At 37.8% G+C, this 72,089-nt stretch overlaps 4 annotated features.

Moving 5' to 3' along the window:
* Positions 2,570-3,156: an enhancer, noted in NCBI's record as "NANOG hESC enhancer chr3:191365738-191366324 (GRCh37/hg19 assembly coordinates)". NCBI's record gives its function as "activates a minimal SCP1, AML or CMV promoter by ChIP-STARR-seq in primed H9 embryonic stem cells {active_cell/tissue: H9 hESC(primed)}" and the evidence as "EXISTENCE:reporter gene assay evidence [ECO:0000049][PMID:30033119]".
* Positions 26,462-27,273: an enhancer, noted in NCBI's record as "OCT4-NANOG-H3K27ac hESC enhancer chr3:191389630-191390441 (GRCh37/hg19 assembly coordinates)". NCBI's record gives its function as "activates a minimal SCP1, AML or CMV promoter by ChIP-STARR-seq in naive and primed H9 embryonic stem cells {active_cell/tissue: H9 hESC(naive and primed)}" and the evidence as "EXISTENCE:reporter gene assay evidence [ECO:0000049][PMID:30033119]".
* Positions 43,258-44,086: an enhancer, noted in NCBI's record as "OCT4-NANOG hESC enhancer chr3:191406426-191407254 (GRCh37/hg19 assembly coordinates)". NCBI's record gives its function as "activates a minimal SCP1, AML or CMV promoter by ChIP-STARR-seq in naive H9 embryonic stem cells {active_cell/tissue: H9 hESC(naive)}" and the evidence as "EXISTENCE:reporter gene assay evidence [ECO:0000049][PMID:30033119]".
* Positions 57,797-58,570: an enhancer, noted in NCBI's record as "H3K27ac-H3K4me1 hESC enhancer chr3:191420965-191421738 (GRCh37/hg19 assembly coordinates)". NCBI's record gives its function as "activates a minimal SCP1, AML or CMV promoter by ChIP-STARR-seq in naive H9 embryonic stem cells {active_cell/tissue: H9 hESC(naive)}" and the evidence as "EXISTENCE:reporter gene assay evidence [ECO:0000049][PMID:30033119]".

The following is a 72,089-nucleotide window of genomic DNA, read 5'->3' on the forward strand; positions in this document are numbered from 1 at the left end:
ACTAGTGCAAAAACAGACACGTAGAACAATGGAACAAATTAGAGAACCCAAAAGTCAGTCACACACCTGCAACTATCTGATCATCAACAAAGCCAACAATAGCAAGCAACAGGAAAAGTACGGCCTATTCAATAAATGGTGCTGAGATAACTGGCTAGCCATACGCAAAAGATTTACACTGGACCCCTTCCTTTCACCGTATACAAAAATCAACTCAAGATGGATTAAAGACTTGAATGTAAGACCTAAACTATAAAAGCCATAGAAGAAAACCTACAAAATACCATTCTGGTCATAGGCCCTGGCAAAGATTTCATGATGAAGACTCCAAAAGCAATTGCAACAAAAATAAAAATTGACAAATGGGACCTAATTAAACTAAAGGGTTTCTGCACAGCAAAAGAAGGTATCAGAGTAAATAGACAACCTACAGAACGGGAGAAAATATTTGCAAATGATGCATTCAACAAAGATCCAGAATCCCAGTAATATGCAAAATCTATAGGGAATTTAATTAACAAAATCAGTAAACAACAAACAAGCCCATTAAAAAATGGGCAAAAGACACGAACACATACTTCTCAAAAGAAGACATGCATGAAGCCAATGAACATATAAAAATAATGTTCAATATCACTAATCATTAAGAAAATGCAAATCAAAACCACAATGAGATATCATCTCACACCAGTCAGAATGGCTATTAACAAAAAGTCAAAAAAAAAAAAAAAAGAAAGATGCCAGTGTGGTTGCAGAGAAAAGGTAATGCTTGTTCACCACTAATGGAAATTTAAGTTAGTTCAGCCACTGTGAAAAGCTCTTTGAAGATATCTCTAAGAACTTAAAACAGAACTACCATTTGACCCAACAATTCCGTTACTGAGTATATACCCAAAGAAATATAAATTATTATACCATAAAAACACTTGCACTTGTATGTTCATCACTGCACTATTCACAATAGCAAAGACACAGAATCTACCTAGATGCCCATCATGGGTGGACTGGATAAATAAAATGTGGTACATATACATCACGGAATACTATACAGCTATGAAAAAGACAAAATCATGTCCTTTGCAGAAACATGGATGGAGCTAGAGACGATTATGCTAAATGAATTAATGCAGGAACAGAAAACTAAATACCACATGTTCTCACTTGTAAGTGGGAACTAAACATCGAGTACACATGGACACAAAGAAGGGAAAAATAGACACTGGAGCCTACTTGAGGGAGTAGTGGCAGAGTGAGGACTAAAAAACTACCTATTAGGTAGTATGCTGATTACCTGAGTGACAGAATTATCTGTATAGCAAACTCTTGCAATATGCAATTTACCCATGTAACAAACCTGCACATGTACCCCTTGTACCTAAAATAAATATTAGAAAGAAAAAAAAATCAAAATTCAAGAAAATAAAAACCATACAATTTTTTTGTAAAAAATGAAAAATATTTATTTAGTATTTATATGTAATGCTATTTGATAGTCATTGTTCTATGTTCTTTTCATATATTAACTTATTTTATAAGAATTATTATTTAGATTTTACTTTTAGATATATTTAAATCAAATTTTGGTAGTTGTAAGACAAGATGTATATCTTCCAAAGCATCAGAGGAGACAACAAGGAGAAAATCACTAAGAAAATAGTAAGAATGTGTAAACAGATACGCACGAGAGAACAAGATGGCATAAATGAAAACTAAGTATTTTATTTCAAAAGGTAAATGAAAATGATATTAATCTTAAAAGACTCTCTAATTGGATTAAAGTTATTTTTTATTTATATGAGACATGCCAATATTAATCTTTTAGGAACATGAAATATAAAAATTTTGCATTATTATTTCAAATCTAGCAATAGATGAGAAGGATGATGATATTAATAACAGGATTCAAAGCAAAAGTTCTCAAGACAAAGATAGCCATCTTTTATTAATAAAAGATATAATTAGTAACGAAGATTTATTTAAGAAGCCTAAATTCTCACCTTTCAACTAAGGCAAATGTTATTCTCACATGCAGTCAGAGCCCTGGCACTACATTTACCTTGTGGTGTTTCCATTCTTATTCTAGAACTTCTTGCAACTACCAGTAATCCAGACCATGACTTTCTCTTCCTGGAAGTCCTCAGTCATCACCACTCACCACTGATTTGCTGATGTTGATTATTTTGGCAACTGTCTATTGAACTCACCATATTGTAACTGATTTTCTTGTGTGATACATTCTTATCACCATAATATTCAAGCTGCTTCTCCTTTGGCTCAAACTCTCACTATTCTCTTATTTTCCAAACTTTCCATTGTATCCTCTGGACCCCATGTTAACTACTGATGCTACTTCTTGTCCTTTACTGAAAATTTGCTGTCTTGTAAGGACACTATTTCTATTGGATCTAATTCAAACAGATGCTGCTCATTTCTTTGACACCCCAGGAAAACCAGGCTAAGGAAGTGGAGCTGCCTTTTCCTAACAGCATAGTGCTATTTCCAGGCTATTGTTATTTTACTCTTTTGGAAATACTGTTCCTTTGAGGACTGTGATCTCTAAGTCTTCTGTCTTCCACCCATCCTCATTATCACCACCTAGTAACTACCACATTGGACCAAGTCAGTAGATCATTGCTCAGCCTAGATTCCCATGTCAATCACTTCAGTCATTCATTTGCTCAAATCGCCAACTCCATGTTCATCCACTGCCTGTACATGCAACACATTTACTCATTGTCATCTTACCTCTATAAAAGGAAAATAAGTCTTGGGGACCTCAGATCACTAAGCTAAAGGGCAAAGTCAAGCTGGGAACTGCTTAAGGCAAACTTGCCCCTCCCATTCTGTTCAACATCAACCCTCCGCTCACTGAGATAAATGCGTATTTGATTGCCTCCTTTGGAAAGGCTAATCAGAAACTCAAAAGAATGCAACCTTTTGTCTCTTATCTACCTATGACCTGGGAGTCCCCTCCCACTTCCAGTTATCCTACCTTTGCTTCTAGATGTTCCACCTTTCAGAATAGAACCAATGTTCATGTTACATATGTTGATTGATGTCTCATGTCTCTGTAAAAGGAATAAAACCAAGCTGTGCTCTGACCACCTTAGGTACATGTCATTTGGACCTCCTGAGGCTGTGTCATGGGCGTGCAAACTTAACTTTGGCAAAATAAACTTCCTAAATTGACTGAGACCTGTCTCAGATTTTTGGGGTTCATACCTCATATACTCTCAATTGGATTAAGGTCTTTAGAGGTACTAAAGTTGAAATACTAATGCTTCCTCTCATACTGTACCGTATAAAACTAAAAAAGTACAATTTTAAATAACAAATGCAAAACGTCTAAAAATTATGATTTTCCCCACAAATTCTTCCTTGCTTTTTCTAAAGATAAGTCTCCATGTTGGGCAATTCAGTATTGACTAGATAAAGCTTCCTGAATAGTGTGAAGAAAATCAAGCTATCTTCAAATTGATGCCTATTCAGGTTACTATTGCTGCATATCTGGTTATGCCAGTTCAGGAGTTTAATGACACTATTTTATTGTGTTCATAAATTCCTGGATCACACACTTATACAGAGCCCAGCAGGGATAGTTTGTCTCTGTTTCTTAATAGATAGAGTCATAGCAGGAAAGACTTGACAGCTAAGGGGTGATTTGGCTGCTGGGCACTGGAATCATCTGAAGATATCTTCACTCAGATATTTGGTGACTAATGCTGGCTATTGACTGGGACCTTGGCTGGCACTGGCATCCAGTGCACCTATGCATGGTTTCATCATGTAATTTGGGCTTTTGTGTTAGTCCATATTCATGTTGCTGATAAAGACATACCCGAGACTGGGTAATTTATAAATAAAAGTTCCACATGGCTTGGGTGGCCTCACAATCATGGCAGAAGAGCAAAGGAGAACAAAGGGATGTCTAATATTGTGGCCGGCAAAGAGAGAGAGCCACATAAAAGGGGAAACTCCTTATAAAACCATCAGATCTCATGAGACTTATTCCCTACCATGACAATGATATGAGGGAAACTAGAGGAGATGCCAACTGGGATTCCTGGGTCGAGTAGGGGCTCAGAAAGCAGTGAAACTCACTCATTTCCTGCATCAGGACTTACTTCGGCCCTGGATGAATAATATTAAAGATATATGCTTAAAATATTCTTAGCACCAGGATTTATGCATGTATTTTCTTCGCTAAGAAAGCTATAAACAACAAAAATTTTGCTGTAAGTTTCCCTGTGTCTTTCTCTCCCTCTCTCCCTTCCTCTCCACCAAAACTAAAGTTAAAAGGAATGTTAACTGCCATTTTTCTGTGACCAGCAGACCTTATCTATCCTCCCAATTCCAATTCCTTGTGAACATACTTTGTAAAGTCCTGTGAGATCCTGTCTCTTTTGCCATGCTGTTGCAATGTCATAAAGTAGATAAAACCTAAGCTGCAATTCCAGTTTTCCTCAAGATCTAAGACATGTCACAACTGGTTAATTGCCTTTGTTTCTTGCTCTGGTAACATCTTCTTGCCACACATATTTCCTGCCTTAAAGAGTTTAAAAGGCAATCCCATAATCTAACTCTGGCTACCCGTTTGGGACCCCTTCCACACTGTGGAAACTTTGTACTTTCACTCTGCTCAATAAAGCCTAGAGCTTTTTCTCCTGGTCCGTGTCTCTATCACTCGGCACTGTCAGCCACCACAAACAATTCTTTGGTGTGGATAAGCAAGAACCTTAGGTGTTACAAAACCAACCCATGATTAAATTATCTCTCATCAGGTCTATCCCACAACACGTGGGAATTATGGGAGCTACAATTCGAGATGAGAGTTCATTCTGCCCATGGCCCCTCCCAGACTTCATGCCCTCACATTTCAAAACCAATTATGCCTTCCCAACAGTCCCTCAAAGTCTTAACTCATCTCAGTATTAACTCAAAGGTCTGCAATCCAAAGTCTCATCTGAGACGAGGCAAGTCCCTTCCACCTATGAGCCTGAAAATTAAAACGAAGTTAGTTACTTCCTAGATACAATGGGGGTACAGGCATTGGGTAAATATACCCATTCCAAAAGAAAGAAATTGGCTAAAACAAAGGGGCTAAAGGCTGCATGCAAGTCCAAAATCCAGTGGGGCAGTCAAATCTTAAAGCTCCAAAATGATCTCCTTTGACTCCATGTCTCACATTCAGGTCATGCTGATGTAAAAGGTGGGTTCCAATGGTCTTGGGGAGCTTCATCCCTGTGGTTTTGCAGGGTAAAGTCTCCCTCCTGGCTGCTTTCATGGGCTGACATTGAGTTTCTGTGGCTTTTCCAGGCACACTGTGAAAGCCGTCAGGGGATCCACCATTCTGGGATCTGGAGGATGGTGGCCCTCTTCTCATAGCTCCATTAGGCAGTGCCCCAGTCTGGACTCTGTGTGGGCCTTCAACCCCACATTTCCCTTCTGCATGGTCCTAGCAGAGGTTATCCATGAGGGCTCCACCCCTGCAGCAAACTTCTGCCTCCACATCTAGGCATTTCCATACATCCTCTGACATGTAGGTGGATGTTCCCAAACCAAATTTTTGACTTCTGTGCACCCATGAATACCACGCTGAAGCTGCCAAGGCTTGGGACTTGCACCTCCTGAAGCCACAGCCTGAGCTGTACCTTGTCCCCTTTAAGCCATGGGTCGAGGGGCTGGGACACAGGGCACCAAGTCCCTGGGCTTCACACAGCAGGGGTGCCTAGGCCCAGCCCATGAAACCATTTCTTCCTCCTAGGCCTCCAAGCCTGTAATGGGGGGGCTGCCCCAAAGGTCTCTGACATGCCCTGGAGACACTTTCCCCATTGTCTTGGCGAGTAACATTTGGCTCCTCCCTACTTACGCAAATTTCTGCAGCTAGCTTGAATTTCTCCTCAGAAAATGGGTTTTTCTATCAAATCATCAAGCTGCAAATTTTCCAAACTTATATGCTCTGTTTCTCTTGTAAAACCAAATATCTTTAACAACACCCAAGTCATCTTTTGAATGTTTTGCTGCTTAGAAATTTCTTCTGCCAGATACCCTAAATCATCTCCCTCAAGTTCAAAGTTCCACAAATCTCTAGGGCAGAAGCGAAATGCCACCAGTGTCTTTGCTAAAGCATAACAGGAGTCACTTTTAGTCCAGTTCCCAATAAGTTCCTCATCTCTCTCTGAGACCACCTCAGCCTGGATTTTATTGTCCATATAATTATCAGCATTTTCAAAGCCATTCAACAACAAGTTTCTTGGAAGCTCCAAACTTTCCCACATTTTCCTGTCTTCTTCTGAGCCCTCCAAACTGTTCCAGCCTCTGTGTGTTACCCAGTTCCAATGTCACTTCCACATTTTCGGGTATCTTTACAGCAGTGCCCCATTCTACTGGTACCAATTTACTGTATTAGGCTGTTTTCATACTGCTGATAAAGACATACCTGAGACTCAGTAATTTATAAAGAAAAAGGTTTAATGGACTCACTGTAAGTGGAACTGTGGCTGGGCAGACCTTACAATCATGGTTGAAGGTGAAAGACATGTCTTATATGGTGGCAGATGAGAGAGAGTGAGAGCCAAGTGAAAGGAGAAATCCCATATGAAACCATCAGGTCTCATGAGACTTAATCAGTACCACAAGAATAGTATGGGGAAACTGCCCCATGATTCAATTATCTCCCACCGGGTCCCTCCCACAACATGTGGGAATTCTGGGAGCTACAATTCAAGATGAGATTTGGGTGGGGACACAGTCAAACCATATCAGCTTCCTCATAGCATAGAACATTCTGAGAAATTAGATTTTTTTTTTACATAGGGGATCAGGACTCCAAAAATGAATGTTCTGGAAATAAAGCAGAATCTATATAATCTAATCTGACCTAGTCTTGGAAGTTACACAATATCTTCTGCCAAATTCTATTGGTTACAAGTAAGTCAAAAGCTTATTTAAATTCAAGTGAAAGGACAAAATTCCTTCCCATCTCTTCATGTGTGAATTTGCACCATTTCCAGAAAACCCATTTCAATGACCATATAAGTGGGTGTTTGTTTTCTTTAGATGAAGCTATAACTAATGCCTTCAAATTATACTAAATAGTTAATTTTCTTTAACATTCTTCAGTGTGACTGATTCAAAAACTTTCCCTTTTCAAAACTCCTGCATGTCATAATCAGAATACTACTAAGATGGCCTCATGACCTACATACTTGTATAATTGCATCCCTTTGAGTGTGAGTAGGATCTGTAATTTTTTCTAATCAGTAGGATATGCTCAGGATGAGGGTTTTTTTTCAAATGTAATTCAAGTCCCTAATCAGCTGACTGTAAGTTAATGAAAGAGGGCAATTATCCCGAGTGAGTCTGACTTAATCAGGTGAGCCCATTAAATGAGAGTGTATAGGTCAGAGAAATTTTCCTGCTTGCCTTGAAGAAGATGCAACTATTGATGAGCTCTACAAATATAATGACATTAATTTACTAGCTACTTGAATGAAATTAGAAGAGCCATCCCAGGCAAGTCTCCATATGAGAACACAGTCTGACTGATACCTTGCTTTTAGCCTAGTGAGTTCTTAAGTAGAGGGCCCAGATAAGCTTTGCCCAGACTCCTGCCTGAGAGAAACTTTGACATAATATATGTGTGATGTTTTAAATGGCTTGTGATAATTTGCTGCAGAGCAATAGAATAATACACTGCCATAACTTGTAGAGAATATTATTGCTGCTCACATCACTATTGATGAGCTCTAAAAATGTAATGAAATTAACTTACTAGCTACTTGAATGAAATTAGAAGAAGAGCCCTCCCAGGCAAGTCTCCATATGAGAACACAGTCTTGACTGACACCTTGCTTTCAGCCTAGTGAGTTCTTAAGTAGAGGGCCCAGCTAAGCCATGCCCAGACTCCTGCCTCAGAGAAACTTTGACGTATTACATGTGTGATGTTTTAAGTGGCTTGTGACAATTTGCTGCAGAGCAATAGAATAACACACTGCCATAACTTGTAGAGAATATTATTGCTTCACATTTTCTGCAGAAAATAAAAGCCATCCCGTGAGAACTCAAGTATCTCTCACTACACCTGAAATTTATATTTTCCAACACCAAATTGTTTCCTTACCTTTTCTGAAGATGGAAAGGCTTTATTTTTCAAGACTTGATAATTCCCTGATGTAAGATTTGTAATAGTCACATTCTCTGAACACAATACAATAATATTAGAAATTATAATACAATTTAATCAAAACAGCAAAAAGCTTACTCTTATGATTTACAAAAATATCCACTTAGTTGAAATTCCCAAGACATGAATCAATATAAAGTGAAAAATGTATTTTTTGAACATCTGCTTTCAGCTATAAGAGAGTAGTTTGTAACAAACCAGCACTCACATTAAGAACAACTGAAAAACAACAGCAACAATTGTGTGAACAGCCTGGAGAGTTTCAAAGGCATTCAGAAATTAAAAGGCCATGAATTCAGTAAGAAGGTAATTTCACTGATGTGAGCCCAATGTCTCCTTGTCACTGGTTATGTCTTAAGTTATAAATCGTGACAGTCTAAAAAGTTGGGGAGAGGAAACCCAATACAAGACAGAGGAAATAGCAGAGACTTCTGTGATTTTACTGATTAGGGACAAAGGAGATAGAAATTAGTGTTGGCCACTAGAACTAAGACTTTGGAGAGAAAGGGAGCATGTAAAAGTGAGCCTAACTTTCTGAGTTGTTTCTTCAATATTTCTGTAAATTATTAAACTGTACAGGCCAATAGTATGTAAAGCTATGAAGAAATAGTCAGAAAACTCAGAAGAACTCTTGGAAGACTTACAGTGCCAAGAAGAAAAAGCTGGAGCTCTGGCCCTACCAAAGTTGAAGATCCTGGTAAATATCCCAGCCATTCTCTCTTCCAATTCCCAGAAGACTACACATTAGAAGTAGCAGATAAACCCAACATCTTCAGCATCTTTAAAACTGAAAATGAACTGCAACCCCAAACCTGATGACATTGAGAAGAGATCCTCCTGTTCTAGCCACCTTACAGAGGATAAGGGAAATGTACTTCAGAGAAAATTTCTACAATTCTCATATACATCATCTGAAAATCAGTAAAAAGTCACCAGGCATACAAAGAAGATGAACCAAAGGAAACAAAATGCATAATAGAAACAGATATACAGGTGATCTTTGTAAGTTATCAGATAAGCATTTTTAAGTAGCTGTGATTATTATATTTAAGAAAATAGATGGTGAGATGGATTTTTTTTAGGAATTTGAAAGACTTTTAAAATAATCAAATAGAAATTACATATATGACAATATAATTATTGGAAGTAAGAATTAAATAGCAGAGAATACTTAATGAGATTACTGTGAAAATGGTAAACACTAGACTCCTGAGCATTTGGAAAATGGCTATTATAAAATAAGATGTGCTGTCAGTGTAAAATACAGATAGGAGTTCAAAAACTAAGTTAAGAAGTAAACTACCTCATTAACATCTTAATATTGATTACATATTAAAATTGTACCACTTTGAGTTAAATAAAATATATGGTTAAAATTAATATTTCCTTTTTACTTTTTAGAATGTAGCTAATAGAGAACTCATATGTTGCTTGCATTGTATTTCTATTGGACAGTGCTTATTTAGATTGTGGAGTTATAGAAAATAACTAGATTGATGCATGCAGAGAGAAATAAACAGAAAAGAATATAAGACACAATGGCACAGGAAATACATGTCAAAATGCATATAACTGGATATCTTCAAGGAAGAGAGTGAAGAATGATGTAGAAGTATTACTTGAATAGATGATGGCTAAGATTTTTCTCAAATTTACAGAATCAACAGTTATAAGCAGGTAAAATAAAAAGACTTTAAGCCACAATAGACTTATGGTTCACTTGTCAACATAAATAATGGAAGCTACAATGCAATGGAATGGCATCTTTAAATTGCTGAAAATGTAGCTGTCAACCCAAAATTTTATACTAAGCAAACATAGTGTTTTGTAAAAGAGGGCAAATTAATAACATTTCTAGGCAAATAACTAAGAGAATTTGTCACTAGGAAAGCTGCATTAAAATAAAATACTAAAGGGAGCATTTCAGACAATAGAAAGTGACCCCAGGTAGCATCACAGAAATATAGAAAGTACATAATGGACAACAGAAATACAAAAATATGGGCAAAAGTAAGTATTAAGATTTTTTAAAACCCAAGCATGATAATGTCATATGTATTTTCAGGTATATATAAAATTAAAATGCCTGACTACAGTAACTCAAAAGGTGAGAATTCATAAATAAAATAGAAGCATTAAGGTCTTAGCATTGTTTGCAAAGTATGTTATAAACTAGTACTAATTTTTTATTAGACTGTGATAAGTCAAGGATGATACTGGTATTCTTTGTATATTCACTAAATGTATAGTAAAAAATATAAATAACAAATTAGGCTAAAATGGAAAGTTGATTATTTCTATAGATGGCAAGACAGAAAAGATATGTGGTAAAAAATAGCAAGATGGTAGATATAAATTAAAATAGATCAGTAACTGCATTAAATGTAAATGGAACATATAATTAAAAGAAAAAATTGTCATATTAATTTTAAAGCTATCCACTCTATGTTTCTTACAAGCAAAAACAAAAAAATTGAAAGTGAAAAGATAGAAAAGATATATTATAGAAAAACTGACCTCTAAAAATCTGGTGTAACTATACTATAAAATGTAGCCTATAACAAGGAAGCATTACCAGAGATAAACAGGGATGCTACATAATGATAGAAGATTAAATCCCTCAAGAAAATACAATAATTTAAAATTTCATGTACTTAAAAAGATAGCTTCATAAAATGAACAGAAATAAAATTGAAATAGACTTATCAACAATCAATAGGAAATTTCAGCATCTCTATCAATTGCAGAAAAAAGGCATAAGGATATGGATAAACTGAATAACAAGTAAAATTGTTAGTGTGCAAAATCAAATCAATTACCTCCAGTTCAAAATGACTTCTGCCTGTTAAACTCCAATTCAGCTTTTCCAAAGTTTTCTCAAATATTTCCATGTAAATACAAGAAAGGAAGAAATAAACAATTTCCCCACATTTAGATGCATGATGCCAGCTTAGGTAGTAAGAGCCTAAAAATTTATATCAGAGCTTCAATATGTTGTCTAAATCAACAATTTCTTAACATTGAAACCCAACAATTGGTACAAAGATACTGTGCCTTCTCCATGAGGTAGGATAATCAATTCATACAGAACTGGTAGTCTATTCCTACTTTTACCATTAATAAACTACTCTCAGGGAGTACGGCCAACCTCTATATTCAACAACGAAGGAAAATCATTTACATCTCAATAAAACAGAAAAAAATATTGGAAGACAAATTTGTAATGCTCCTTCTCTCCTTCTCCCTTTTGTGTATGTAGTTTACAAAAGTTCAGCTGAAGTAGCAATGTTTGTCCTAGGGGAATATATCTTTAAGGCTGAAACTCAGGAATTTGGGGGTCCAACAAAGAGGACAGGGGTTTGTCAAATAGCACTACACAGATATGTCTATTTCACTTACATTTAAGTATGCCTGCCTCACAAATAGTAAGGTTATTCCCACCAAACTGATACACAGTACAATCGATCATTTTTGTTACATATTTGATTAAAGATAAACTTTTGAAATATTTTTACATTCTAAAAATAAATGGTAGTATAGATTTTTGTGCTTCTTTCTTTCTCCCACTATTATACGGTTACCTTTATTATTGTAATTGCTCTAAATGCTTAGGCTGTATTGGCTGAATTAAAATTAATATTCTTCAAAATTATTTCTTCTAAATCTATTGGTCTGCAAAACTGAGTTTCTTTGAGCAAGGATCACATTCTAATTATTTATCTTCCTTTACTGTTTAGCACAGTGCCTGGCAATAGTAAATAAGAGTTGTTTGAAGAACAACTATATTATATGTTATGACAATTGACTGCAACATAATCTATTGCTCTGACATTATAGATGGTTTCTTAGTAAACTACTTTTCAATATACAGCAATTGAGAAGACAGATAATTATATAGTTATAGTTATGTTAATGCCATATAACTCTTTGAAAGAATCTGGTCTACAGGCATTAGCACCATAAAATAATTTTGGTCAGTGTGTGGATGGTCGATATTAAAGTTAGATTTTAAATAATTTTTTATTGATAGTCTGTATCTTTCATTTAGAGGTCATAAGAATAAATATTGATGTCGAGACAAAAAATACAAATGCTAAAGCATTGATAAATACCAAAGCAATTTGCTGGCAGATATTAACATTTTTTAAAAAATTACCTTAGTAGTCTATTGCATTATTCTAGACCCTTTTCAAGGAAAACATTTAATTTACTGTGGAATCCAAGAGAATCTATGCATATGCCAACAGATGTTTATGTGTTAAAAGAAAAATCCTTGGAATATTTTTAGATGTAATTAACACAGTACATGTTACATCTAATTTCCACCTTTAAAAATTACTTGCAATAATTCTCTTCTTTATAAATAATTTAACCTTGAATAGCACAATTTTGGGGGAGTGGCTCAGAAACTTCTGAACTAGGAGCACATTTAATCTTGTATTTCTACACAATTAGTTTCTGTTTGTTTTCTTTGCTTTACCAAAAATAAACAAAAAACTAAACCATTTTCTGAAATCAACACAATATATTCCAATAGAAATTGATTTAAAGTCAAGGAAAAGTTTCAGATCTTTTAGGTAATTAAGCAGGTAGTTAATTTTAGGTAGATTAACAATTTTATCCAAAGTAAGCATTAAAATTCTGGCTGATGATCTAGTATATTAGAAAAAAATTAAATTTATTGTACAAATGTAGATTATTGATGTCATTCTACGTTATTATACGTACTTAAATATAATTGCTGCCTTATGTTATAGTAGGAGGCTGTTCTATAAATTAGAAATCAGTACATTCTATTGCCTTGTTCCAGATATCTAAATGTCACTCTTTTTAATGTGTTCTAGTTAAGAGGAATTCATAAAGATGTGAAGAAATTGATTTCCCAAGTGGTTAACTGGCACTTTAAACACTCGTGTATTCATTTCTTCATTCTATAAGCATTTATTGGGTACTTGTCACGTGCCAAACTTTATTCTAGGCACTTTGAATATAAGGGAAGTAAAATGAAGTGTATAACCTTGAGATTCCATCAGTCTAAACAGAATGAGGGAAACAATAATAGAAAGATGATTGTACTACACTTCTGGAAAATGTAATGATAAAGATCAGCACAGAATATTATAGAAGTAGAATGGTCAAATAGCTAATCCAAACTTGGAGGTTATGGCTACCAAGAGAAATTTGTAGAAGATAATTCTTGAAAATTTTAAATAAGAGAAACCCCCTTTGGGTCCTCTCCCCTTGTACGGGAGCTCTGTTTTCACTCTATTTCACTCTATTAAATCTTGCAACTGCACTCTTATGATCCATGTTTGTTACGGCTTGAGCTGAGCTTTCGCTCGCTGTCCACCACTGCTGTTTTGCCACCATGGCAGACCCACCACTGACCTCCATCCCTCCGCATCCAGCAGGGTGTCCGCTGTGCTCCTGATCCAGTGAGGCGCCCGTTGCCACTCCCGATTGGGCTAAGGGCTTGCCAATGTTCCTGCATGGCTAAGTGCCTGGGTTCGTCCTAATCGAGCTGAACACTAGTCACTGGGTTCCATGGTTCTCTTCCATGACCCACAACTTCTAATAGAGCTATAACAAGCACTGCATGGCCCAAGATTCCATTCCTTGGAATCCGTGAGGCCAAGAACCCCAGGTCAGAGAACACGAGGCTTGCCACCATCTTGGAAGTGGCCCACCGCCATTTTGGAAGTGGCCAACCACCATCTTGGGAGCTCTGGGAGCAAGGACCCCTGGTAACATTTTGGCGACCACGAAGGGACATCCCAAGTGGTGAGTAATATTGGACCACTTTCGCTTGCTATTCTGTCCTATCCTTCCTTAGAACTGGAGGAAAACACCGGGCACTTGTCGGCCAGTTAAAAATGATAAGCATGGCCGCCGGACTAAAGACTCGGTGTGAGGCTATCTGGGGAAGGGCTTCCTAACAACCCCCAACCCTTCTACCGGGGACATTGGTCTGCCTGGAGCCAGCTTCCACCTTTGATTTTCTTGGGGAAGCTGAGGGCCAGCTAGAGGCAGAAAGCTGTTGTCCTGAACTCCCTGCAGTAGCCGGTTAAGATCGTGGCGCAGCCAGAAGTCTCTACTCAACAGTCGCCCATGCGTGCGCCCCTACCTTTCCTCCTGACCCATACCTCCTGGGTCCTGACCACGACTTTCTTGAAAGTGTAGCCCCAAAATTCTCCTTACCTCTGAATCTGCTTCCTCTGATCCCTGCCTCCTAGGTACTAATGGTTCAGACTTTCATTTCCTCTAGCAAGTTGTATCTGCAAAGGGATCTAAGGAAGCTCTACACTGCGTCCTTAGGCACATAGGCTGTAACCCAGGGAGTCTTACCCCTGGTATCCCTCCCGATTTAGGTATACGGCTCTCGACATGGGCAGTTACGTGGGATCCATTCCCCACCACCCTTGCCAGGGCCCCAAGTTTGTAATGGCTAAGAAAGACAGAGAGACAGAGATGGAGAGAGAGACAAAGAGGGAGTCAAGGAGAAAAAGAAAGGAAAAGATAGAAATAGTTAAAAAAAAAAAAAGTGTGCGTATTCCTTTAAAAGCCAGGGTAAATTTAAAACTTGTAATTGATAATTGCCACTTTGTTGTCAGTGTAAATAAGGGTGTAGCAAATCCTGAACCCAGTAACCCATGGATGGGCCAAATGCATTCAGTCTGTAGTGACAACTGCTTTACTAAAAGTAGAAAAGTAACTTTTAGAGGAAACCTGGTTGTGAGCACACCTCACCAGTTCAGAGTTATTCCAAGTCAAAAAAAAAAAAGCAAAAAGGTAGCTTACTAACTCAAAAACCTTAAAGTATTGGGCTATTCTGTTAGAAAAGGGTAATGTAACTCCAACCACTGATAATTCCCTTAACCCAGCAGATTTCCTAACCGGGGATTTAAGACTTAATTACCATACAAAGGTCCAACCAGAGCTAGGAGGAACTCCCTTCAGGACAGGAGGTTAGATGGTTCCTCCTAGGTGATTGAGGAAAAAACCACAATGGGTAATCAGTAATTGATAGGAGACTCTTGTGGAAGCAGAGTTAGAAAATTTGCCTAATAACTGGTCTCCTCAAATGTGCGAGCTGTTTGCACTCAGCCAAGCCTTAAAGTACTTACAGAATCAAAAAGACTATCTCAATCCTGACTCAAAAAGTTACCTACACCCTCTCTGAAATGAATTTGCATAAGAACTGCTTTTATAGGAATGCATCTTGATGGGGTGGCTGGGTTGTTATGAAATACTCAGGAACCCAGCCCAGCTCTAGGACTCACCCCTGAGTGCAAAGGCAATGTTGGGCACGCTGGTAAAGGACCACTAGAATCCAGAGGGTGCCCAGACACCTTTCTTAGTGGTCAAAAGAGGCAGGAAAACAGGTGCAGGACTGCTACATTGGCCAGCATAACTAATCCGATAAGCAGAGGTCCGTGGGTGGTTACGCACCCTGGAAAGGAACTCACCTCTGAGCACAAAGGCAATGTTGGGCATGCCGGTAAAGGACCACTAGAATCCAGCAGCCCGGACCCCTTTCTCTGTGGTCAAGAGAGGCGGGAAAACAGGTGCAGGACTGCTACATCGGTGAGTGTAACTAATCCGATAAGCAGAGGTCCATGGGTGGTTACACACCCTGGAAAAGAATAAGCATTAGGACCATAGGGGACACTCTAGGACTAATGCTCATGGGAAAATGACTAGGGGTGCTGGCATCCCTATTTTCTTTTTTCAGAGGGGAAACATTCCCCCCAAGGCAAAAAAACCCCTAACGTATTCTGGAGAACTGGGACCAATTTGACCCTCAGATGCTAAGAAAGAAATGACATATTCTTCTGCAGTACTACCTGGCCATGATATCCTCTTCAAGGGGGAGAAACCTGGCCTCCTGGGGAAGTATAAATTATAACAGCATCTTACAGCTAGACCTTTTTTGTAAAAAAAAAAAAAAAAAAAAAAAAAAAAGGCAAATGGAGTGAAGCACCATATGTACAAACTTTTTTTCATTAAGAGACAACTCGTAATTATGTAAAACGTGTGATTTATGCCCTACAGAAAGCCCTCAGAGTCTACCTCCCTACCCCAGCCCCCATGACCCCAACTAATAAGAACCCCCCTTCAACGCAGTGTAGACCCTCATTGGGACACAGAATCAGAACATGGAGATTGGTGCTGCAGACATTTGCTAATTTGCGTACTAGAAGGACTAAGGAAAACTAGGAAGAAGACTATGAATTATTCAATGATGTCCACTTTAACACAAGTAAAGGAAGAAAATCCTACTGCCTTTCCGGAGAGACTAAGGGGGGTATTGAGGAAGCATACCTCTCTGTCACCTGACTCTGTTGAAGGCCAACTAATCTTAAAGGATAAGTTTATCACTCAGTCAACTGCAGACATTAGAAAAAAACTTCAAAAGTCCACCTTAGGCCTGGAGCAAAACTTAGAAACCCTATTGAACTTGGCAACCTTGGTTTTTTTAATAGACACGAGGAGGAGCAGGTGGAACGGGACAAATGGGATTAAAAAAAAGGCCACTGCTTTAGTCATGGCCCTCAGGCAAGCAGACTTTGGAGGCTCTGGAAAAGGGAAAAGCTGGGCAAATTGAATGCCTAATAGGGCTTGCTTCCAGTGTGGTCTACAAGGATACTTTAAAAAAGATTGTCCAAGTAGAAGTAAGCTGCCCCCTAGTCCATGCCCCTTATGTCAAGAGAATCACTGGAAGGCCCACTGCCCCAGGGAATGAAGGTCCTCTGAGTCAGAAGCCACTAACCAGATGATCCAGCAGCAGGACTGAGGGTGCCCGAGGCAAGCGCCAGCCCATGCCATCACCCTCACAGAGCCCCGGGTATGCTTGACCATAGAGGCTAACTGTCTCCTGGACACTGGTGCGGCCTTCTCAGTCTTACTCTCCTGTTCTGGACAACTGTCCTCCAGATCTGTCACTATCCAAGGGGTCCTAGAACAGCCAGTCACGAGATACTTCTCCCAGCCACTAAGCTGTGACTGGGGAGCTTTACTCTTTTCACATGCTTTTCTAATTATGCCTGAAAGCCCCACTCCCTTGTTAGGGAGAGACATTCTAGCAAAAGCAGGGGCCATTATACACCTGAACATAGGAGAAGGAACACCTGTTTGTTGTCCCCTGCTTGAGGAAGGAATTAATCCTAAAGTCTAGGCAACAGAAGGACAATATAGACAAGCAAAAAATACCCGTCCTGTTCAAGTTAAAGAATTCCACCTCCTTTCCCTACCAAAGGCAGTAGCCCCTCAGATCCGAGGCACAACAAGGACTCCAAAAGATTGTTAAGGACGTAAAAGCCCAAGGCCTAGTAAAAGCATGCAATAGCCCCTGCAATACTCCAATTTTATTATTACAGAGACCCAACAGACAGTGGAGGTTAGTGCAAGATCTCAGGATTATCAATGAGGCTGTTGTTCCTCTATACCTAGCTGTACCTAACCCTTATACTCTGCTTTCCCAAATACCAGAGGCAGCAAAGTGGTTTACAGTCCTAGACCTTAAGGGTGCTTTTTTCTGTATCCCTGTACATCCTGACTCTCACTTCTTGTTTGCCTTTGAAGATCCTTTGAACCCAACATCTCAAGTCACCTGGACTGTTTTACCCCAAGGGTTCAAGGATAGCCCCCATCTATTTGGCCAGGCATTAGCCCAAGACTTGAGCCAGTTCTCATACCTGGACAATCTTGTCCTTCAGTATGGGGATGATTTAATTTTGGCCACCCGTTCAGAAACCTTGTGCCATCAAGCCACCCAAGCACTCTTAAATTTCCTCGCTACCTGTGGTTACAAGGTTTCCAAATGAAAGGCTCAGCTCTGCTCACAGCAGGTTAAATACTTAGGGCTAAAATTATCCAAAGGCACCAGGGCCCTCAGTGAGGAATGCATCCAGCCAATACTGGCTTATTCTCATCCCAAAACCCTAAAGCAACTAAGAGAATTCCTTGGCATAACAGGCTTCTGCCAAATATGGATTCCCAGGTACGGTGAAATAGCCAGGCCATTATACACACTAATTAAGGAAACTCAAAAAGCGAATACCCATTTAGTAAGACAGACACCTGAAGCAGAAGCAGCTTTCCAGGCCTTAAAGAAGGCCCTAACCCAAACCCCAGTGTTAAGCTTGCCAACGGGGCAAGACTTTTCTTTATATGTCACAGAAAAAAAACAGGAATAGCTCTAGGAGTTCTTACACAAGTCCAAGGGACGAGCTTGCAACCTGTGGCATACCTGAGTAAGGAAATAGATGTAGTGACAAAGGGTTGGCCTCATTGTTTACAGGTAGTTGCTGCAGCAGCAGTCTTAGTATCTGAAGCAGTTAAAATAATACAGGGAAGAAATCTTACTGTGTGGACATCTCATGATGTGAACGGCATGCTCACTACTAAAGGAGACTTGTGGCTGTCAGACAACCATTTACTTAAATATCAGGCTCTATTACTTGAAGGGCCAGTGTGGCAACTGCACACTTGTGCAACTCTTAACCCAGCCACATTTCTTTCAGACAATGAAGAAAAGATAGAACATAACTGTCAACAAGTAATTACTCAAACCTGTGCCACTAGAGGGGACCTTTTAGAGGTTCCCTTGACTGATCCTGACCTCAACTTGTATACTGATGGAAGTTCCTTTGTAGAAAAAGGACTTCAAAAAGTGGGGTATGCAGTGGTCAGTGATAATGGAATACTTAAGGTAATCCCCTCACTCCAGGAACTAGTGCTCAGCTGGCAGAACTAATAGCCCTAATTTGGGCACTAGAATTAGGAGAAGGAAAAAGGGTAAATATATATAAAGACTCTAAGTATGCTTACCTAGTCCTCCATGCCCATGCAGCAATATGGAGAGAAAGGGAATTCCTAACTTCTGAGGGAATACCTATCAAACATCAGGAAGCCATTAGGAGATTATTATTGGCTGTACAGAAACCTAAAGAGGTGATAGTCTTACACTGCCAGGGTCATCAAAAAGGAAAGAAAGGAAAATAGAAGGGAACCGCCAAGCGGATATTGAAGTCAAAAAAGCCACAAGGCAGGACCCTTCATTAGAAATGCTTATAGAAGGGCCCCTAGTATAGGGTAATCCCCTCCGGGAAACCAAACCCCAGTACTCAGCAGGAAAAATAGAATAGGGAACCTCACGAGAACAAACTTCCCTCCCCTCCAGATGGCTAGCCACCAAAGAAGGAAAAATACTTTTGCTTGCAGCTAACTAATAGAAATTACTTAAAACCCTTCACCAAACCTTCCATTAGGCATTGATAGCACCCATCAGATGGCCAAATTATTATTTACTGGTCCAGGCCTTTTCAAAACTATCAAGCAGATAGATAGTCAGGGCCTGTGAAGTGTGCCAAAGAAATAATCCCCTATACTGCAGGCCATACATTTCAATCCCTGTATCTTTAACCTCCTTGTTAAGTTTGTCTCTTCCAGAATCAAAATGGTAAAACTACAAATGGGTCTTCAAATGGAGCCCCAGATGCAGTCCATGACTAAGATCCACCACAGACCCCTGGACTGGCCTGCTAGCCCATGATCCGATGTTAATGACATCAAAGGCACCCCTCCCAAGGAAATCTCAACTGCCCAACCCCTACTATGCCCCAATTCAGCAGGAAGCAGTTAGAGCAGTCATTGGCCAACCTCCCCAACAGCACTTGGATCTTCCTGTTGAGAGGGGGGACTGAGAGATAGGACTAGCTGGATTTCCTAGGCCAACTAAGAATCCCTAAGCCTAGCTGGGAAGGTGACCGCATCCACCTTTAAACACGGGGCTCGCAACTTAGCTCACACCCAACCAATCAGAGAGCTCACTAAAATGCTAATTAGGCAAAAACAGGAGGTAAATAATAGCCAATCATCTATTGCCTGAGAGCACAGCGGGAGGGACAAGGAACGGGATATAAAACCAGGCATTCGAGCTGGCAATGGCAACCCCCTTTGGGTCCCCTTCCCTTGTATGGGAGCTCTGTTTTCACTCTATTTCACTCTATTAAATCTTGCAACTGCAAAAAAAAAAAAAAATTTAAATAAGTTCCAGATCTTTCATAGATTACATATTAAGGTGAAAGGTGTTCCAAGAAGAAGAATAGTATAAACAGTGGCAAAGAGGCAAGAAACAATAAAGTTTGTGCAAAGAATTATACATAGAATCACCTGTTGGTGTGTATCACTCGAGGCAGAGAGCAGGTAGGAATAAGGCTAGCAATAGGCAAGGCCAGATTAGGTAGATCCTACAACATATATTACAACCTTTTCCTGAACTTGTAGCCAATTTAGAGTCATTGATGAGCAATCAGTGGTAGAGTCCAATAGTTAAATGTTGGACTATAGGCAGATAATTCTGGAAGGGATATGGAGAATGGCTTGAAATGGACAAGACTAAAAGCCTTCAGAACATTTGCAGTAAGCATGTGAATGATAATGAGAATGGTGATAGGAACAGAGAGGAGGAAATAGATTTGGGAAATATGATATTTAGTTAATAAAATCAGAGCTACATGGTTATTTGGAAATGGGAGGGACGAGGATAAGCCCCTACTGACATCTTAGGAGATGAGCTGAATGACTGTGCTACATTATCTTCTTTACTTCAAGTTTAATACATGAACTAGAAATTGGTATCATCAGTCAGGAGAAAAGAAGCTTGGAACTTCCAGAAATCAAGACAATTACTTTCATGCGCGTCCGTGTGAAAAGCCCACCAAACAGGCTTTGTGTGAGCAACATGTCTGTTTATTTCACCTGGGTGCAGGCGGGCTGAGTCTGAAAAGAGAGTCAGCGAAGGGAGATAAGGGTGGGGCCCTTTTATAGGATTTGAGTAGGTAAAGGAAAATCACAGTCAAAGGGGGTTTGTTCTCTGGCGGGCAGGAGTGGGGGTCGCAAGGTGCTCAGTGGGGGTGTTTTTGAGCCAGGATGAGCCAGGAAAAGGACTTTCACAAGGTAATGCCATCACTTAAGGCAAGGACCGACCATTTATACTTTTTTTGTGGTGGAATGTCATCAGTTAAGGTGGGGCAGGGCATATTCACTTCTTTTGTGATTCTTCAGTTACTTCAGGCCATCTGGGTATATACGTGCAAGTCACAGGGGATGCGATGGCTTGGCTTGGGCTCAGAGGCCTGACATTCCTGACTTCTTATATTAATAAGAAAAATAAAATGAAATAGTGTTGAAGTGTTGGTGTGGCAAAAATTTTTGGGGGATGGTATGGAGAGAGAATGGGCGATGTTTCTCAGGGCTGCTTCAAGCGGGATTAGGGGCGGCGTGGGAGCCTAGAGTGGGAGAGATTAAGCTGAAGGGAGGTCTTGTGGTAAGGGGTGATATTGTGGGGATGTTAGAAGAAACATTTGTCGTATAGAATGATTGGTGATGGCCTGGATACGGTTTTGGATGAATTGAGAAACTAAATGGAATAACAGAAGGAGAAAAACAGGTATAAAAGGTCTAAGAATTGGGACTACTCAGGATATCTGATTAGAGAGTGCTTAAGGAGATTCAGCATAGTCCTGCCAGAAAAGATTATTTATTTACTTCAAGAGTTAAGAGTGGCAGTCTGGGGATAGCACCAGGAGATATCAGCTGTGATGGCTTGGAAAAACAGTGTAAACCAGCAGTGTAAACAGGAGCAGGGCCTGTATGAGTAGTTGAGAATGGTAAATAGGAGTATGACTAGACAGAAGATAGTAGGGATGACAGGTTTTTTGGGGCACAGTCTAAGTTGGTCTGGTGTCTGGAATGAGACTGGGGCCTAATAAAAAGGAGCGTCTATACAGGAGCTTAAATGGGTTGTACCCTGTAGCATTCCGAGGACAGGCCTGAATTCTGAGAAGGGAAAGTGATAAAAGTATTGTCCAGTCCTTTTTAAGTTGGTGGCTGAGCTTGGTGAGGTGTGTTCTTAAAAGACCTTTAGTTCATTCTACCTTTCTTGAAGACGGAGGACCGTAAGGGACATAAAGGTTTCACTGAACACTAAGAGCCTGAAAAACTGCTTGGCTGATTTGACTAATAAAGGCTCATCTGTTATCAGACTGTATTGAGGTGGGAAGGCTAAACTGAGGAATTATGTCTGACAGAAGGGAAGAAATGACTGCGGTGGCCTTCTCAGACCCTGTAGGAGAGGCCTCTACCTATCCAGTGAAAGTATCTACCTAGACTAAGAGGTATTTTAGTTATCTGACTCAGGGCATGTTGAATAAAGCTAATTTGCCAGTCCTGGGTGGGGCAAATCCTCGAGCTTGATGTGTAGGGAAGGGAGGGGGCCTGAATAATCCCTGAGGAGTAGTAGAACAGCAGATGGAACACTGAGAAGTTATTACCTTGAGGATAGATTTCCACAATGGAAAGGAAATGAGAGGTTCTAAGAGGCAGGCTAGTGGCTTGTACTATAGCATAGCCTACCTTTGCTGGCGTGTGGCGATTAGGCCTGGTGGAACCACCATCAATAAATCAAGTGTGATCAGGGTGAGGAACAGGAAAGAAGGAAATTTGGGGAAATGGGGTGAATGTCAGGTGGATCAGAGAGATGCAGTCATGGGGGTCGGGTGTGGTATCAGGAATAATGTGGGAGGCCAGATTGAAGTCTGGGCCAGGAACAACGGTAATTGTGGGAGACTCAACAAAGAGTGAGTACAGCTGAAGGAGCCAGGGAGCAGAAAGTATATGCATCAGGTATGAGGAAGAAAATAGATTTTGGAAGTTGAGAACTGTAGAGAGTGAGTTGAGCATAGTTTGTGATTTTGAGGGCCTCCAAAAGTATTAGGGAAGCAGCAGCAGCTGCACGGAGACATGATGGCCAGCCTAAAACTGTAAGGTCAAGTTGTTTGGACAAAAAGGCTACAGGATGCGATCCTGGTCCTTATGTAAGAATTCTGACTGCACAGCCCTGCACTTCGGCTGTGTGTAATGAAAAGGGTTGGGATGAGTCAGGGAGAGCTAGAGTGGGGGCAGTTTCTAAAGCTGTCTTCAAGGAACAGAAAGAGGAGTGGGAAAAGGATTTAGGATCTATGGGATCAGCTAGGTTTTCTTTTGTGAGTTTATATAATGGTTTTGTTAGGATGGCAAAACCAGGTATCCAAAGGCGAAAGTATCCAACCATGCCCAGGAATGAAAGGAGTTGTTTTGTAGAAGGGGTTGGGGTTTGAGAGATCAGTCAGACACGATTGGCAGGGAGAGCATGTGTGCTTTTATGAGAATTATGCTGAGATAGGTAACAGATGAGGAAGAAATTTGGGCTTGATTGAAGTAATGGGGGCTGTCTGTGAAGCTTTGTGGCAGTACAGCCTAGGTAATTTGCTGAGCTTGATGGGTGTCAGGGTCAGTCCAAGTGAAAGCGAAGAGAGGCTGTGATTAAGGGTGCAAAGGAATAGTGAAGAAAGCATGTTTGAGATCTAGAACAGAATAATGGGTTGTAGAGGCAGGTATTGAGGATAGGAGAGTATATGGGTTTGGCACCACGGGGTGGATAGGCAAAACAATTTGGTTGATAAGGCGCAGATCCTGAACTAACTTGTAAGGCTTGTCTGGTTTTAGGACAGGTAAAATGGGGGAATTGTAAGGAGAGTTTATAGGCTTTAAAAGGCCATGCTGTAGCAGGTGAGTGATAACAGGCTTTAATCTTTTTAAAGCGTGCTGCGGGATGGGATATTGGCGTTGAGTGGGGTAAGGGTGATTAGGTTTTAATGAAATGGTAAGGGGTGCATGATTGGTCACCAAGGAGGGAGTAGAGGTATCTTATACTTGTGGGTTAAGGTCGGGGGATACAAGAGGAGGACACAAAGGAGGCTTTGGATTGGGAAGAAGGGTGGCAATGAGATATAGCTGTAGTCCAGGAATAGTCAGGGAAGCAGATAATTTAGTTAAAGTGTCTCAGCCTAATAAGGGAACTGGGCAGGTGGGGGTAACTAAAAAGGAGTGCTTAAAAGAGTATTGTCTAAGTTGGCACCAGAGTTGGGGAGTTTTAAGAGGTTTAGAAGCCTAGCCATCAATACCCACAACAGTTACGGAGGCAGGGGAAACAGGCCTTTGAAAAGGAGGTAATGTGGAGTGGGTACCCTCCATATTGATTAAGAAGGGGATGGGCTTACCTTCCACTGTGAGAGTTACCTGAAGCTCGGCGTCCATGATGGTCTAGGGGGCTTCCGAGGAGATTAGGCAGTGTCAGTCTTCAGCTGCTAAGCTGAGAAGATCTGGGAAGGAGTCAGTCAGAGAGCCTTGGGCCAGAGTTCCAGGGGCTCTGGGAGTGGCTGCCAGGTGAGTTGAACAGTCCGATTTCCAGTGGGGTCCCGCACAGATGGGACACGGCTTAGGAGGAATCCCAGGCTGTGGGCATTCCTTGGCCCAGTGTCCAGATTTCCAGCACGTGTAGCAAGCTCTGTGGGAGGAGGTTCTGGAGGAATGCCTGGCCACTGCGTTTCAGGCGTTTGGAAGTTCTTGTGTGCTGGAGATGTGGCTGGGGTTTGTCTCACAGTGAAGGCAAGGAATTGCAAATTTTTTCTATTATTGTACACCTTGAAGGCGAGGTTAATTAAATCCTGTTGTGGGGTTTGAGGGCCAGAATTTAATTTTTGGAGTTTTATTTAATGTCAGGAGCAGATTGGGTAATAAAATGTATTTTGAGAATAAGACGGCCTTTTGACCTTTTAGGGTCTAGGGCTGTAAAGTGGCTCAGGGTTGCTGCCAAACGAGCCATGAACTGGGCTGGATTTTTATATTTGATGAAAAAGAGCCTAAACGCTTCTGATTTGGGATAAAGAAAGAGGAGCATTAACCCTGACTATGCCTTTGGCTCCAGCCGCCTTTTTAAGAGTAAATTGCTGGGCAGGTGGGGGAGGGCTAGTCACAGAACGAAACTGTAAGCCGGACCAGGTGTGAGGAGGGGAGGTGATAAAAAGATTACAGCGTGGAGGAACGGAGGCTGAGGAAGAATTGGGACCTAGCTCGGCCTGGCGAGGAGCAGCCTGGGGAGGAAGGGAGAGGTCAGATGGGTCTGTACAAAAGGAAGATTAGAAAGACTCAGTGACGCTTGGGGTTGGTACTGAGGGGACAGATGGGAGGGAAAGAAGGAACATTTGGGATGAGTTGCACTGGGCACAGAGACTAGGAAGGGACTGATGTGTAAAAGAATGCCTGGACTTCAGGCACCTCAGACCGTTTGCCTATTTTACGACAATAATTATTTAGATTTTGCAGGATGGAAAAATTCAAAGTGCCATTTTCTGGCTATGTGGAACTACTCTCGAGTTTGTATTGGAGTCAAGCAGCATTGCAGAAGAAAATAAGGCATTTAGGTTTTAGGTCAGGTGTGAGTTGAAGAGGTTTTAAGTTTTTGAGAACACAGGCCAAGGGAGTAGAAGGAGGAATGGAGGGTGGAAAGTTGCCCATAGTGAAGGAAGCAAGCCTAGAGAAAAGAGAGTAGAGAAACGGAGGGAAGGGGTTCGGGGGTTCTTACCTTCCAGAAAAGTGGGAAAAGGGGTTGGGGCACAGAGATAAGAGGTTGGGGCACAGAAATAAGGGATGGGGCACAGAAATAAGGGGTCGGGGCATGGAAATAAGGGATTGGGGCACAGAGATAAGAGGTTGGGGCATGGAAATAAGGGATTGGGGTGCAGAGATATAAGAGGTTGGGGCGTGGAAATAAGGGACTGGGGCACAGAGATATGAGGTTGGGGTACTTGCCCCTGCTCTAGAAGAGCGGGACTTGCCACTAAGAGTGAAGGAGAAGGGGTTGAGGGGTACTTGCCCCTCCCCCAGAAAAGCGGGACTTGCCGCTAAGGGTGAAGGAGAAGGGGTTGAGGGGTACTTGCCCCTCCCCCAGAAAAGCAGAGAAGGGGTAGAGACAAGGAAAGAAGGGGTTGGGGTACTTGCCCCTTTCCTAGAAAAGCTGGACTTGCCGCTAAGGGTGAAGGACCAAGGCAGGCATCCCTCCATGGTCTGACACCTTTGAAACATGGGTGAATAATCAGAGAGGTGTCCCTGCAATGATTAAACACCAAGGGAAGGCTGCCTTCCCAGTCCGTGACCGGCGCCGGAGTTTTGGGTCCACGGATAAAACGTGTCTCCTTTGTCTCTCCTAGAAAATGAAAGGAATTGAAATTAAGAGAACGGAGAGATTGAAGAGTGGTGCCAAGATTGAAAGGAGAAAGAGGTTGAGGGATAGTGAGGGAGGTTGGAGAAGAGAGTAAAAAGAGGCCGCTTACTGGATTTGAAATTGGTGAGATGTTTCTTGGGCTGGTCAGTCTGAGGACCTGAGGTCGTAGGTGGATCTTTCTCATGGAGCAAAGAACAGGAGGCCAGGGGATTGATCTCCTAAGGGAGGTCCCCCGATCTGAGTCATGGCACCAAATTTCATGTGCATCCGTGTGAAGAGACCACCAAACAGGCTTTGTGTGAGCAACATGGCTGTTTATTTCACCTGGGTGTAGGTGGGCTGAGTCTGAAAAGACAGTCAGCGAAAGGAGATAAGGATGGGGTCATTTTATAGGATTTGTGTAGGTAAAGGAAAATTACAGTCAAAGGGGGTTTGTTCTCTGGTGGGCCGGAGTGGGGGTCGCAAGGTGCTCAGTGGGGGTGCTTTTTGAGCCAGGATGAGCCAGGAAAAGGACTTTCACAAGGTAATGTCATCACTTAAGGCAAGGACCGGCCATTTACACTTCTTTTGTGGTGGAATGTCATCAGTTAAGGTGGGGCAGGGCATATTCACTTCTTTTGTGATTCTTCAGTTACTTCAGGCCATCTGGGCGAATACGTGCAAGTCACAGGGGATGCGATGGCTTGGCTTGGGCTCAGAGGCCTGACAATTACCACAGAGCAATTTAAAGTCAGGGCAAAATTTCAGATCTTTTAAGCAATTAAGCAGTTAGTTCATGTTCGGAAATATTACCTTCATCAAAATTAAGCATCACAGTCCTGTCTGAAGCTCTTATATATTAAAAACTCATTTTTAGTTTTACCTACGAATGTAGCATATTGCTTTCATTTGCCTTTAAATACAAGGGCTGCTGTATGCTTAAGATAGGTGAATGTGATGTTAGTAAGTGATTAATAGTTATTTAAATACTCCAGACTTTATTATTTGAGAATGTCAATATGAATCTATACAGTATATAGTATACATACAGTATATACAGTGTTAGACACTGTGCTTTATGCTGAGGAGGCAGAGAAGAAATAAATACACAAACCCTGATGACAAAGAGTTGTTTTAGCTGAAAGATGGATTTTTAAAGATGGGTGATTTATTTTATTTTATTTTAAGTTCAGGGGTACATGTGCCAGATGTGCAGGTTTGTTACATAGGTAAATGTGTGCCATGGTGGTTTGCTGTACAGATTATATAGGGATGATTTATTGTATTAAAAAATACTTTCTGTGAGATGCTATGATTTTTCTCCTCACAGAAAATGGTATGTTTTCACCCACATCTAACCATAAAATACAAATTTATCCTCATAAATATGCTATTGCTTAGATATCAGTCTGCATCCCCTTGAAAGTTTTATTTCTTTTAGTATTTTCAATTAACAATTTTTGAATCATTCATGTGACATGAAATATGATTTTATATGTTAATAGAATTCATTGCTGCTAGTAACCAGAGTAAGACCAATTTATGTATTTTCTTTATAATTTTTCATTCTCTTACTATATTTTTGTGGAACATCCCCAAACTAGAAAGATGTGGACTTAGCCAAGTTCTGAGCACTTTCTCTTCATGATAAGGATGTGATTCAATCTCTTTGACAATGGTCTTTTTTTTTCTTTTCTTTTTTTTCTTTCTTTTTTTCTCGAGATGGAGTCATGCTCTGTCACCCAGGCTGGAGTGCAGTGGCGCTGATCTCGGCTCACTGCAAGCTCCGCCTCCCGGGTTCACGCCATTCTCCTGCCTCAGCCTCCCGAGTAGCTGGAACTACAGGAGCCCACCACCACGCCTGGTAATTTTTTTGTGTTTTTAGTAGATACGGGGTTTCCCCGTGTTAGCCAGGATGGTCTCGATCTCCTGACCTCCTGATCCACACGTTTCCGCCTCCCAAAGTGCTGGGATTACAGGCTTGAGCCACTGCGCCCGGCCGACAATAGTCTTTAGAGAAAAGCCAGTTTGTTTTTGGGTCTAGACTTCAAGATAAGAGTTTTTCTTGTTCTCAGTAATTGAGCAATTGGGGATGTACCTTCAAGATATTTCCTTTGCTTGTTGTCTCTGAAATACAAGGGCTATGGAAATTTTGGATAAAAACATTCAATCAATAAGTTAAAAAGCAGTGAAGTGTGCTTAATTAATCCGGCTGATTCACTGAGTAAGAGTTAATGTAATTGCCATTATCAGATGGAACATTTAGGCATACTTAGTTTAAAACCATTATTTTACTTGTGAAGTATCTAAGATTCAGAGACTTTAAAAAAAATGTAATAGAGTTCCCAGGGTCAGATAGTTACATAAAAGAAAACAACTTAAATCCACATTTCATTTATAGGTCATGTGTATTGATGTAGAAGTTAAATACATTAGCTTTCACTCTTTTTTAGTTAAATGCTCAGTGCAGAGTTTTGACAAGCATATACAGTCATGTAACCACCACCATAATCAATATATAGAATATTTGCATCACTGGAGAGTTCCACTATGCTCTGTTCTCCACCTTGCCCTAGGCAATCTCTGATCTTGTTTTTATGCCTATAGTTTTACCTTCTTCAGAATGCCATACGATTCACACATTACGTATCCCTTTGTGTCTAGGTTCTTTCATTTAGCATAATTCTTTTCTATATTAATGAAGGTGTTGCACGTGTCAGTAATTCAATTCTTTTGCATGAGGAACAGTATTCCATTGTAAGAATGCACCACAATTTATCCATTCATCAGTTGATGAGCTTTGAGTTTTTGCTATTTGTTTTGTTTTGTTTTTGTAGGTTTCAGCTATTATGAATAAAACTGCTATAAACATTTTGTACAGCCCTTTGTATGAACATATGTTTTCATATCTCCTGGGTACATATTAAGAAGCAGATTTGTTGCATCCTAGGATTTAACTTTATAAAAAACTGCCAAACTGTTTTCCAAAGATGTTGCATTCCCACAAGTCACATATGAAAAGTCAAAGTGCTGTGTATCTTTCTCAGCACTTTATACTGTCTTTTCTTTTTCAGTTTACTCTATCAGGTATCTTATTTTAGATTAAATTTAATTTACATTTCCCTGATGACTAATTATATTGAGCATCTCTTCAAATGTGCTTGTCATTCGTATCCATCTTTATTAAAATAGTTGTTCAAATCATAATCCTTTACCTATATATTAGTTTATAATGTTAGCATTGAGTTATAAGGATCCTTTTTGAACTATGTCTTTATTTCTTTACTATATACTTGTCTTGCAAATATTTTCTTCCAATATGTAGCTTCTCCTTACATTTTCTACATATCTCTGTAGGGCATAAGATTATAATTTTGATGAAACCCAATTCATCTATTTTTTCTTCTATGATTCATGATTTTTGTGTCCTAAAAATTTTTGCTTAACCCTGCCACAAGCATTTTCTCCTCTGCTTTCTTCTAGGAATTTTATGATTTTTAACTCTTTATATTTAGGTCAATGACTTATTTCAAAATTTTTTTAATATGGTAAGAGAGACGATTCAACAATATTTTTATCATATTAAATACGCGGTCAAAAATTTCCAGGAATTTTTTTGTTGGAGGGTTATCTTTTTTCCATTGAATTGATTTGTACCTCTGTCAAACACCAATTAAGCACATAGATATGAGTCTATTTTTATACCCTCTATGATATTCCATTGATATATATTAATATTTTCACAGTAAGATCATATTCCCTTGATGACTATAGCATTTACTACAGTTAATTTTGTCATCAGGCAGTGTGAGTTCTCCAACTTGGTTCATCTCTTTCAATATGACTTTTCCTGTTCAAGATCATTACATTTCCCACATAAATTTTAGAGTAAGCTTGTCAATTTCTCCCAAAAATAAAACAGATGAGATTATGATAGGGATTGTTTTGAATCTATAGATCAATTTGAGAAGAATTGACATTTTAACAATAACAGGCCTTCGGACTTTTATTCATGGCGTATCTCTGCACTAATTTATGTCTTTTGAAGTTCCTCAAATTTCTTTAATCGATGCTTTGTAGTTTTCAGCACACAAATATTTCACATATTTTCTTATATTATTTACAGATGTGATGCTATTGTAAGTTATATATACTGTAATTATATATACTATATCTCTATATAATCGAGTTATAAATCATGTAATTTACAGTATATATCTTTATATAATTGCAGTATATACAGTATACAATTATATATAGTATACTACAATTATATATATAATTGTTCTTTCTATAGATTATATATAATTATGTATATAATTGTTCTCTATATATAGTAAATATAATTATCAGTATATATCTACATATAATTACAGTATATATATCATATATACAGTATATATCTATATATAATTTACATATATAGTGATATAAATACTGAAATTATATATCTGTATCTATCTATTATCTGTGTATGTGTGTGTGTATATATATGTATAGATGTATATATATACACATATATATACATACATATATATGTGTGTGTGTATATATATATATACACACACACATATATATTTGGGAGGACAGGATTTCACTCAGTCACTCAAACTAGAGTACAGTGGCACAATCACAGCTCACTGCATCCTTGAACTCTTGGGCTTAAGTGATCCCACTGCCTCAGCCACCTGAGTAGCTAGAACTACATGCATATGCCACCATGCCTTGTTAATTTTTAAATTATTTGTAAAGATGATGTCTCACTGTATTGTCCAGGCTAGTTTCAAACTTCTGGCCTCAAGTGATCTTCCTGCGTCAGCCTCCTGAAGCACCAGGATTACAGTTGTGAGCCACTGTGTCTGGAATAAATTATATTTTTAAATTTAACCTTCAAATTTTTTATTTCCAGTAATTAGCAAAACAACTAGAATTAGTATATTGGCTTTGTATTCTGTTAACTACTAAGATCAGACATTGGATTCAGTAGCTTCTTTTGTAGATTCCTTAGAGTTTTCTACGTAGACATATTATGTGTGAATAGAGATAGTTTTGTTTGTCTTAACCACTTTTTGTTGTTGTTTAGGTGTGTAGGTTTTGTTTTCTTTTGTCTTATTGCACTGTATAGGACTTTAGTGTGATGCCAGATAATAGGAGTGATAAGATGATACTTTATATATTTATGTATTTCATTTTTTTGAGAGAAAGTCTCACTCTGTCACCTACCCAGAGTAGAGTGCAGTGGTGTGATCACAGCTCATGGCAACCTCAACTTTCTGGGCTCAAGCAATCCTCCTGCCTAAGCCTCCCAAGTAGCTGGGACTACACAAGTGTGCCACCACACCTGGCTAATTTTTAAAATTTTTGTTTAGTCAGGTTCTCTATGTTGCCCATGCTAGTCTTGAGCTCCTGAGCTCAAGCTGTCCTCCTGCCTTGGCCTCCCAAAGTTGGGATTACAAGTGTGAGCCACTGTGTCTGGCCCATTTTTTTAAATTTACTTTTTAATAAAGATAGAGATGGGGTATTTCTATGTTGCCCAGGCTGGTGTCAAACTCCTAGGCTCAAAAGTGATCCTCCCACCTCAGCCTCCCAGAGTGTTAGGATATAGGCGTGAGCCTTGTGCCCAGGCCAGATAATGCATTCTTGCATTTTCCCCTATCTCAGGGAGAAAGTATTCAGTCTTTCACCACTAAATATGATGTTAGTTGCAGGTTTTTCATATATACTCTTTGTCATGGAAGATGTTCCCTTCTATTGCCAGCTTACCGAGAGTTTTATTCAGGAATGAATGGTGGATATTAAATACCTCTTTTTCTGCATTCCTTGAGATGATCATATGGCTGTTCTTTTTGGTGTGTTCACATGGTGAATTCCACTGATTTTTTAATGCTATGTTAAACTTTGACTTTTTGGATAACGCTAATTGTTCCTGATGGATCATTCTGTCTTTATATGCCAGCCTTTGACTTACTAATGTCTTATTATGGTTTATATTTCCATATTTATGAGGGATATTGGTCCACAGATTCCTTTTCTTAAATGTCTCTGGCTAGTTTGGGAATCAAGCTAATGCTTGCCTCATAAAATTCACTAAAAAGCTTTCCCAATTATTTAATTTTCAGAAAAATTTTTTGAAGTGTTGGCGCTTTTTTCTGTCAGTGTATATAAATATTTGGATATTTTCCAGATGTCTTTTTATAATTGGTATCTAGTTTAATTATGTTATGGTTAAAAAAAAAGCATTTTGTATTGTTTCCATTATTTTAAATTTGTTGTGGTTTGTTTTTCTGACACAGAATATCATCTATCTTTGTGAGTATTCCATGTGCAATTGTAGATAGGTAGAATGTCCTATAGATGTCTATTAAGTCATATATCTTCATAATGTTTTTCAAGTCATTAATAGTCTTAAAGACTTCCTGTCTACTTTTCCCATCAAGTACTGAGAGAGGAGTATTAAAGATTCCAGTTGTAATTGTGGATTTGTCTATTTCTCATTTCTACCATTTTTAAAAAATGTTCTTTGAAGCTATGCAGTTGGATCAATACAAAAGGATTATAATATCTTCATGATAAATTGACACCCTTGTCAGCCAAACTCTGTCTTACATTTGTGGCAGGACTTAGGCTGGAGAGCTTCCTTTTCTTCCATTGCTAGTGCCAGATTTCTATGTTGTGCTAGTGCATTCTTCTTGTAGCAGGTGATTTTTTGTTCCTCTCTAGAGCGGAGCACTTTTGCTTCAACAAATCCCTTCAGAAGTAGTGGATCTTTGTCTATTTCCTGGATGTAGATTGGAAGAATCCCTATTCTTCAACAGATTTTGTTTTTACCCTTCCACCAGAAGCAGTAGACCTTTGCCTTGGAGAAAGAATATTGAATGCCCCTTCCCCTATATTTTAAGTTTTTTGTTTGTTTGTTTACTTAATATGCAGGTGTTGTTCTGTGCCTGTTCTCCAGCAGCAGCCACTTACCTTCTGCATGCATATGACATGGACAGGCCTTTCTCCAGACTCCTGCACTGCCTTAGATATTTTTTCTGAAAACCCAATGGAGGCTTATAGAAGAAAAGAGCTTTGATTCTGGGACTACTACGCCTAACCTTTATGAGTTCTCTAACATTTAGTGAACTGTTTCTAACATGCTTCTATGCTGGCTACATTTTCCTACCATTACTGCCAAAAGCAAATGTTCTCACTGTCCCTTTTCTTCTCAAGCATCTTTTAACTCTTTGGAATTTACTTCACTTGGTTGACTTGTAACCTAAGCTCTCTGGAGGGTTGAAAAAAATTATACCTTTTTAGATTATTAGCTTTCTTTATTGTTAGCATGGAAGGGACATTCTCTTGCAGTTTTCATTATCCTAAAAGCATAAGCATGACTTGAACCCGTGAGTCTTGTAGGTAGTTTTTGATTTGAAATTTAGTCATCACTGGGAAATATTCTCTATGCCTTTCTGTATCTACTCTGATGAAGTTTAGTAAAATAGAAAGCATGGAAGATATATGTTATAGTACAACATTGTCCTGCATCCTATAAAAAGCAAGCAAACACACACACACACACACACACACAAAACAGAACACACAATTACTACCTGGTCAAATTAGCTTGAGCATTACTCACTTCACCAAACTTCACTGAGTATAGAGGGTTTTGACTCTTCCATTGTGTTACATGTTTAGGCTTTTAAAACTATATTGTCAATCCATAGATAGGGATATTATATCATCATAATTTTTATTATATTAATTCATAGATTTTTTAAAGGATTCCAACATATTCTGGATTTTTGTTTTTGAATTGGTGCTTGTGTGTGTGTGTGTGAGTCAAAGATGTTGCAAGAAACATACTGTAATGGAATATTATTCCAAGGCTCACTAGGACTTGCTTTTATAAGTTTTGCTCCTTGTAAGATTTAAGTCTTCATGCCCGTTTTCCAGCCCACTTCTCATCCACTCACCATAATACAACAAAATTCAAGTACTTTTCAAACAATCATAACCTTATTAGTAACAGGAAGACAGCCTATTTGGAGTAATTCACCCCACTCACCAATTATGTACACTTGACCCAGAGACAGTCAAATAGAAAAGGCTTATGGTTCAGAAAATATCCTTAAGTAGCGTTCTTGTTTCAGTTTCAGAAAATTGCATACAGTTAAATAAACAAATGCTCTTTAAATGCCCAGAATGTTGGAATAGGTCACAGAATCTGAAAAGGTAGGAATTTTTTCTAAGTATAAAGGATATGGCATATCTGGGGCCAGCCAAAATGAGTTCATGGCAGTTTCTCTCCTAACTAGCTCTGTCATCTCCGGCGAACCTTTTCCCCTTTACTTATTTCATTTACTCATGCTCTCATCTGTATAAACTAAAATTCATAATATTCTTTCTTCCCCGCTTACTGTGAGCATTAGTTGACATGCATAAGGAAAGCCTGAATAATGCCCATTACATGATGGCTGTTGTTGAATCTAAATCCCTCTCTCCTCATATATAAAACAGGGGCGGCCGGGTGTGGTGGCTCACGCCTGTAATCCCAGCACTTTGGGAGGCTGAGGTGGGCGGATCACATGAGGTCAGGAGTTCGAGAGCAGCCTGGCCAACATAGTGAAACCCCGTCTCTACTAAAAATACAAATAAATTAGCCAGGCGTGGTGGCGCACATCTGTAATCTCAGCTACCTGGGAGGCTGAGGCAGGAGAATTGCTTGAACCCAGGAGGCGGAGGTTGCAGTGAGCCAAGATCGCGACGCTGTACTCCAGCCTGGGTGACAGAGCAAGACTCCATCTCAAAATAATAATAATAATAATAATAATAATAACAATAATAAAATAAATAAAATAAAATAAAATGGGGGCAAACACCCTATTTATCACAGCACTGTTCCAACTTTGGCTTTACAATAGCCACTTACGTGCATGTCTTACTTCCCAGTGAGACTGAGTATCTCTAAAGCTGACTAGGAAGTCATCTCTCCATCCACAGTAGTTTTAGCACAGTGCTTCCTATGTTACCACATTAAACAAACATTTGCTTTAACATAATTTGAACCACTCTTTGGACTACCTCACATGTGTTTGGGAGTGGCAGATCAGACAGTGAGACTGTCTTTTTGTAAGAAACTCTAAACCACGAGGTAGAAAAGGTCTAGTGATGATGGTTAAGACCTAGTCACTGCTCTGTAACTGGGGTGGGTGGGAGAAAGTGTCAATAAATTAGTCAGAGAACAGGTCAAATGAAACACACAGCAGTTATGTTTTAGGATGCTTCATGTTCTTTACGGAAGAGCTGAAGCAATCTTTTCTTGAGGCTAGGGAATAAATCCAGAACTTTGTAGGAACAGTGCAGGAGTAATCTGGGATGAAGCTTTAATCACACCATGAGGAAAATGTATTTCTTTCTGGTCATTCCCCCGTTCCCTTTAACAAGTTTCCTATGCCCTTCCCTTAAATATTTGTCTCCTCATAATTCTATCTTCCTCTTATCACTTTAAACTTTCAGACTGAGTCATACTCATGTATTGCTATCGTTTCAATTATTTAAAATTCCAAGTCTGTTTGTTCCAGATAAATCTCTCTTGAGGACCTGTCTTCTATATTCAAAACCAGATAAGACAATTTCACACCCAAGAGTTGCAGATACTTTAGGCAACTCAAATTTAATAAGTCACAAAATAACCTAATTACCTCTGTCTCCACCCAAATTCATATCTGTGTAATAGTCTTGGCTTCAGTAAATGACATCACCATCTACCCAGATTTGGAAGCTGGGAATATAGGCATCACCCTACGTTTCCCTATCCTTTATCTCCCACTACCAAGACCACTAAATCTGAATCCTGAATTATGGCTCTCTCTCTTTCTCCTTCCTTGCCCTCCATCTGCCCTCCATTGCCTTTCACTCCAGTTCCTGCTTCCATCTCTCACAGAGACTGCAATAGCCTCTCAGTAAGTTTCTCTATTTCTAGTTCTGCTGCCTTCAATGCCTTGCTCACTCTCTGGATAACTTTTCAAAAGTGCAAAACTGATTGTAATTAGTTTAAAATTTAAAATTCATATATACTCACCATCTTTTAGCAACCTGTAAAATAAAGAAAATTCAAGCTTAAACACTCAGAATATTTTCCTCCTCCATCTTCTACATGTGGAAAAAAAATTATTAATTTTTAATGTCTCAATTTTTTTTAATTCATGAAGACATTTCAACAATAAAAACCAGTAATGCAAAGATGCCCCAAATTTTATTATCATATGAAACTCCTAGGGAAAATAAAATCCTGAAGATTAAAATTCTCTGGAAGATAAGACAAACCAAAATCTAAAATAATTAAAGTTTCAAGATAAAATTATTATTTATCATATTTAATGTATAAAGAAATTTCAGTGCTTTTGAATTCTTTTTTTTTTTCTTTGAGATGGAGTCTCGCTCTGTAGCCCAGGCTGGAGTGCAATTCTCCTGCCTCAGCCTCCTGAGTAGCTGTGATTACAGGCATGTGCCACCATGCCCAACTAATTTTTGTATTTTTAGTAGAGACGGGGTTTCACCATGTTGGCCAGGCTGGTCTTGAACTCCTAACATTGTGATCCACCAGCCTCGGCCTCCCAAAGTGCTGGGATTACAGGTGTGAGCCACTGCTCCTGGCCGCTTTTGAATTCTTTATCGGGCTCCGTCTCATCTAGAAGGGTGCCTGACGCTTAGGCATTACTGATTTTCCTCATGGCAGCAACATGTAGGCTGCCTCTCAGCCTAAACTAGCTTCAGGGTCTCAGAGTCTGTGTCAGTTCAATGCTTATTCCCTGATGTGACTCACTTTTCAGAAGTCCTGAGGGTTAATGGGATGCAAAAGATCAGGGCATTAACCCCACAACTATTCCAGAGAATAAATTCTGCTGCCCCATGACAGATCGATCAGGCAAAATTATGTTCCCAGAACCCATTACCTGAGGAAAGAAAGTAGATAAAGAAATCTTATTTTTAGCTCCATCAGGAGACCAATTGACCAGTGGTCCAGCAAATGCAACCTGAGAACATAAACTCACTTGGGAGAAATTCACCTCATCACCTCCGTGCTGGATTGGGCTAAGCTGTCCTGTATCCATTTGGCCCTGCTCCTGAGAAGAGCTGATTTGGATCTTTCTCCAGATTAAGAAAGAGCAGTAATCACATATAGCAATGTAACAGAAAAGCATGATTCTTGACAAAATAAAACAATTTTGCTTTTGTATGCTTTTTCCACTTAAAACTTCATTGAGTAGGGATAATGTACTTCTATCTCTAGATTAAAAACTCCAGCAAAGTTATGAATTTGTATCTAATTTTAGATACTAAATAATTCTACAATCTCCTTAAACAACAAACATCCGCACTCATTTACAGTCTTCCTCCCTTTTCAGCTTAAGCCACTGCAGATTGTGGGGGAAAATCAGGCAAAGTTGGCGTTTTCTTTCTTAGTGCTCATCTCCTCCCCTACTCACTGGCTGCTGTTAGCTTTTCCCACCAAGGCTGATATAAGGAAAATGCAGAAGGCTGAGTTGCTACTTGAACTTGTGCCAGCTTTGAGTTTTTTGGGCGTGCCAGATGTTCAGAAACAACTTTTCTCTACTGGGGCGTTTTAACAGCTCTTCACAGGTTTTTTGTTGAGCTCTTTTGCTTCTAGTTCCTTGATGCTTTTTTATTCCCACCGGTAGATTGCAGTGGTTCCTTCTGCAACTAGGAACACCTGAGGAAATGATTCCAAACCTTTCTGCTTATGTCTTCTAAACACCCCAGACAACCCCTATGGACAGAACTCTGAATAGTCTGTGATTCTGCATTCTTTGTCCAGCAGCCTCTGGGTGTGCAGATCAATCTTTACCCTATCACACTCTCCCAGCCTGCCACCCAAGTATGTAGTTAGCCTTGCCCTCAAGATTACCTAGAAAGAAGTCATAGCCCGGTTCATACACTGTTTTAGATTTGTCTGACTTAACTCAGGTACAATCATCTGTCTCTACCAACCATTTAGGAACCCAAACACCCTCCCTCTGACAAGTGTCTGGGACTGTCAAATGGCAGGTTGTTCAAAGGTACAAGGTCTTTGTGGAGAAAGCCCATACCCAAGAAGGGCTTTGAGTTCCTTCCACCCTTGGTCTTCTTCACTCAGCCATCCTCTAATTTCCATTTATCCATAAAAGCCACACTCTCTCTTCTTTCTCCTCCTAGGTCCAGGCTTTTCTAGCTCTTGTTAGGAGAAATATATATATACATGCTATAAGCAAGATTTTTCGCTGTTATATAAGCATTTGTATGTGGGGTAAAAATTTGGTTCCTTGAAGCTTTGTTTTTGCTTTGGAGTGACTTGAAGAAGAGAGAGAGCGCATAAGAGTATAAAGGAGAAAGAAAAGAGGGGAATGCACAAAGGAAAAGATGGATTTATGTTTTGAATTACCTTGTTACACTTCTTCTCCTACTAAATTTTTGCATCCTTCCAGAGAAAGTTAATTCCTATCTTGGGGCTTTTTCTCCCCCAAAGTGTAAAAGCTAGGGCACTCTGGATTCCATGCTTTACTAGCATAGTAATTCCTAAGTGTCTCCCAAGCACTGTAGTGAGCCATAAGCCATGGTGCACTTTCTCTTGGTTCCCCCAGATGAATACACAAAACATAATCCTGGATGGTTTAACCTACCTTCTCCATCAGGAATGTTACCCCTTTTACCAGATGGAGTTCTTTTAAAAAGATTTGGGGTTATTCACTTTTCTGACCTTTATTCCACCTCTAACTCATACATTTGTTAACTTCCAAAAACGCGTTTCTTTTTTCCTCTTTTTTAATGAAAAATTACAAACGTATCAAATTGTATTAATTCTAAGCACAGATAGGTATCTTTTCAGCTCTTAATATTTCTGAAGTTGAAATGCATTTACAATTAGTGTTGTGTCATATTTTGTTTTTTGACTCTTTCTTCTTGAGTGATACAAATATACATCAGTATATTAGAATACCAAGTCCATTTTCAATTTTTCCAAATTATACTCAAGATAACTTTTTATATTTGGACTGAACAAATATCAGATAAAGTCTCTTTTAATCTTGTTCACTGTTCCTCTTTTGTTTTTGTCTTTCATTAACTTGTTTTAAAAAAATCCCATCATTTTTCTTCTATGGCCTACATTTAGGATTTTTCTTATTGCCTCTTTATCGTGTATCTTAATAACTTTTTGTCTTCCGTGTTTCCTGTGAATTCAAAGTTAGAGATAAAGGCTTGCTTATGTTCAGGTTTAATATTCTTGGCAAGTTTACTTCAGAGCGGTGCTGTGTACTTCATATTGTGTCACATAAGGGGAAACATAATGCCTGGTTGTACCACTTTTAGAGATGATCAATTTTAGAATTGATTTGTGTCTTTTTACAGTAATCTGTTTTCTTTTTCAATTGATAAAATTGTCTCTCAAGTCTTCCCTAAGATACGAATGAGAAGTGTGTTCATGTTCATCTGTTTCTTTGAGTTCTTTTTCAAATTGTTTGTTCTCCACATGTCATGGTCATTGATCCATATTATGTATGAATAACTTCTTCTGCAGAATAGTATCTCTATATCAAAGAATTCCCCCCTTGAATAAAAACACCAGTTAGGATTTCTACGTAAGTCTGCAGGTCATAGTGATACACAGGCTTCCATTTTAGGTCTGTGCAGGCAGGCTGCAGATAGGCAAAATAAGACTGGAAGAAAAGCACTTCAGAATATTCCCTCTAAGGTAGATGTGTTTTTAAAAGATCTCCCCATATTTTTTGGTGATGTGTGTTGAGTTTTTTTTTGTCTACGTTTTTTATGCCAGGAAGAAGGAAGGCATGATTCTGGCATAAAGAATATAGACTGAAAAACCTCAATGCATGTAACCAAAAATTTAATGGAGTGGAATTTATCTAATCTCCTCTGGAATTAAATAGATAGGAAGTTATTTGGTCTCTCTGAAATTTGTTGAGTTAATAATAATTTTATGTCCTCCTTTCTTAATGAGAACTATTCAAAACACATTTCTTATCTTTGAAAACTAAGTTTCAAATTTTTCCTTTTATAGAAACGTTTAATTACGGTTATTTGTCCTTGTGTATACTTTAGTAGTTTGAGTTAGAGAGGCGTCCAGAAGAATTAATCATCATAATTCTGTATGCATGGTCTCAAAAGATTTATACATAATAGCAAAAAGAAAAGTTTCTGAAGAACATTATGTTCTCTAAGGTCTAGAGTAGGAGAAAATAATAATGAGATTAAGCATAAAAATGCAAAATAGAGCAATCAGGAGCTCTCTTGAAGAACATATGTTTAAAAATTAAACACCATTTTGTTTTAAATATGATTATACATATGTTTTAATATAGTACTGTATGGTTTTTAACATCTTGGAAGGTTTAAATAAATTTCAGTCATATAAATACAACAAGAACTTTGGGTGAGAAGTAGACCACTAAAATATAAAATATGTAGAAAATCAGAGTACTTATTGAAATAATCCAGTATAGGTGTGCCTATAACAGGAGACTCTAAAGAGAAGGTGCTTCCTTTATATACGATGATTCTCGGAGATTGTAGGTTGCTACCTTGATGTATTTTTAAATGTTTTTGGAAAGGCACTACAATCTTACACCTTTTATTAGAATCAGATTATCAAACTAGAATGACGATTATATATTACAATGGGTGAGAGTTTTGCTTTCAGTATGTTCATATTTTAAGAGTTTTATGTTTTCATGACAAAATTTTCCATTATCAGTTTGGAAAGTAGTGGCTAAACAGATATCTTTCCTGTAGCCCTCACAAAACTTTAAGTATGTTTTATATATTATGATTCTTCAAAAATAAAGTATAATATGTGATGAGTTGGGAAGTTATTTGACCACATTCCTCCAGATTTTTCTTCGTCACCTGGCTAGTAATTTTCTATTATCTACTGGATGCTGTGAGTTAAACAATGTAATGACTCTGAATTCTGTCTATGAAAGGCATTGAGTTTTATAAGTTTTATTCCAACAGGCATTTATATTACTGACAGATCATGTTGCTCATGTGAAAACATGACTTTTGACATTATTAGGGTGGATCTCTTTTGTTTTTGTCTTTTGTCCAAGGTCAAATGGTTTTAGTCCTGGAATTTACTATGCTATTTACATAGAAGCACATTGTTGCTCATATCTCTCCTTGGCTATTTTAGGCTTCCAAGTGCTGTTTTCCTTGGGACTTTGACTCACATGTGTGCACTTCAGGAGTTGGCCTAGGATTTGAAGGACATTTTATGCACAGTTCAGTGTTCTCACTTTGTACAGATTTCCATTCCTAGATTTCTGTCCTCAATTTCACAGCCATTCTGAGGTGTTCAGAGCCCTGAACTCTGATCTCTGATCCATCCACCCAATCAGCCAGATGGTTCTCTTTGAGAGCCATCCTCTATGTCCCACACCAACTAGTTACAATTCCCTTTATAAAGATCTTTGTGTTCTACAAATCACACTTGAGTAATAGCTACTAAGCAATGCAATCAATCAATTTAACATAATCTAAAAAATCTATACTTATATAAGTGATGTATCCTCATTAAAATACATTGAAAATTAAGAAAAGAAAAAATGAAAGCATGTATTTACCTGAGCAAGATATCACCAATGTCAATATATATATATTTAATTTCTAGTTTGTTTTTATACCCATAGCACTTTTAAATACATGATTATGATTACATTATTTATAAAATTTTTTCACCTGCCTCTGTAACTTAACTATGAGTAGTTTTTCACATGAGGCAGTCAGGTTTTCTTTTTTTTTCTTTTTCTTTTTCTTTTTTTAACAGTTTTAACAGTTTCATAATATTCCATCCCTGTTGATGAAATTAATTTTTGTAAGTTTTATGTTTTATAAATTCTGCTGGCACACTTCTACTCATAAATCAATTTTTAACTAAGTTCACTATTTCCATAGGCTATGCTGTGAGATGTAAAACTGGTAGGTCAAAGAATATAAACATATTTAGGGCTAATATATACTAAAACAGCAATATATGGAAATACTCTTCCACTATATTTTATTAAATTTGTACATTGTTGTTTCAAAAAACTGCGTTAATGCAGTACATAATTGGAATTGTTATATTTTTGTTTGCTTTACTGTGATCACTTGTGAGTATGCACATCTTCAGGTTTGTTTAATTAAAATAATCTGTGCTAACTTTTAATAATTTAACTATTGAGGTTTTAGTATTAATCTAATCAAATTGTGTGAAGTTTTATAAGACTAATTTGATAACCTCAGTCAGTTATAAATTCAACAAGTAACTTTTCCAGTTTTTAATTGCTGAATCATATGTTTTTGTTGTAAGATGATACACAATGAAAAACTGTCCAAACCACCATCATTTTCTTCTTTCCTCACCAAACCAACTTGCCGCAGATCTCTATTTAGCAGACAAAGTAATAATTTTAAAACAGAAATTATGGCAGGGCGTGGTGGCTCACGCCTGTAATCCCAGCACTTTGGGAGGCCGAGGTGGGTGGATTGCCTGAACTCAGGAGTTTGAGACCAGCCTGGGTAACACAGTGAAACCCCACCTCTACTAAAATATGAAAAATTAGCCAGGTGTGGTGGCGGGCGCCTGTAGTCCCAGCTATTCAGGAGGCTGAGGCAGGAGAATTGCTTGAACCCAGGAGGTGGAGGTTGCAGTGAGCTGAGATCGCGCCACTACACTCCAGCCTGGGCAACAGAGCGAGACTCCAGCTACAAAAAAAAAGATATATTCCAATTAAAACAGAAATTACATCACATCATAACATTGTCTACTCAAAGCTATCCAGTTCTTCCCATTACATGCAGAATAAAATCAAAAGTCTCTTACATAATTTCTAAGGTCCTGTATCATCTCACACTCATCTCCTATAATTCCTTTTCTTACTCTAACCACCCAACCCTCAATGGCCTTCTTACTTTTCTTGGAATCCTCAAGCACACTCAGGGTCCTTGCATTTGATATTCTCTCAGGCTAATGAACATACCCAAATATTCATATAACTCAACCTTTTTCTTTATTCAAATTCTCTGCTTAAATTTCAAAACGTCAGAGAAAATGTGTTGTGGGGGTCTGTCCCGCAGACCCTGACCCAGTGATGGATGAATAGCATACACTGACACAGATATTCTGCTTATCAGTCCAGCTGTGGGTCTGGGCCACTTACAGACACTAAGGAAGGTGCTGTACAGAGTTGCAGTGGCAGCCTCAACCCCCTGGCCCTGCGGGCATTTATTCAGCACACATTAAATGACAAAGGTCTCAAGGAAACGCTACTAGAAGGTAATTACTGTTGCTGACCCCCCAGTAGAGAGCAATCATGGTCAAAGGTTAGTCTTAGGACCAAATGAGTAAACAAGCTATTTAGGTAGACTCCTCTACATTCCTATGTTAATTACCCTTGCTATACCTCAAAGAGGATTAGACTGCCTTCAGTCATAACTCTATCCGGAGGCTTTTGCAAAAACCTTCCAGCCTTCCAAGAAGGTTTGTATTTATTTTACAATTCCTCCCACCATCCTGACCAAATCCCTACAATGTGTCTATCGTGGCACCTTCCCATTGCTTTGTATCCCAACTTTGTTTTTCATCATAGCACTTGTCAGTGCCTCAAGACACACATGCATACACACACGTTTATCTCCCTTATTAGAAGAAAAGCTGGAGGAATGTGGGGTTTTGTTTTGTTTTTGCTTTTAATGCTGTAAGCATTGGACTTAGAATAATATCTATAACAAATGTAACAAAGAATATTGAGAAAATACTTTCAAAGATTTTCCTGCAAACCTGCTGATAATTCTATCATGCAAGTATAGTTACTGGTAACATTTGGGCATTATTTTTAATCTTTAAGGTTTATGATAAACTTTTGAATTTTACAGATAGTGTAAGAATATGAGTTTTGAAATCTTTTATTCAACTTTTTTACTTGACTCTATAAACATTTTAATGTCATTATATAGTCTTGGTAAACATTTTAAAGGACTGAACATTATTTCTCAATTGTAGTCTAATTATCTACAGGGTCACACTAGTTTCATTAAATCTTAGCTGAAATATTTTATTACCTAAGATAAATCATCTCCTCCACATTCACTGGTAAAGTTTTCATTGTCATTTTTAATTATTTTAAAGTAAATTCATCTTTTCTTTTTCTTTAATAATTTACATTTTTGAGAGCCATTAGTTTTTTAAAAAATTGTCATTAACATTAATTTCTTGTATAGTATATATTTATACAAGTCCACTATATTCCTAGAGTTCCATTCTTTTTCTTGAAAAAGTTCATTTCTAGTTTTTCTTGACTGAGTCTTCTAGATATTTTCTAATATTTTTTACTTTTTAAAAATATAATCTCTATTTTTTGAATACTGCATTTTTCAGCTTAGTTTAATTATTTTATTTGATTTATTAAGCTTAAACATTTCTTCTCTATTTTTAAAGAAGAAAAACATTTAGGCTTATAAATTTATCTTTCAAATTCAATTAACTTTATTCTGTTTGTCTTTAATCTTAAGTATTGACTTACAGTATGTTGAAATTCCACCTGGATCCAGCATTTATGTAAGAGAACACTTTTGAAGATCCAAGCAGTTGAAAGTATTTTTAAAATTATTATGTAATATTATTTAATTTAAATTAGCCTAGTACTATTCAATTTAAATTAGAAAATATACTCTGAATAAATTCTCATTTTATTATTTAAAAAATTTTTTCATGGTGCCAAATGTAGTTATTTTAAAAGTGATTCTTTCAGTATATCTCTCTTTGTTCTGATACCAACTTATTGGTTATATCAAAGCTTATTTTGGTTTTATTTTAAATGATTGTCTGTTTCTTTACCATAAAATAAAATTTTATGTCGTTTTGTTTGCTTTTCTCCTTTGAATTTTATATGTTTATATTAATAATCACTGTTACTTGTTTTTCTTTGATATATTTGTTTTTGCTTTCATTTTTAACCTTACATCATGCTGTTTTAAGCCACATAAACAAATTATGTTTTTTGTAGCACAAAATTTAAAAATGACTTTTCATAGAATATGATTCGGTTCCATATAGTTTCTTATTTGCTATGCTTATTTCTTCTTATGCCAGTTTATATATACATATTATATATACTTATATATTGGTAAAGATTTGTTCAGCATACACTTCAACTAATGCTTACCTAATTGTTTAATCAGAAAAAGAAATATGATACCTTTTTATAATATCAGGGAGACGATTTGTTTCACAAACCAATTGACTTTAATTAGTCAAAAATCTAAGATTCTAATTCCTAGAATTAAAAAGAAAAATAAGTCTATATGTATAATATAATTGCTTCACCTATTGTGATGACATTTTCAGCATTTATTTAGACATATCTTTCATGTGCATCACATGACCGCATGTAAAGAGACCACCAAACAGGCTTTGTGTGAACAACAAGGCTGTTTATTTCACCTGGGTGCAGGCGGGCTGAGTCCGAAAAGAGAGTCCATGAAGGGTGATAGGGGTGGGGCTGTTTTATGAGATTTGGGTAGGTAAAGGAAAATTACAGTCAAAGGGGGGTTGTTCTCTGGCGGGCAGGTGTGGGGGTCACAAGGTGCTCAGTAGGGGAGCTTTTGAGCCAGGATGAGCCAGGAGAAGGAATTTCACAAGACAATGTCATCAGTTAAGGCAGGAACAGGCCATTTTCACTTCTTTTGTGGTGGAACGTCATCAGTTAAGGCAGGAACTGGCCATCTGGATGTGTACGTGCAGGTCACAGGGGATATGATGGCTTAGCTTGGACTCAGAGGCCTGATATTATCTCTATTCTTTCACCTGGTTCATTAAACACAAAAGTCTTTCCCTTCTCTTTTTCACACTTTTTTGCTTATTTATTTGAAACCACATCTTACTTATCTGGGTCATATTTGAATATTCTTTCAGGAATAATAAACCTAAGCAATATGTTTTTCTAGACCTTGCATATACAAAAAGTCTTTTAACTCTTTCAGAGCAACAAGTTAGTTGAGTAGATAATTTTGAGTTATGGCCTCTTTCCCTCAATATATTTTATATATAACATTAATAGTCTCTAATATTTAGGTTGTGAATAAGAAGTCTAAGGGCTTTTTAAAAATTTTTATTTTTAAAGTTAATAAGCAGGCTGGGTGCAGTGGCTGAAGCCTGTAATCCCAGATCTTTGGAAGGCTTCATCTCTACAAAAATTTTAAAAATTAGCCAGGTGTGGTGGTGCACACCTGTTATCCTAGCTACTGGGAGGCTGAGTTGGAAGGATTGCTTGAGCCCAGGAATTCCAGGTTACAGTGAGCTGATTGTGCCACTGCATTCCAGACTGGACAACAGGGCAAAACCCTGTCTGGAAAAAAAAAAAAAGCTAATAAACCAAATACTTATAAATATTTATGTCATATATTATTTATGTTTTTCTTATTTTTTAAATTTTATTCTTTTCTTTTGAATTTTGGATTTTTTGAGACTACTATCTAATTACTTGTTTCTCTTGTTTGACAAAATTTTTTCTTACCTGCTGTTTTAACTTATACCAAACTATTCCATTTTATTTTCCGCAGAGTCACTTATCCCATGAATTTGCTCATGACCATAACCATGATCAATATTACTTTTAAGTATAATAGCCAATATTTAATTTATAATAATGAGCTGTGTCTTTTTATGCATTATCAAATTGAATCTTCATAACCATTCCTTAACATGGCTTCTCTTATCCCAATTATAGACTAGGAAAGAAAGAGTAAGAGAAATTAATTAAGTAATTCAAAGTCACGTAATTGGTAATTGTTGAGTCAGGTGTTCAAATTCTAATCCATCATACGTTAGAAGTAAAGTTATTCACAATTGGGCTTAACTGCCTTCTAAACTTTTCTTAAGCATTTTTAAGTGAATTCAGTTCAGAGGAAGAGTTTTCCTTTGACTTCTGTCTTCTGCTATAGAAACATCTATAGGTCTGAAATATGTTTTCCTTTTGTTTACTCACTGGGCTATAAAGAAAATTCTTACCCGATACAGAATTAGTGAAAAGTAAGGTTGTCTGAATATCACTCAGATGCTTCATAGTCCTCTTTAGATCTGGCAGAATAGCATCTTACCTTTAAAGTTGAAGAGAAGGATGATGCATAGTTCTTAATACCACGATGTAGTAAGGTCTGGCTTGTTCTACTTTTTGAGATAAGCAATATTCTCATCGTCTAGGCTGATGATTCCCAAACCCAGTGTAGTAAAACGCCCTAAGATGGTCACAATCATCCAAGCCCTTATGTAATTCCCTCCCCTTGATTGTGGATGAGATCCATAACTTGCTTCCAACTTGTTTTGTGTAATATGTGGCAAAAGTGATGGGATATCTCTCCCGTGATTGTGTTTTGTCATATAAGGTGCTATCTTAGCAGACTAGAAAAATAGATTCTCTTATAGCCTTGATAAAGTAGACACTATGTTGTGACTTGTGAAGAGAGGTACCTCTTAGGGAACTGGGGGCAGCCACTAAAGACCTGAACGTGGTCTCTAGCAGGCAGTCAGCAAAATGTTGGGTATCTCAGTAGACTACTATGCGGAAATAAATTCTGCCAACAATCTGAATGATTTTGGAAGCAGAGTCTCCTCAGTTTGAGCTTTCAGACACGAGTGCAGCCCAGCTAATGCCTTGAGTGCATCCTTGTGAGACCCTGAGCAGAAAAACCAGTTAAGTTTTGCATGGATTCCTGACCCAGAAAAACTGTAGGATAATGTGTTTTTATAAGCCACCAAGTATGTGATAATTTGTTATGCAGCAATAGAAACCTCATACACATGGTTATTTATCAAATTAACCTAGAAAAGCAAGTTAAAATATATATTCTTGTGGATTTTTAATTGTTTGCTTTTTATACTTTGTAAATAATTCATGAGCTTGGGTTGAGCCACGTATTTTTTAAAAAGATACATCATGCTTGAGAATAATCCTCAAAACGGTATTTGAAAATCAGTGCTCTAGACACTACACAGAAGAAAGCCCCTTTCAGGGGATTGCAAGTTAGAACATGGGGCCTGGGGAAAATCCCAAGTATAACCACATGAATGGATTAAATCTGAGTCTCTACTTGTGGGGCAAATAAATATAAAGGGATATCTTTTTCATTCAATTCAGGCCTGTTAAGAAGCAAAAGCCAAAACAGGAAATTAGAAATTTGACAGCTTTATTGGAGGAAATGCCTGCAAATCATAAAGGGGAATGGAGCAGGAGTAGGCAGTCAGAGGCTTCAGAAAATGACACAGATCTGACACTAGCGAAACAAAAGGGAAAGGAAGGCTTGAGCTCTTCCTAGCCTCTCAAACCTCGGCACAGCACTGTCTCAGCTGGGCTAAAGGGAATCCTCAAGCAAAAGTTGACTACTCAGGCAAAAATGGCCCAGCTACTACCACCACTGTGCCCAGTCATTGGTTAGAAGAAACCTGAGGAGCATGGCTTTCATGTTTGTATCTAGGTGGATCCAGGGGTGTGGCAGTGGGACTGTCAACTATGCTCCTTAGAGCACTTTCTCTTAAAGGGTATCTGAGAGACACACCTCTCTGGCCACTGAGAACTTTTAATTAAGTTATATCATACTCTTCTTAGATGTGTGCAGCTCAATCTATCTAAACCACTATCTTTTTCCTTTGCCTACTATCTGACTGAGAAACATGCCTGGTCTTTCTAGTGAAAGGAAAAAATAAGCGTCACACTGTTCAAGGAAATTCCCCCACATATTCCCCCCCAAAAAAGAGGTGGCTTTATTAGTTCAGATCTTGCGTGAATGTATGATTCAGTAAGAGCAGAGCATTTGTATAAAAGAACTTACACACATTCACATTGCCAAGTTTATAATGTAATTGTCAATCATCTAAGTCACTTTACATGTATTAAAACATGCTCTGTCACCCACTGGCTACCAGTGTTTTGTTATTTAGTTTTTACCTTCTCTTTTTCTCACTGTTTTCTTCCTTCATCTTTTTATTTGAAACCTTTTTTTTGTGTGTTCCTGAAGGCACGATATAACGACAGAAGTTTTTAGGAATTCCAAGAGATACTTTTATCCTTTTAGTAGGAACAAATTTTGCTTTCAAATGAAATTATATGAATTCAACTTTTAAATCGAACCCAGTTCTCATGAATAGACTTTTTGTAGTTGCTATATTACTTTAATTAATTATTTCCTCATTTATTCTTCATTAGGCACAATATCAGATGCTTGAAGATACCAATTTACCAATGTGTATAAGACATACACTTGAGTCAAAGAACTTGAAATACAATAGAATGAGGTGACACACATTGTAACTATGAAGTGTGGAATGTAGTGATTTAATTAAAAACGGAGGAATACAAAGTGCTAGGGAGATTCAAAGGAAGATTTTTCCTTTTCCTGGAGTAATCAAAGATGGCATTCATAAGTTGATGATTAAACTGAACCTTAAAGAAATGAGCTAAATTTGGCTTGTGAGAAAACGGAGGTGTTACACTGTGCAGAACCTGCAACCTAGGAAGACAGGAAACTTGTCAGATAAGGAATTATTTCCATTATTGAAAGAGCTCTATATTCCCCTTCTAACGTCCTCATATAGAGATCAGATTAGCCAGTTTATAGAGTAGTTAGCAGCTCTTAGACTTTGCAATCTTAGTAAACACTGTATTGAAGCTCAGTCTTACGATAGCAGCACGGTATGTTTAATAGAAGACATGGTAATTTTAGGTTATTTTGCTGCAGACTTTAAGAGGCCTTTAAGGCAAAACCCTTTCAGACTAGTTGCTTTATATCATTAAAAAAAGATAAGGGTTTTATGAAACATATTGCCCCTTAGGCACAGCTAAATCACTCTTTCATAGCTCAGATGAGGCTGGTTCCTTGAGCATTCAGGACTGTTTCAGTGCTAATTTTAAACTGAATGCTTTAGATAATTCCATATGCTATTTGAGCTTCAACTAGAAGGATACATTTGCCAATGCTAACATAGAGAATGCTCTTTATTTTATGGTTTTAAAAAAGTTTAGATTGATGGTGTCTTTTTAACGTGTTAATTTGTCTGCCAAGTGTGCCTTTTCAGGATGGGTGTTAAAATTTTGTCGGCCTCGTAAATGTGCTGCTTCCTGAGATATTTCTTTATTACCATGTCTTTGCAGGAAAGCACTTGCCTTAGAATTACTTTTGTGCATGTCTGATTCCTCCTTTATATTTACAGTTTCTTGTGGTGTAGCTTTTGTTTGATTCATCTTTGTAGCTCAGGAGTGTCTAGTATATAATAGGTACTTTAAAAGGCTTGCTGTATCCCATCATCTATCAGTATATCTCAATGAAACATAAACTACACTGGATGACCCTTGAATACCTTTCTTATGAGAGATTATGTGATCTCAAAGTGTTCCTCAGCTTTTTGTTAGGAGTATCTCATAGTACTAACTCATATAAGTTCAGGATTTTTTTTTTAGATTTTTCTATTTCAGCATCCTTATGTGCAGGCATGTGGGATAATCAAAGATGACATTCAGAAGTTGGTGATTAAACTAAACCTTAAAAAATGAGGTTTCTCTACCATTGTCTACTGTTATGAGAATTTTATTTTAATGATGTCAGGTAACTACCACTGGCAAATATGGATATCACTACCCTGGCCATGGAGGGGGGATTCAATAGGTATAAGTCTTTCCCTAATTACCCACTGCACAAATCAGACAAGGGTGCTGTGATTTTTAGTCAACTTTATTGCAGTATAATTTGCATGCAATAATAAATGTCTCCATTTTAAGTGCATAGTTACAAAAGTTTTGGTAAATATATTACTCATATAACTACCACCCCAATCAACATTTACATAAGCCTGGAATGTCCCCTTAGACCTTTTGTAAATAAATCCCTCCCATCCTTGCTTCAGGCAAAAGATGGTCTTCTTTCTGTTACTATGCAATAGTTTTGCATGGTCTAAAGGTTTTATATAAATGAAATCAAACAGCATGAACTTTTTTTTTATTTGGCTGCTTTCTCTCCATACAAAGTTTTTGTAATTCATTTTGTTATGGCACAGTCATGCACAGTTTATTCTTCTCTACCTCTGAGAATTATCCTGTTGTACAATTATCTCATGGTGTATTCATGTGTTGATGAACATTTGGATTGTTTCCAATTTTTAACAGTTATGAATAATTCTTTTATTTAATAGTTAATATTTTGTGTGGTTATAGGTTTTGATTTCTTTGAGGGTAACTATCCAGTCATGGGATTGCTAGGTCATATGGTAAATGCATGTTTAACTTGTTAAGAAGCTGCTAAATATTCTCTAAAGTAAGGATACCATTTTATATTTTCACCAGGAATGTACGAGAGTTTCAGCTATCCCATCTCCATTTTAGTAGTTGGAGTTTTCAGTCTTAATTTAGCCATTCTTATTGTTGTGTAGTATTATCTCATCATGAATTTACTTTGCATGACCTTGAATTAAAAAAATTGGCATGTTTTTATGCATTTAGCTATTTGTATATCTTCCATAGAGAAATATCTGCAGCCAGGTACAGTGGCTCATGCCTGTAATCCTAGCACTTTGGGAGGCTGAGGCGGGAGGATAGCTTGAGCTCAGGAGTTCAAGACCAGCCTAGGCAACACAGTGAAACCCCTCCTCTACCAAAAATACAAAAAGTAGCCGGGTGTGTTGCCTGTGGTCCTAGCTTCTTGGGAGGCTGAGGTGGGAGGATCACTTGAGTCTGGGAGGCGGAGGTTTCAGTGAGTCAACATCATGCCACTGCACTCTGGCCTGGGTGACAGAGTGAGACCCCCTTTTCAAAAAAAAAATCTGCTTGAACATTTTACTCATATTTTATTAGTTGTCTTATTATTACAGAATTGTAAGAATTCTTTATGTCTTGTGTATACAAACTCTTTTTCATACATGCATTGCCAATTATTTTTTCCTAGTTTGTGGCTTAGATTTTTATATTCTTAATGATGCCTATTATGAGAAAAAGGTTTTAATTTTAGTGAGGTCCAATTAGTTTTTTATTTTATTGTTCATGCTTATTATGTTATATCTAAGACATTTTTGCTTGCATCAATATTATTACTATTATCTGTATTTCTCTTCTGAAAGTGTTATCAATTTGCTTATGTTTAGGACTACCATCTATGTCAAGTTAATTTTTATTTGATGTGAGATTAAAGTTGTGATTCATTTACTTTTTATATTGATATACAGGTGTTCCAGCATAATTTTTTCAAAAGATTTTCCTTTCCTTATTGAAATATGGTACCTTTGATTTATGGTACAATTGATTTGAAGAATATCAATTAATGTGTCCAATTATTTCTGGGCTTAATATTCTATTTTATGGATCGCTATGTCTGACCTCACACCAATACCAAAATGTTTTGGTTTCTGTAGCTTTGAAGTAAATATTAGACTCAGATAAAATATGTTTTTAATCTTTATTTTTCTGTCTTCAAAATTTTAGTAGCTAATTTAGGTCCTTGACTTTTCCATATACATTTAGAATAAGGTTATCAATTTTTATAAAAAAAATGTTGAGTTCCAATTCTTTTGAATAGATAACCAGCAATGGAATTCCTAAACAATATAATAATTTTATTTTTAATTTTTGAGGAGTTGATATACCGTTTTCCAGAGTTGCTGCACCATTTTACATCCCATCAACAATATACAAGAGTTCTCATTTCTCCAGATTCTCTCCAACAATTGTTCCCCCCTTTTTTTTGGTGGCCCATCCTACCGATGTAAGGTGATATTTCATTGTGATTTTGATTTGCATTTCTCCGATGACTAGTGATGTTGAGCATCTTTTTATAAATTTCTTGGCTATATGTCTGTCTATTCTATTTGTCTAATTTTGCTGTTGTTGCTTGTGCTTTTGGTGTTGTATTCCAGAAATCATTGCCAAGCCCAAAGTCATAAAGTTTTCTTTTTAAGTTTTCTCCTAGAAGCTTACAGTTCCAGGACTTATGTCTAAATCTTCAATCCATTTTGGGTTGATTTTGCTGTATAGTATACAATAATGGTTCAATTTCATTATTTTGCATGTGGATATCCAGTTTTCCCATTACTGTTTGTTGGAGAATGTTCTTTTTCCTTTGCATATTCTGGGCACTCTTATTGAAGATCAGTTGACTATATATGCATGGGTTTATTTATGGGTTCTCTATATGTCCCTTCATTTTTATATCTATTTTTATACCTATTAAAACAGTACCATAGTGTTTTAATGACTAACATTTTGTAATGTATTTTAAAATCAGGAGATGTGATGCCTCCAGCCTTCTTTCTCAAGATTGCTTAGTCTACCTTGAAGAGATATATGCACTACCATGTTCATTACAGCATTATTTACAATAGTCAAGATATCAAAACAATTTAAATGTCCATTGACACATAAATGAATAAGAAACATGTGAAATTCACACACAATATATTATTATTCAGCCTTTTGAAAATCCTGACTTATGTGACAACATGGATGTATCTGGGAAATGTTATGCTAAGTGAAATAAGCCAGTCACAGAAGGACAAATGCTGCATGGTTTCACTTACATGAGGTATCTAATATAGGAAAACCCATAGAAACTGAGAGTATAATAATACTTTCCAAGGGCTTAGGGGCAGGAGAATGCGGAATGGGGAGTTGTTTCTCAGAGCATAAAGTTTCAGTTATAGAAGGAGAATAAGCTCTAGAAATCTGGTGTAGAACATTGTTCCTATAGTTAATAATACTGTATTTTATACTTAAACATTTGTTAAGAGGGTAGATCCCATATTAAGTGTTCTTACTACAAAAGAAGGAAGGAAGGGAGGGAGGAAAGAGGGAGGAAAGGGAGGGAGGGAAAGGAGGGAGGGAAAGGAGGGAAGGAATGAAGGGGAGGGAGGGAGGGAAGGAACGAAGGGAAGGGAGGGAGTGAGGGAAGAAAGGAAGGAAGGAGGGAAGGAATGAAGGAAGGAGAAAGAAAGAGAAAGAAAGAGAAAGAAGAAAAAGAAAGAAAGAAAAAGAAAGGAAAGAAAGAAAAGAGGAAAGGGAAGGGAATGGAAAGGAAAGGAAGAGAAAAAGGAGGAGGGAGAGAAGGAGGGAAGGAAAGAAGGAAGGAAGGAAAGAAGGAGAGAAAGAAAAGAAAAAGAAAGAGAAAGAAGGAAAGAAAGAAAGAAAGGAAGCAAGCCTAATCAATTCTAACCTGTGCAATTAAACAAAGATTAGGGTATTGGTAAGAATACATTTCCCTACAATTTTTTTTTAATTGAGAACTTCTCAAAATATAATGCCTTAATCCAAAGCAATAAATTTCAATTACTCTGAAAGGCCAAAAAAATAAGATTATTTGAGGAGAGAAACAACTTTACCTAATTATACAGTTTATAATGTACAATGAAATAAAATTCCCTTGAATTTAAGTTTATTATTACTCATTTGTAATTATCCTCATGTAGATAAGATGTAGGCTTCTCCACCCAAGTCATCTAACTGCTACATGCTTCTATGTTACTCACTGCCTAGTGAAGTTGAACTGTAATTTAAATAAAAAATATATATATTTTTAAAATGTTCTATATTAATTTTAGAAACCACATTGGGATTTTGCTTGGACTTTTGTAGAATTGACTGATAAATTTTGGAATAATTACAGTCATAGTTATACGGAGTCATTCTTTATCCATAAAAAGGGTATATGTCTTTGATGATGTAAGTCTTTTTTAATTCCTCTTAGCAGTATTTTATAATTTCAGTAAGTATAGGTCTTGTCCATGCTTTGCTCAAAATATGTGTGAGTTTACATACTTTTAAAAATGTTTAAACTTTTTATTGTAAAATAACTTTAGTCTCATAAAAGTTGCAAAATTATACATAAAATTTTCTTATGTTCTTCATGCAACTTCCTGTAATGACATATGGTTTGTAGGGTAGAGTACTGGCAAGGAGAACGTTGCATAGAGAAAACTAACAGAGTTCTACAGAGGATCCCCCCGAGAATTTAGTGGATTAAAGTCGGTGCATGTGTATGTGCATTTAAGGATGTGGAAAGAATCACTCAAAAGGATTTTAAAAATCTCTGAAGTGTAGAAAGGACTAGGATTATTGCCTCTTCTTACTAGGCAGGACAAAAATCCTGATCACTCACAGGAGATGAGTTAGAGAAGGCAAGATAATTTTTGCCTCAGGAAAGAAATAATTAACCTAGACCAAAGCCTGCTCTAATGCCACATAACAAAAAAGACCACATAACAAAAAAGATCACGTAAAAAGACCCTGAAAGATCAAACTTTTTCAAAATAAATTTGAATGACTTAGAACAAAAACCCATTAACATTTATAAAAATATGAAAACATCCAGCATCTAAAATATATATTTGACTATTGTTAGAATCCAAGAAAAATTACCAACCATGAAAAGAAATATGAAAATGCTTCCCATTATGAGGAGGAAGATAAATCAAAAGTGACCACAAACTGACACAAATGAAAGAATTGGGAGCCGCAGACACAAAAGAGTTCTTATAACTGTATTTCCTATGTTCAAAAAGGAAGAGAAAAACTGGAATATCTTCAGTAAAGACATGGAAGATATAAAATATCTGAATCAACCTTTTAGAGATGATAACTGCAATGTGTATGATTAAAAATACATTGAATGAGTTGAAAGGCATGTTTAGTAAAGGATGGAAGCATACTTGGTTGGATATAAATTCTTTGGTTCTCACATTCTTTCATTAATTTTTTTTTTAAATTCTGCTGCAAAACTTCTGCTTTGGGGAAGATGGAGTAGATACATTTTTCTTATTATTTCTGCTAATCATAATGGGAAATGCTGGATATTGTATATAAAACAAACATATGAAGACTTTGAAGGGTAAAAAGGAACAGGGAGAATGACTAGTGACCTTGCAGTTTTAGGAATGACATGTTGATGAGGTGTTTGTTCAGTTTAGTTTTGTTTTTTTGCCTCATATATCTCAAAAGTTGGCAACCCAGAACTTCCGATGTTTGCAGAAAGTAAAAGTACCCTTTTTTTGTGCCCTGCCAAAAGCCTGCTTACTTTAGCCAAAGTACCAGGAAAGTGACAGTCTAGCAAGACAGAACAGTTTTAGACAATAACTACTCTCCTCTAACCAAATACCTCAGAAAAATATGTGGCACTACCCTACCAGCAAAGACCAAGTAAGAAGCCTAACCACAGGCCCTCACGTGGCTACAAGATACTACATCCCAATCCTTCCAATGAGGTGGTGGCAAAGAAGGCCAGTAGGGATCCAGGACTTTCATCCTGGCTAAGCAGTAAAGAGTCCCATCCCACTCCAGGTGTCGGTAAAGACCGCAGGAAAGCCAGGAATTTCACCCCACATTCCAGTAATGGAGCACCCACCCCATCCCCACGGGGGAGATGTAGGAGGAAGCCTGGCAGAGAGTCAACCCTTTCTTCACTGCCTAGCACTAAGGAGGCTGCTCCCCACCCTGTAGTGTCAGTGGAGGCCATGGAGGGAGCCTAATGGGGCACTCCTACACCTGCCAGCCATAGAGGTATCAGTGAAGACCTAGTGGTTAATCTAAAATCCCACCTGCATTTAGCAGTAACGAGGAGCCCCCTCCCTTTTGGTAGTCAAAAAACACAGAGTAGTGACCTGGATTTTTCTACCACCACCTGGCGGTCACAAGGCAGTGTGACCTTTCCTTCCCCTGCTGGATCAGTATAAAAAAGGACCAGTGAAAACAGAAGGTTTGGAGAAAGATTGAGATATCATAACATTATACTCCAAATATCCAGGTTTCAATTGAAATGTACTCATCATACTGAAGAAAAAAGTGATCTCACTCTAGGAAAAAAGACAGCCAACAGATGTTATTCTAGATGACAGAAATGACAGAATTACCAAGCAAAGATTTAAAAACAGGCGTAATATAAATAATTAGGAAGTAAGCAAGGCAGACGGCTTGGCCAGGAGCAGCTAGAAGCTGGGAGAGAATCCTCAGGGTGGGGAAAGGATAAGTGGGAGATCCTTAGCGCTCCACATTCCCACTACAGACTCTTGCAACCCTAACCACAGGAGGGCCCATTGACCCTCACAGTCCCTGATACCAAGATAGGAAGCTGCCTGGAGACTGTGCAATGGCATTGCTCCTTAGAGGGAGCTCACGCTGGGTACCACACACACCCCAAGTCCCAAGCAGCTGAAAGCATGGCACCATTTTGAGAGCCCAGCCCCACCAGACTACATCCTGCCCTGGGGCTCAACAGCCCCTGCAATTCCATATTTCATATCCCCGGCTCTACATTAATATCCCCCTGCCTTTACTCAGAGGGTTTCAGTGGTGCCATGCCAGTTGGACCCGGCAGAGAGACAGAATCTCTGGCACTCTAGCACACACAGTATTCTGCACCCAAGGGATTAGGTTGTGCAGTACACTGGGGAGGTTGCACCCTGGACTGAGGGAGCCAAAGCATGCTTTCAGGGCCTGAAATTGGGCTGATTTGGACTGCTGCCACTGGCAGCAATCCCACCCCCATCCTAACCCACCCCCGGTAGCACTGCTGCACCACACTGGCATGAGCCTTGAGCACAGGCTCTCCCTACCTGCGGCCACAGTTGCAGCCACCAGTGGGGGCCAAAACATGTGCCACTGTCGGTGACCCCTCCCCGCCAGTAGCAGACTTGCACAAACCTTAAGCACAGGCTCTCCCCACCCATAGCCATAGCAGCTGCTGCTGCTGCTGCCAGGGACCAAAACAGGTGTTACTGGCAGTGACCCCAAGCTTCCCAGCAGCAGGGCCACCACATACCTGCACACACCATGAGAACTGGCTCTCTCAACTGCTGCCACTGGGAGCCAAAGCCCATGTTCCCCAAAGCCTAAGAGATGCCTGCCTATGACAGCTGCCACAGAAAGCAACCTTGCTCCCACCAGCAGCAGGGCTGCAGCACACTTGCATGTGTGTTGAGGATGGGCTCCTGCTGATCCTCATGAATGCTGCTGCTGTCACCTAAGCACTCTGCTGGGGCACTGGAGATCACTCTGCCTAGTCCACTATAGCCTGTGCCAATGCACAAAATTGAGGGGCCTAAGAACAGGCCTACCCAACCTGTCACTGCCCCTCCAGTGCCCAAATATGCCAATGGAGAGCTGGGGATTGTCCCACCTTGTCCACTGCTGCTAGTATCTGTGCATTCCTACTGAGAGCCTGAGGACAAGCCCATCAAACCTACTGCTACCATCACAGCTGGTACCTATCCACAAGCACAACCCAGGGTTCCCTGGATTGGCCTGCCCAGTTCACTTCAGCTACCACTAACACAAGTTCATGCCCACTTTAGGGATTATCCTCCCCTTGTCCTGCATAATGGTTGTCCTCCCACTGCAGTGGTCATTCTTCACACCACACATGCCTTCCAGGAACACAATGATTCTCTCACCTGCCTGACCCTCTGCTGACACTGCTGGTACCTGAGCAAGGTGCCTGAAGGTCTCAGAATCAGCCCCCTTGGACATGTTAACAGCGATGATCACATATGCCACTGACTGGCCAAAGAACAGGCAGGTGTGGTCCACCACTGCCACCACTGGGGCCTGAAGACTGCCCCACCATCTACATACACAGCCTTGCACTAATAATCACAGCCCAAACCAAAAGTAAATCACAAAACAATCGTGTTTATAGCCAAAAAAAATGTATACAGAGACTATACTACAGCACATACCCAGAATAAAAGCCAAAATGCCCTACCTAACCAAATCCAACCAAATTTAGGAAAAAGCCCTCCCCTACAAAAGCTAATCCAAAAAAATTGGAAGGAGCAACTATCACACCAGATGTTCAGATATCAAAGTAAAAACACAAGAAACATTAAAAAGTTTGAAAAAAAGAACCTGTAAAGTAACACAATAATTATCCAGGAATAGATTTCAAATAAAAATAAACTTATAAAATATAGAAAAAATACAGAAAAAAATTTTAAATATAGAAAAAATTCAAAATAACAATATTAAGGAAAATGCAATACAAAAGAACATAAATAAACAATACACATAAATCAGAAAAAATCAGGATATAAGTGAGAAATTCACCATATATCTATCTATCTATCTATCTATATATATATATGACATAAATTCTGGAAGAATACAATGTGTATAATGATACATTGAAAGCCTCAACAATAGATGACCAAATGGAAGAGATAATTTTATAACCTGAAGGCAAGTTTTTGGAAATACCCTAGTCAGACGAAAGTAAAAGAGAATAAACAAAGCATATGTGACACATAAGATACTATAAAATGACCAAATATTTGAATATGGGGGGGGGGGTTCCAGAAAATGTAGAGAAGGCCAAAGTTATAGAAAATGATTTAGATAATTTAACAAATTATTTAACAAAATAATAGCTTTAAAATGATCAATTCTAACAAAATATTTAGATATCAAAATACAAGAAACTCAAAAATTTCCAAGTAGATATAATCAAAAGTTATTCTCCCAGCCCATTATAGTTAAACTGTCAGAAGTAAAAAACAAACAGATAATCCTAAAAATAGCAAGAGAGACAGCTATCCAGTCACGTGCAAGAGAATCTCCCGTCAGACTTATGGCAAGATTCTCAGCAGATAATTTACAAAGTAGGAAAGAATGGGATGATATATTTGAAGTGCTGAAAGAAAAAAAACCATTAGTAAATATTACTATACCCAGCAAAGTTATTCTTCCTAAGTGAAGGAGAAATAAAGTTTTGTCCAGAGAAGGAAAACTGAGGGAATTCATTACTGCTAGACTAACCCTATAAGAAATGCTTAAAGGAGTCCTACATCTGGAAGTGAAAGGATGATATCTACCATCATGAAAACACACAAAAGTATAAAAGTCACAAGCAGAACAAACAGACAAATAAGAAAGAGAAAGGACCCAAATGCTTCCATGAAAGAACCATCGAACTGCAATAATAAACAGTAAGAGAGAAAGAAAGGAACAAAGATTACACAAAACAACCAGAAAACAATTAGCAAAATGATGGAAATAAACCCTCATACATATTACCTTGAATGAAAATGGTTTTAAATTTCCACTTAATACATATAAACTGGCTGAATGGATTTTTTAAAACATGACCCAACTACATGCTGCCTACAAGGAACTAACCTCAGCTGTAAAGACATATAAAACTAAAAAGCGAAGGGATTCAAAAATGTATTCCATGTAAATGGAAATAAAAAATAAGCAGGAGTAGCTATACTTGTAGCAGATAAAGCAGGCTTCAAGTAAAAAATAAAAACTGTAAAAAGAGTCAAATATGGTCATTATAAAATGAAAAGAAGGATCTGTTCAACAAGAGGCTATAATAATCCTAAATATGCACTTAACACTGGAGCATACAGATACATAAATCAAATATTATTAGATCTAAAGAGAGTCCAATACAATAATAATTGGTGACCTCAACATCTCACTCTAAACATTAGATAGATCATTGAGACAAAAAATTAACAACAAAAAATAGGATTTAAACTGCACTTTAGTTCAAATGGACCTAACAGAGATCTACAGAATATTTTATCTAACAGCTGCAATATACACATTCTTCTCATCGGCACACAGAACATTCTCCAGGATATATCATTTGTTAGAACACAACACAAGTCTCAACAAATGTTTAAAAACTGAAATCATATGAAGTACCTCCTCAGAACACAATATAGTAAAATTAAGCATCAAGTAATGAGTAGAACATTGGAAAATGTACAAATACATGGAAATTAAACAACATGTTCCTGAATGAACTTTGTTCAATGAAGAAATCAAGAAGAAAATAAAGTTTAGAATAAATGAAAATTGATACATAACATACCCAAACCTGTAATATACAGCAAAATCATTGTTAAGAGAAAATTTTGCAGCAATAAATGTGTACATTAAAAGAAAAACAGAATTATTTCAAATTTTAAAAATGTGATGATGTACCTCAAGAAACTAGAAAAACATAAACAGACCAAACCCAAAATTAGTAGAAGAAAATAACTAATAAAGATCAGAATGGAACTAAAATAATAGAGACTAAAAAAAAACACAATGATCAACAACATGAAATGCTAGTTTTTAAAAAAAGATAAACAAAATCAGTTAGTAACTAGCTAGACTAATCAGAAAAAGAGAAGACCCAAATAAACAAAATCAGAAACAAAAAAAAGGAGACCTTGCAACTGACACCACAGAAATACAAATGATCATCAGAGAGATAATGAATAATTATATACCAATAAACTGTAAACCTTAGAGGAAATGGATAAATTCCTGGACACATACAACCTATCAAGACTGAATCAGGAAGAAATACAAAAACCTGAATGGACCAGTAATGAGCAGTGAGATGGAATCGCTAATAAAAAGCCTCCCAACAAGGAAAAGCTCATGGCCAGATGTCTTCACTGCTGAATTCTACAAAACTTGTAAAGAACTAACACTAATTCTCTCCAAATTATTTCAACAAGTTGGAAAGGAGAGAATTCTCCCTAACTCATTCTGTAGGTCCAGTATTTTGTCGATATAAAAACCAGCAAGGACACAACAACAACAACAGAACCACAGGTCAACATCCCTGATGAACATTGATGAAAAAACTCAACAAAATAGTAGCAAATCAAATCTAAGAACAACACATCAAAAAGATAATACACCATGATCAAGTAAGATTTGTTCCAGGGATGATAGGATGCTTCAACATATACAAATAAATAAATGTTTTATGTCACATCAACAGATGAAGGACCAAAAACAGACACATGAAAAGCATTTGATAAACTTGAACATTACTTTATGACAAAAAACTCTTGACAAAATAGGCATAGAAGGAGCCTGACTCACCACAATAAAGGCCAAACACTGAATGCAGAAAAACAAAGTCTTTTTTCTAAAAACTAGAACAAGATAAGGATGCCCACTTTTACCATTCATATTCAACATAGTACTATAGGTACTAGCCAGAAAACATCAGACAAGAGAAAGAGGTAAAGGGCATCTAAATTGGAAAAAAGAAAGTCAAATTGTTCCTCTTTGCAGATGGTGAGCTCTTATATTTAGAAAAATCTAAAGACTCCACCAAAAAAACTCTCAGATCTGATGAATTCAGTAAGGTGGTGATAGGGACACTGGGCAGAGAAATTCTAGCCAGCAAAGGGCAGGTCCCCACTGAAACCCCACCCTCAAGCTGAAAAACCTGAAATTGCTGCCCAAAGTGAGAACTTACATCCCTGTTTACTCACTCAAATGTTGCTTTTTTCTAAACCACCCAGGGCTCTGCCCTGCTCCATCCCGTGCCTATAAAAACCCCAGACTCGGCCAGTAGATGGGACTACAGCAGAATGTCAAAGTGGCTTGACTTCAAAAGGACAGCGTGATGGTGTAACTTTAAAGAAGAATTGGCTGGAGATGGCTAGAACTCAGGGAAAGATTACCTACCTGCCCCATCCCTTTCCCCTTCCCTCTGAGAGTGACTTTCGTCAGCAATAAAATCCTCCTCATTTACCATCCTTCAATTCGTTCGTGCAACCTCATTTTAGCTGGATTCTGGGCAAGAGCTTGGGAGCCACGAGTGCAGATACAAAAGGCTGTCACACTGGCCCTTTGCTCTGGCTGGAGGAGAGCAGCTGCTTCACACAAAAAGGCAAAGGGCCCACTGAGCTGTTAACACTTAAGCCATCCATGGATGGCAGAGCTAAAAGAACATTGTAACACAACCTTTGGGGCTTCGGGGGTCACAGGCACCCCTGCCTGGATGCTGCTGCAGGGCCAACATGGAGTTTGCTCCTGCCAGTGCCCAGAAGTGGCCAGCTGGATGCCATACTTGCTCGCCTACTTTCCCCTTCCACAAGGAATTGAATGTGGTGAGCCAAGTAAATGGAGCTTGCTCCTTCCTGCGCCCAAAAGCATTCACTTCAGTTTCGGCATTTGCTTGCATGCTCCCTCCCATGGGGGGTAGACAGGCGTAGGCTGAGTAAATGAGGCACCCCCTATTGAAAGTCTCATGAAGGAGTCAAGAAAATATCCTGCTTTAGTGGCAGGATACAAAATCAAAACACATTTCAGTAGCATTTCTATACACCAATAATGAAATTGCTAAAAAAGAATTCAAGAAGGCATTCTCATTTACAATAGCTACACAAATAAAATAAAATAAAATATCTTGAATAAATGTAACCAAGGAGATAAAAGATCTCTACAAGGAAAACTATGATCTGCTGATGAAAGAAATTGAAGAAGATGCAAACAAATGGAAAGGCATTCCATGATCCTGGATGGGAAGAATTAATACTGTTAAAATGGCCATACTTGGCCGGGCGTGGTGGCTCACGCCTATAATGTCAGCACTTTGGGAGGCCGAGGCAGGTGGATCACGAGGTCAGGAGATCGAGACCATCCTGGCTAACATGGTGAAACCCCGTCTCTACTAAAAATACAAAAAATTAGCCGGGCGTCGTGGCGGGCACCTGTAGTCCCAGCTACTCAGGAGGCTGAGGCAGGAGGATGGCGTGAACCCAGGAGGCGGAGCTTGCAGTGAGCCGAGATCGCGCCACTGCACTCCAGCCTGGGCGACAGAGCGAGACTCCGTCTCAAAAAAAAAAAGTAAAATATAAAAAAAATAATGGCCATACTGCCCAAAACAATCTACAAATTCAATGCTATCCCTATCAAAAAACTAATGACATTTTTCACAGAAAATGCCACAGACATTTTCACAGAACAGAGAATAATTCTAAAATTTGTATGAAACCGCAAATGACCTGGAATAGTCAAAGCAATCCTGAGGGGCAGCGCACTACCTGATTTCAAAATATGGTACAAGGAAATTTTAGCCAAAACAGCACAGTGCTGGTGCAAGAACAGAGACATAGGCCAATGGAACAAAATAGAGACACGAGAAATTAATCCAGTTATTTAGAGCCAACTGATTTTCAACAAAGGCACTAAAGACATGCACTGGGGAAAGAACATTTTCAATAAATGATCCTGGGAAAGCTGCAAATCCATAAGTAGAAGAATAAAACTAGATCCCTATCTCTTCCTGTATACAAAAATCAGCTCAAAATGGATTAAAGACCTAAATATGAGATCAGATATGATAAAACTACTAGAAGAAAACAGGGGAAACACCACAGGATATTGGCCTAGGAAAAGATTTTATGGCTAAGACCTCAAAAGCACAGGCAACAAAAACAAATATAGACAAATGAAACTATATTAACCTAAGAATCTTCTGCACAGCAAAGGAAACAATAGAATAAAGAGACAACCTGTTGGATAAGAGAAAGTATTTGCAAACTATTCATTCAACAAATAACTTATCTATATAATACATGAGGAATTCAAACCACTCAACAGTAAAACAAAAACAAATAATCTCATTTAAAAGCAGACATGGGCAAAGGACATGGTTAGACATTTCTCAAAAGAAGACATAAAAATGGCCAACAGGTATATGAAAAGAAAAATACACAACATTGCTATTCATTAGGAAAATGAAAATCAAAACCGCAATGAGATATCATCTTACCTCAGTTAAAATGGCTATTATTAACAAGACAGAAAATTGGAAATGCTGAAGAAGATCTGAAAAAAGGCCATGCTTATTCACTGTTTGTGGAAATGTAAATTTGCACAGCCATTATGGAAAACAGTATGGAGATTTCTCAAAATACCTAAAATAGAACCATCATATGACCCAGCAATCCCACTACTAGGTATTAATCCACAGGAAAAGAAATCAGTTTATCGAAGACATACCTACATTCCTGTGTTGATCACAGCGCTATTCACAATAGCAAAGATATAAAATCAAGCTAAGTGTTTGCCAATGGAACAGTTTTAACTATAAGAAAGAAAGAAATCTTGTAATTTGAAGCAACATGAATGGAACTGGAGATCATTATGTTAGGTGAAATAATCCAGGAACATAAAGACAAGTATTGTATGTTCTCATTCATATATGGGAGCTAAAATATTGATCTTATGGAGGTAGTGAGTCGAATGATAGTTTCCAGAAGTTGGGAAAAATGTGTGTGTGTGTGTGTGTGTGTGTGTGTGTGTGTGTGGTGGGCCAGGGTGGGTGGGGGTGTGGGGAAGAAGAGAGTTTAGTTAATGGTTCCAAACATACAATTAGAAGAAAGGAATAAGTTCAAATGTACAATGGCAAAGTAGGATGACTATAGTAAATAATGTATTGTATATTTCAAAATAGCTACAAGAGAGAACTTGAAATGTTCTCAATACATGGTAATGATAAATACTTGAGGTGATGGATATTCTAAAGACCTAAGTTAGTCGTTACGCATTCTATGAATGTAACAAAATATCACATGTACCCCATTAAAATGTACAAATATTATATATCATACAATTTTTTAACTAATAAACAATTGTGGTATTTTTATATAATATATTCAAGTCAGCAACCAAAAGAAATAAATGAAAGCAGATAAAGTTCATACTACATGGTCCCTTTATATATAATTCTATAAAATGCAAATATAATTGACAAAGAGCAGATGAATGGTTGCTTGCTGAGGAGAGGAGAAGAGCTCAAAGGAGAAATGCAAAGGCATGGGACAATACTCCAGGTGCTGTACCTGAGCGAGTTAGAGAAAACGCCACACTTTGAGACGAATTAAGAGTACTTTATTAGCCGGCGACCGAGAGACGGCTAACGCTCAAAATTCTCTCAGCCATGAGGAAGGGGCTTGGTTAACTTTTATACCTTGGTTTAGGATGGGGAGGCGGGAGGGTCTAGTTAAAACAATTTTACAGAAGTTAAGTAGTCAAAAAAGTTAAAAGGATAAATGGTTACAGGAAAGTAAACAGTTCCAGGTGCAGGGGCTTTAAGACTATTACAAGGTGATAGACGCGGGGCTTTGGGCATTATCAATCAGACGAATTCCTGGAGACTGTGGATATAGCTTGCCAAGATGGAGTTTGTCTGGTTCTCTTAGCTAAGGGAGAAACAAAGCCAGGTGAATAAGGAAAAAACAAGGTTGGGCATTACAAGGGCAGTTATGAATATGTTCATTATCTTGACTATTTCAATGGATTTAGGAGTGTCTACATATGTCAAAAGTTATCAAATTGAGCTGGGCACTGTGGCACACACCTATAGTTCTAGCTAGTTAGGAGTCTGAGGTGGGATGATATCTCAAACCCCAGAATTCAAAGCCAGCCTGAGCAATGTAACAAGACCCCATTTCAAAAATAAATAAATAAAATAAAGAAGTTATCCAATTGTACACTTTAAATATTTGCATTTTACATCAAATATCTCCATAAAGCTGTTAAAAAGTAGCTTAAACAACTCTGCTCCATTGTTGCCTTGCTTTTGGTGTTGATTTTGAAAATTCTAATGCCAATATTCTTTGGCATTTGTAATTTATTTTTCTGAAGGTCTTGATAATTTTGCCTTTGTCTTTGAACTGTAACAGTTCTACTAGGATATGTTTCAGGGATAATTATTCTGGTCTAATTTTCCCTGGTTCCTTGAAAACCTTTTCAATGTCTTTATGTACTTCTGGCTTGGATCAGAGTTCAAAATATGGTCTCTGGTCCATTGTTTTGTTTTTCTTCTTCAGAGACTCCAGTAATACGAAAATTGTTGCTTCTTTGCCTGTCTTCCATGTCCAATATTTTAAAACTATTTTTATTTTTCTTTGTCATTTTCTTTATTTTTTTAAGTTAATTTTTAAAATTTGAGCCTATTTTCATCCTCCCTGAATGTTAATCACTTTTCTTATCTCAGATCCATGCAAGGCTGGACTTAAATGCTTCTGGGCAGAAATCCGGAACAATAAGGAGGCTCATATTGTCAACTTTTCTACTCTCATCGTTCCTGTTACACAATGTCTGAAAGAAAACATTTCAAACATTACATCAAGTTCTTCATTTGTTTCTTCTGTGAGTACAATTACAGTATATCAATAAGACAATGAAAATAGACTTTTACTGATAAATTTCCCAAAGCGTGGCTGAATATAACTTCTCTGATGTATTTTCCAGTGATTATACTACTTTGGATTTTGCTTCCTTTTTAAGGATTCATTTACTTGATAATGAATCCCTAATCTAATTACATTTATTTATTTATAAATGTTATATGTTTTAATATTTGAATGCATTGCCTAGATTGCAGAACATATGTTAAATTAAAAACAAAAAAGGATTTGATGAAAATAAAATGTCTTCTTTTGGTTAAGTCACCTCTTAAGTTCCCTCTTAAGGTGCAGGAAGCTAGAAAGAGTATCATTTCCACCATGACGATGACAACAAAGATCAGTAAAATTTGTCAAATAATAACTTTTTCTGTACCAATCAGAGAGCTGAGGTTTGCAGGGCAACCCAACTGGCCTAAAATCCAAGGAAAGACTGGATCTTCTAAAAAGACATTGTCAAACCAAAAAATTGCAGCAGACAATGTTAAAAAGGGAAGGAAGACTATAATTGAGGCTATTACAACAGAAGAGAATCAAAGTCTAAGCCCAAACTCAACTGCACTGAAATAGAGGGCAGGAGGGTTTCTAAGTGCTGGAATAAGCAAGTAGAAAAGTCATAGGCTATCATGTTTGCTAATTGATTTCATCTGAAGGAAACACTAACTTCTCAAATCCTTATAACAGAAGGTAGTTTGCAACTTGAAATAATGGCATCCACTGAAGTTACTCCCCACCCTCCCACCCCGGCTGGGAGTTAGGAGTGCTACTATCTTCCTTGATGATTATTATTCAAAGGGAGGGCTCCCAGGTCCTTGAGAAATAATATTCCTGGGTTATAAAACTGGCAATATGCTTTTAAAAAGTGTTACACTTCAAAGAGACAGAGAAAGAATTTACAATTACAAGTAATTTGGAGTAAACGTCCTAAGAAAAGAGAGGTCAGAGGCCCAGTCAAGAAGAAAGCAATCTAAAGTTTTGTCAAGCTGAAGAGAATAGTAAGGCCACCTTGGTCAGATGGGATGTAAACACTGGCTTACCTAGGGCAGACCCAGAGTATCATAAAAGCTGGGAAGAATCAGGTAAAATGTTCAGTAAATTGCTGAAAGCCAAGCACAACCTAGAATGAGACTATGGAACCCCTATGAGTTGAAGATATGGAGGGAATTGTCATCCACCTGCAGGCTCTTCTCTTCCACCTGGTCCCACCCTTGACACATGGGGATTATTGGGATCACAATTCAAGGTAGATTTGGGTGGGGACACAGAGCCAAACCACATCAATAGCCAAAACCTAACAGGTGTGAGGTCATATCTCATTGTGGTTTTGATTTGCATTGCCCTGGTGATTAGTGATGTTGAGCATCTTTCATCTGTCTATTGGCCATTTGCACGTCTTCTTTGGGAAAATGTCTATCCAAGTCTTTTGCCCATTGTTTAATCAGGTTATGTTTTTTCACCATTGAGTTGTATGAGTTTCTTTCATATTTTGGATATTAGCCCCTTATTACGGTTAATGATATGATTTGCAAATATTTTCTTTCACTTTTTAGGTTGCCTCTTCATTTTGTTGATTTTTTTCCTTTGCTTTGCAGAAGTTGTTCAGTTTGATGTAGTTCCATTTGTCTGTTTTTATTTTTGTGGCTTGTGCTTCTGATTTTATTGCCAAGATCAATATCAAGGAGCTTTTTCTCTATGTTTTCTTTAGGAGTTTTGTGGTTTCAGGTCCTAGGTTTAAGACTTTAATCCATTTTTAGTTGATTTTTAGCTGCTACGGGGAACTTAATTAGTTGATTATGACAAAAGCAGCCATTTCTCATGAGAGGTGTTGTTTCATCTGCCTTTTTTGTCAGACCTTGCATCACCTCTCCTGCCAGGAAGGTTTCCTTACCAGGAAGCAGTTGAGCAAATGTAAAACTAAATCCCTTTACAGCAAACCAAGCATAAGATGGGTGAATAAAGAAGTGACACAGGAAATTATTTTGGCCTCCTATAGAAAATTGTGATAATTAAAAGAGGAATGAAATGTAATGCACATATATTCTTATTGATGATGGTTAGGATCCTTGTTTTCACTGAGCATGCATTATATGATTGGCACTCTGCTTGATGATGTAAACATAATAGATAGCAAATAGGAACCTGTACTAATAATTTTATTAATACATATTTGAATAGCATTTCACAGCTTTATAAACAGTTTGACATAAATTATTTCATTTCACCCTCAAAAACCCCTTTGGGTAAGTAGACTAATCGTTTTTCTCTTCATTCTAGCACATAATTGTTATTTGCTGAATAAATTTTGAATTTATTCAGAAATGACTCAACATAATTCAATGTTAAGGATTCTTATCCTTAGGTCACACAGCCTTTAAATTATCCAAATAAGTCTTATGTCCATATCACTGGGTTTCATGTTTTTTACATTCTTCAAATTTGTCTACACTTGTTCTAGTTCTTCAGAATATTGTTCCATTAGACCTATTCCTGACAATACTTTATATCTTTAGCTTCTAACATAATGCCAATGAAGGAATGAAAATAGTATATTTATGTGCGTAGAAGCCTCTTATCTTTTATTGGAAAAATGTCTCCATAAAAGAAATACATCAGAATACAGGGCAATGTGTAAGCCAGTCATATAAATAAATTCATTAAGTATTCTAATATGTTAAAAAGAATGCAATTAAATAAATGTGATAGTCAGACTCTTTTAAATGTCCCCCAAATATTTCCCACTTGATCCCCAGAACCTGTGAATGTGGTGAAGTATCACACCCATGCTTATGTCATGTGACCCTAAGATACAGATATTATCCAGGTGGGTCTGATATAATCACAGGAAGCCATAAAGACAGAGCTCTTTCTTCAGCTGATGGCAGAAGAGGAAGTCAAAGAGATTTCATGCAGGAGAAGGATTCACTGCACTATAGCTGGCTGAAAGCAGGCCACATGAGAAGGAATGCAAGCAGCTATAGGACCTGAGAGAGGCCCCCATTTGGTGACCAACAAAGAAATGGAGATCTCAGCCTACAGCTGCAAGGGATTGAATCTACTCACAAGCAGAATTGCCCTGGAAGAAGAGTTCCAGAGCCTCCAGATAAAAGCCCAGGCTGGCCAATACCTTGATTTTAGCCATGTAAGAGCCTAATAATAGAACCTAGTGAAGTGTGTCTGTATTTCTGACTTACAGGACTGTGAGATAAATAGACATTCTTTTATGCCACTGTATTTGTGATAAATTGCAGTAATGTAAAGCATAATAGCCGTGGCCAGAGTTTTCTATAATAGTGGCCAGAGTTTTCTATAAAAATAGAATAGCAGTGGCCAGAGTTTTCCATAAAATGTTCATGGGACTTGTTTTCCTAATGAAATCAGTGTTAACTCTAGTACTTATCTATTGCTATTGTAGCAAATTACCACAAACTTAGTGGCTTAAAACAATATGAATTTAGTAGCTTTACAGTACTGAAGGCCAAAAGTCACGAATGGGTCTCACTGAGCTAAAATCAGGCAGAGCTGTTTTCCTTTTTTGAAAGCTCTAAAGGAGTATCCACTTTTTTGCCTTTCCAGCTTCTAGAGACCAGCTGTCTGGCCTCTGGCCCCTTCCTCTATTTTCAAAGCCAGCAATGGCTTTTCAAGTCTTTCTCACATTGCATGATTCTGATACTGACATTTCTGCTTCCCTCTTCCACATAAGGAGCCCAGGTGATTACACTGAACCCATCCAGATAATACAAAGTAATGTCTCCATCTCAAAATCAGTGAAATAGCAATCTTAACTTTATCTGCTTAATTATTCTTTGCCATTTAAATCACATATTCACAGGTTCAGGGAATTAGAATGTAGACATCATTGTAAAACTATTATTTTGCCTATCAGATAATATGTTTTAAAAAAGATTTGTTGGTCAGGCAATGAATTGTGCAGAAACTAGCATTGATAAAATATTAACTGCATTTTTTTTTCACTTATGGGTGAGATATTTACTTTTGAGTAAATTTTTTTCCTCAAAAAGAAAAGTTTAAAAAGATGATGAGCCTTGGCAGTCCATGAAATATTTTGAATACTTACATGTACAAAGTTACATGCCAAAAATGTCCAAATTATTGAGAACTGTGATGGAGGAATTTATAGTAACAAGTATAATTTCTTACATGGTATAAATCTTTATTGTTTGAAAAATACTTTCCCAGATATTATCCCATTTATTTATTACATCTGTGAAGCTTTTGCCTATTCTCCTGGCCTGTGTTTCTCTCCTTTCTCAGAAGCGTTTTAAAGATATTCTTGTTAGAGCATTCATAAGAGTGTATTTTGATAATTCATTTAATATTTGTCATTAGTGCAGGGGTGTCTCCATCTCATGAATGCTTGGGTAGTATCTGGCGCCTTTGTCTGCTAATACATGTTACTGATAATGAATGTGTCTTGAGTAAGTCTTTCCTAATAATTTATCCATAGAGAAAGAATAAACAGACTAGTGATGGTTGAGGTCAGCATTGCAGAACATGTTCCTCTGATTCTGATCTTAATATCTGAGCTAAACATATTAGTTAATCAAAATTTTAGCTAAAGTTTAAAAACAAACTTTATCAAGTAATATGACCACTTCTGTGATAGAATTTGTGTCAAAATCCACATTTATTCAACCTAAGTAATATTTAGCTAAATGATATACCTTTTTATATGGTATAGTTTTTTATTTATGTTAATTAATTTTATGTACCTACAAATATATATGCATATGTATGAATAAATATCTCCATTTCTGCTGAGATATAGCTTATAAGGCCACATATAAGTCCATTGTAGCTTAATCACT

Source organism: Homo sapiens, chromosome 3 (assembly GCF_000001405.40).
Source record: "Homo sapiens chromosome 3, GRCh38.p14 Primary Assembly".
Taxonomy (NCBI): domain Eukaryota; kingdom Metazoa; phylum Chordata; class Mammalia; order Primates; family Hominidae; genus Homo; species Homo sapiens.